The 72089-nt window shown below is 45.1% G+C and overlaps 1 protein-coding gene and 1 long non-coding RNA gene across 13 annotated transcripts; both read right to left on the bottom strand.

The window, feature by feature from the left end:
- Window positions 1-12655: 12655 nt before the first annotated feature.
- Window positions 12656-57847, bottom strand: Kcnj15 (potassium inwardly rectifying channel subfamily J member 15). 10 transcript variants are annotated; one of them, XM_076943193.1, is made up of 5 exons: window positions 57606-57847; window positions 57310-57357; window positions 56760-57012; window positions 22114-22199; window positions 12656-17187 (listed from the first exon to the last, which is right to left on the bottom strand). In XM_076943193.1, exons 4-5 carry the CDS (start codon window positions 22181-22183, stop codon window positions 16040-16042), a joined length of 1218 nt encoding a protein of 405 aa, XP_076799308.1. In that variant the 5' UTR covers window positions 22184-22199; window positions 56760-57012; window positions 57310-57357; window positions 57606-57847; the 3' UTR covers window positions 12656-16039. The 10 variants fall into 10 exon arrangements, with proteins under 10 accessions (XP_076799308.1, XP_076799307.1, XP_034371264.1 ...); XM_076943192.1 differs by lacking the exon at window positions 57606-57847 and having other exon boundaries at window positions 57310-57505; XM_034515373.2 differs by lacking the exon at window positions 57606-57847 and having other exon boundaries at window positions 56840-57012; window positions 57310-57505.
- Window positions 57848-64139: 6292 nt separating this feature from the next.
- Window positions 64140-69662, bottom strand: LOC143444108 (uncharacterized). 3 transcript variants are annotated; one of them, XR_013113674.1, is made up of 4 exons: window positions 69552-69662; window positions 68244-68545; window positions 67485-67571; window positions 64140-65302 (listed from the first exon to the last, which is right to left on the bottom strand). It is a non-coding gene; the product is annotated as an uncharacterized LOC143444108 (long non-coding RNA). The 3 variants fall into 3 exon arrangements; XR_013113672.1 differs by having other exon boundaries at window positions 69432-69596; XR_013113673.1 differs by having other exon boundaries at window positions 68417-68545; window positions 69432-69596.
- Window positions 69663-72089: the final 2427 nt, after the last annotated feature.

The raw sequence follows: 72089 nt of genomic DNA, 5'->3' as shown, positions 1-72089 counted from the left end.
TGGATTATCTCACTAAACAGTAGGTTTTCCTTATTCATTTTCATACTTGGTTCTGCTGGTAGGTCACCTTCTTCTGTCTGTCTGCTTTCATACTCTTTCCTGGCTGTGCCCTTTGCCCCAGTCTCCCTGATTCCAAATTCTCATCTTGTGTTCAGTCACCCTGTTCACAGACTTCCCTAAAGCTTTTTCTTCTCTCATGGGCTTGGTCATATCCTTGTTTCCTCACTGCTGAGACATATATTACATACACAGAACCTCTGCACATGAGAGGAACCACACTGTACCTGTCCTCTGGAGCCTGGGTGATCTCATTTAATATATGTGCACATGCCCCCATTCTCTTCAGCCATGCCCATCAATGGACATCGAGGCTCTCATTTGACAGAACTTGTCGAGAGCTGCACGTCAAAGCTGGTCTCTGTGGTGTTGGCTTAGCTGTGATGCTCTCAGCTCTGAGGACTGCTCTGTATCCTTGGATGCCTTCCTGTGCTTGGCAGCTTCTCATCCTTTAGCCTCCCGGGTACCTTCCTGCTTCTAAGAGTCAGAAGATAAGAACACTCGAGTGGTGTTTTCCTCAGTGCAGAGCTGAGGAACACGGGGACTTCCATGCACTGGCTGCGTTCAGAAACATCCTGCTTCCTCTGAAGGTTGCTTGCCTTGGTTCATTCTCTCAAGCCCTCTGGGAGTGGGTGTGCTTTTCTAATATTTTGGTTAGTCTTCTTGAGCGTGTAGGTTTCTTAGAAGAAAAATTCTTGATGGGTTAGCTTCTGTTTCACTGATTCTCTTCATCCTGTTTTGGGTTTAATTTGTTGCTTTCTCTAACTCCTTAAAGCTCTAGCTTAGATAAGAAATTTTAAACCTTCCTCCTCTCTGAAACAAATATGCACAAACCCTTACCAATCCCATCTTTACCTACAATTTTAGAATTGTGTCTGTCATGGACGTTACCTTAACTTTATATAAAAATTTATTACATGAAGATGTTATCTTGGTTGCTGAGATCTTAGCTTCCAAACATTCCGCCTGAGGCAGACTGTCCTTCTGTTCTCTCCACTGTTGGCTTTAAGATGGAGTAGTCTAGAGCCAGAGTGAGCACACCATGGTGCAAAGGTTGATTCCGGTGATGATCATGTATCATCCGAAGGGAGGGAAGTCCTGTTGTTCTAGTTTGCTAGGAACAGATTTGGTTCATCCTACATTTCAGGTAACAGTTCATCAGTGAAAGACTCAGGGCAGGAAGCTGTAGGCAGAACTGAAGCAGAGGTCATGGAGGAGTGCTCTTTATAAGAATACTTCCTGAGTTCTAGACAGCTGCCTTTTTATACAATCCAGGGCCCCTACCTAGGAATGGCACCGCACACAATGGGCTAAGCCCTCCTACCTCAATTTGCAGTTATGAACAATTTCCAGAAGCCATGCCCACAGGCTAATCTGATCAAGACAATTTCCCAGTTAAGACTCCCTCAGATAATCCTTGGCTGTGTCAAGTTGACAGCTGGAGCTAATGAGCACACCAGTCATGATGGCAGGTGGCTTGTGAAAGGTGGGTCTTGGGAATCAAGAGGAGGCCATCCCCGGGCCATTCTGACATGGGGATACAATGGACATTATCAAGAAAGCCATGCCTACCAAGTGGCCAGCACCCCAAGCAGGGGTTGGCCAGGGTTGTGTAAGAGCATCCTGAACAAGAGAGGCAATAAACAAAACCCAGAGGCTAAGAAGGGAGGAAACACATAGGGGAATTGATTGCAAGTGTTGCAGAACACCAAATACAGTGAACAGGAAAGGGCAGACAAGGGAAGCTATCCAGACCCGGTCCAGGAGAACGCTCCATACCTTTATTCTGAAAGATCAGTTACTAAGTAATAGGACCCAACATCTGTTTTAGAGTGAGCAGTCTGGGCAGAGTGTGAAGAAAAGGAAAGATAAGACTGGGGATATGACCTGTTCGTGAACCAGAGACACTAAAACAGAATAGGGCAGGTGAGCTTCTGGCCTGAATATATAGTGGAGAAGATGGGGCCTGAAAACCATTCCATGGTTTCTTGGTCAGGGTTTGTATTCCTGCACAAAACATCATGACCAAGAAGGTTGGGGAGGAAAGGATTTATTCAGCTTACACTTCCACATTGCCTTTCATCACTAAAGGAAGTCAGGACTGGAACTCAAGCAGGCCAGGAAGCAGGAGCTGATGAAGAGGCCATGGAGGGATGTTACTTAGTGGCTTGCTTCCCCTGGCTTGCTCAGCTTGCCTTCTTATAGAACCCAGGACTACCAGCCCAGGGATGGCACCACCCACAGTGGGCCCTCCCCGCTTGATCATTAATTGAGAGAATGCCTTACAGCTGGATCTCATGGAGACATTTCCTCAAGGGAGGCTTATTTCTCTGTGATAACTCCAGATGGTGTCAAGTGGACACACAAAACCAGCCAGTACACATGGATGGTGGACAATGATAGTGTTGTACTAGAAACGGGTAGCTTGGGAACAGAGGAAGGGGGTTTGTAGGTTTCTAGTACCAGAGAAGGGATGTTAGGGACTGCAGTGTATATGAGCATTGTTCTCAGAGCCATGTGCTCACAGATGGAAGGATATGCTAGCTTCTGCTGCATCAGCACCACTGTGATAGTGTGTGCCCCAAGTTGTGGGTTGTAAGAGGGGATCCTTTCAACTTTTGTAGTAGGAGATACTTCCTACCAAATGGCAGACACTCAATTACAAAATGCCTGGTGATGTTGAATATTTTCAAATTTCTCAAAGCTTTTTGGGAACTAATGGATTCTCTAGCTGATGATGAAAGAAGAATGGTTTCTTTTTCTTTCTCTACAACTTCTTGTCCCAAGGGTTTTGCCACACATTACTGCCATGACTTGTTGCCTAACTGCAGGCTCCAGGAAACAAGGCCAATATCCATGGACTGCAACCTCCAAAATCATGAGCTTATAGGACCTGACCTTGACCTCTTCCTCCTCCTCCTCCTCCTCCTCCTCCTCCTCCTCCTCCTCCTCCTCCTCCTCCACTTCCTCCTCCTCCTTCTTCCTCTTCCTCCTCCTCCTTCTTCCTCTTCCTCCTCCTCTTCCTTCTTCCCCTCCTTCCTCTCCCTCCTCCTCCTTCTTCCCTTTCCTCCTCCTCCTCTTCCTCCTCCTCCTTCTTCCTCCTCCTCTTCCTCCTCCTCCTTCTTCCTCCTCCTCCTTCTTCCTCTTCTTCCTCCTCTTCTTCCTCCTCTTCTTCCTCTTCCTTCTTCCCCTCCTTCCTCTTCCTCCTCCTCCTTCTTCCTCTTCCTCCTCTTCTTCCTCTTCCTTCTTCCCCTCCTTCCTCTTCTTCCTCCTCCTTCTTCCCTTTCCTCCTCCTCCTCTTCCTCCTTCCCCCCTTCCTCTTCCTTCTTCCCCTCCTTCCTCTTCTTCCTCCTCATTCCCCTCCTTCCCCTCCTTCTTCTTCTTCTTCCTCCTCCTTCTTCTCTTTCTCCTCCTCCTCCCCCCCCAACCTCCTTCTTGTTAATAACCTCAGCTATTTTGTTTTCAGTGGTGGAAAGCTCACAAACCCATAGCTGTTCCCAGGTAGGTCTTCCCTGAAGCCATGACCTGTCTGTCAGAATGTTTCTCTCCAGTCAGTTTCTGAGTATGCCCTTGCTCTTTCTGATGTATGTATCTAGCTCTTTTTGGTGCCGGGAGCTGGATCATTCCAGCTCTGGCTTGGTCATTGTGGCAGCACTGTTCTGGGACTGCTTACCTGCCCTTGGCTTCAGAAGGTGACTATCAGATTCCAGTCAGCTCTGCTAACTCCTTGGGGTTTGCATATCACTACACAGCGCAATCAGCCAAGATCTTAAATTGAATACCTGCCTAAGTGTTTCTCAAATCTGGTTTTCAGAGCTCTGCACAGCCAGGGCCCGTCCACTCTGCCTGCAGCTGCCAGCACTCTGGTAAAACTCTTTATTATTTATACTGATGTTTATGATGCAGGCAGTGTCTGGGGTTAGGTTTGAAGGGGAGCAGCAATTCTACCGTGAAGCTTTGTTTGATGAAGTACTTGAGGGCCTATGGCATGCTACCTTGAGGGCCTATGGCATGCTACCTTGCTCTAAGGGCAATCAACTGCCAAGTCCTGCCTGCTTCCTGACATGGTGTCTGCAGTAGCACATAGCATGTGACAGAGTTTGTAGGGGTGGGTCCTGCTTATTAGATCGGTAACCTTGGAGACAAGACATTGCTTATCTTCTCTGAGATCCCGTCTCATCATCTGGAAAGTGAAGTCCTAGGGGTGCTCACCTGTTTTGATGAGATACAATTTAATCATAAAGGATCTTGGAACCAAACTAAGTATACACTCTTGGTCACAATGATCTTTCCTCTGGTGTCATTTAACTCTGGTCCCCATGTCTAGTCTTGGGGCACGGATTTGTCCCTCCTCAGGTGGACACCAGAGTTGGGTACTCTCTTTTGATCTCAATGACTGGCATTCCCATTCCCATGTACTGATTTTTTGTTTTGCTTGTGTGATATATGGTTGGGAATGTGTGTATGTGTGTGTATAATATATGTGTGTGCATGTATATATGTGTGTATATGTGTATATATATGTGTGTAAGTATGTGTATGTTTGTAGTATGTGTGTATGTATGTTTGTATATGTGTGTATATGTGTTCATGTGTGTATATGTGTGTATGTGTTTACATATGTGTGTATGTGTGTCTTTATATGTGTGCGTGTATATATTTATGTGTGTGTATGTATATGTATGTGTGTGCATGTGTGTATATGTATATGCATATGTATGTATGTGTTCATAAGTGAGTATATGTGTGCATGTGTCTATGTGTGCATGTATGTGTGTATATAGTGTGTGTATATAGTGTGTGTATATATGTATGTATGTGTATGTATATGTGTGTGTGTGTGTGTATGTGTACATACACATGCATGCCTATGGGGGCCAGAGGTTGACCTTGGGTATGTTCTTTAGTTGCTCTCTTTATTTTTTGAGAACAGTTTCTCTCACTGAACCTGCACTTATGACTGGCTAGACTGGCAGGCCAGCATCCTCCAGAGGCCTACCTGCCTCTGCTTGCCTAGCACTGGCCACACCTAGCTTTTAACATGGGTGCTAGAGTTCTGCACTCAGGTCTTCATGCTTTCCCACCAAGCAGCTTACCCACTGAGCTGTCTCCCCAGACCATCCTGTGTACTTTTTAATTGATCATTGTGTATCATGTCTACATCTGGATCCTTAACCCATGTCCTTAGTCCCTGAATAACATATCCCTAGAAGCACAGAAAGACCATAGGGACTCCATCCCACCCTTGGCTCATGAATGCCAGAGTAATCCATTCTGCTATCACATTTGCCCAGATTTTGGCCTACTTCATTGGAAATGTGTCCCATATTACTTGGGGCTGGGAAAATAGCTCAGTGGTTAAGAGCACTTGTTGCTCTTGCAGACGAATACAGTTCTCAAATCAGGTGGCTCACAACTGTAACTCCAGTTCCATGGAATCCAACACTTCTGGCCTCTAGGGAACCAACACTCATGTGCACATGCCCATCACACAGAAACACACACAGACTCATAATTTAAATATACACAACAAGTTTTAGAAGCATGCAAAAATAACAGTGCCAAACTCAAGCAGGGGAGCAGCCAGATGTCAAAAAACAGCTTTCACGAGCCAAGCACTTCTGGGAAAGAATGGACATTCTCATAAAAAAATAGCAGTTCAGCCATTTGTGATTTTTTTGGCTAATTATTACTAGTGAGTGTGTGTGTGTGTGTGTGTGTGTGTGTGTGTGTGTGTGTGTTATGTATTGAAGGCATGCACATGCCGTTCATGGAAGACTCCTGGAGGCCAAAGGACAACTTTGTGGTGGGTTCCCTCTTTGCACCTTTATGTGGGTTTTGGGGATGGTGCTGGGGTTACCAAGGTGGTGTGAAAGCATTTTATCCTGGCTCATCTTTCTAGCATTTGTATGTGATGTTTCAAGGCTGAAGGCAGATGAACAAACTCAGGGATCTCTAAAAAGAGAGTGTGGAATTTCCAGACTGTACTCCAGAGTCACAGTGTCACATTCAAATTCCATATTCCCTGTCCCCAGGGTGGGGTCTGATAAAGGCTTTGTGCATCGTGGGAAAGGTCAGATAGTTCTCAGCTGATGTCACCCCATGAAATGACAGAGTAGAAAACAAAGTGACAAATTTGGTGAGAACTAAAGTTCACAGCCTAGTGCTGCTGCCATGCTCCACAAAACTGGCTTTGCCTCACTCCAAATGCAGCCCTCAGAGTTAACCTACCATCTGCACAGCTTGCTTATTTCCAACAGCCAAATATTCACACCAAGAACAAGGCCCTGTCAGCACCAAGAAGTCACATCAGACAAGCTGAGCCTCCTGTAGAGGAGCTACAGAAGGGACTCATACAGGCGTGTTGTTGTATGTGTGCATAGTTTCCATGGGAGACTGCTCAGCAGATCGCTAGCAGCTGTCTTCTGGACGCATACCTCTGCAATGTGGATTTTAAATAGGTGTGTTGATTTACACCCACACCCGTATCCAAGCTTCCAAGACATCTGTCAAGAAGTGTCTTTGAACCTATCAAAAAAGCCATGGAATGCAGGGGATTTGAGAAAGGGACTCGGTGCAGAAAGGATGCATGACAAAGCGACAAGGTGGATCTCTGATGGTAGAAGAAAATGAAAGGAATTAGAAGAAAGAGATAAGGCAGGGATTTCACCTTCTGTCCTGGGGCTGGAAAGGCAGCAAACAAATTCCTTTAGGCTCAGATATAAAATAGCACTTTGCATATGTGATGGGACACTCTAGAATCTCAGTTACTAGGGAGACTCTGCAGGAGGAATTTGAAGTTTGGGTGCACTCTGGGCAACTCAGCAAGATCTTGTCTCAAAATAAAAACAAACATAGGGATGGGGACAAAGCTGAATGGTAGAGAGATGGCTCGGTATGCTCAGGACGCTGGTTCTGAGTATTATGCATGTGCACATGAATACCAGCTACAGCCCAGCCTTATAGTCTTTGGTACCTTGTCACTCACTCATTCCTGTGACTACTATGACTCAGAAAGGTTATTTTAAGTAAGTTTACTCCTGGGATTTCTGAGGACACAATAGAACCCCCCTCATCACAGCCAGCGTCAGTACCACACCATTAACATCTGTGAATGAAAACAGATCACCTATAACCTCAGATTTTCATGAGTTGTGGTGGTTCACATAGTAGTGGGGACAGAAGAAGGGTGGTTGTGGTCATACATGTGGTGATAAGTCTTCTAAGAGAAACGGATTCATAGAGTATTAGAGGAGACAGTTGAAGTTGTCTGTCCCTTATATGGTCGGGCTCAGGAGTAACACACACGTGGTAGTCAATACGATCCTTCCTTCAATCATGCATCAAACATGAGAAACCAGCATCACTAACCTGCTACAACAAATACCAGCATCAGAGTAGGTAAGGATCAGGGGAGAGCAGTGTTAACATTTTGTCTAAGCTCCGCCCCACAGTTACCTGGCAATGGCCAGGTGTGCCTGACTCACCATAAAAGGGGCTGCTTGTCCCCTCCTCCACACTCTCTTGCCTTCTTGCTCCCCCTTTGTCCTTTCCCCTCTCCATGTGCTCATGGTCAGCCTCTACTCCTCTCCTCTCTCTGCCTTTTGCTACCTCTACTACCCTCTCAACTCCGCTCTCCACACCCTGAATTAACTCTATTCTATACCATCCAGTGATTGGTCCCTCTGGGGGAAAGAATGCCTCGGCATGGCTCCGTGGAGGCACCCCTTTCTCCCACACCTTACCACACCTCCACCAAACATATTCCCTCTGTCCTTAACGTTTTATAAACACAACAAGCAGGACCACTCATCTTAGGGCAGAGTGCAGAGTCAGGAGCTGGGGCGTGATGATTTGAGTGACTGTTGTCCTAAATAGTAGTGGGCTGCTGGCTCCAAACTCAGAGTATTCTTTGGGATTGGGTCCCCCGTTACTTCCTTGTGAATTTTATTAAGCTGTTTCCTGTAGCTTGCCCTTTTGGATTACTGATTCTGTGTACCAGAGTCTTATTGTACCCTAGGCTTCCTCCAGAGCCTACAGAAATAATCTCTCAAAAATAGATCAGCCTGCCTTCCTCTCCTGCCTGCTATTTAATACCCTGTCTGCACACAAACCGCTTCCTTTTGTTCTCTGGAGGCTTGCTTTTGTAAAAGCCCCCATCAGTCACGCTTCCTGTAGCAGTTCAACATCCTCACTCCTCAGCCGTGACAGCAGCAGACGAACAGAGTTAAACTCACTGACAGGATCGAGAAGCTGCCGTGCTTCCCTCCAGCCTCGCGGCAGCTCTGGGCCTCGCCACAATATGACAAATGTGTAACCACTTTTCCTAGTCTCAGTAAGCTAAGAGGTGATATGCACTTTCAGTTCATAGGCAGCGGCTTCTGATTTTTAACTTGCTGGGGACAGGGAGCATCAGTGGTCATCAGTGGCCAATCCTTTGGAGACTGACTCTTGAGCGTTTTCTGACTTTTATTTACTTGTACGTTTTGGGGAAGGGGACCAGATTAGATGTCACTAGACACGGAGAAACAAGAATGATAAATGAAATTTGACTCAGGATAAAGATGCAGGGACAGTTCAGGGCCATGTCATATACAGGAAGGTGCTAAACAGGGAATTTAGTTGCAGGGTTTTAAGAAAACCCCGTTTTTCCAAAGTTTTAATGAAATTTTTGATTACCTTACAAATAAATGGGCTATATTGTGACATTTTTGTTCTTGCATGGATGAAGGCCGACTCTTCGTATTCTGCATCTCTGGTGATGGTGGGGAGTCTAGAAACATCACCCTCACTCATCTGGGCCATAGAATCTAGCTTCTTCACACCCAGGAGAGGGTGGCTTGGCAGTCTTGACTTAGGGCTATAACCTGGAAAGGCTTTTCCCACCTAAGCAAGCCCCACACTGACTAGGAGAGCTATAAATGGCTCCACACTCCTTGAAATGTACTCTTGCTAATAGTACATTGAATAGGCCAGGGAAACATGTTTTTGGATTGCCCACTTCTGTGGTAGTAGCTATATAAATGCTCTCATTTGCAGGAAAGTGACATACATCCATGGCTGTTAGCATTCTGTCTAAACTTCACCTCCACAGTTACCTGGCAACAGCCAGATATGCTCCTCCCCACAGTTACCTGGCAACAGCCAGGTAGGCCTGGCCCACTATAAAAGGGGCTGCTTGGCCCCTCCTCTCTTGATCTTTGGCCTCTAGCTTCTCTCTGCCCCCTCCCCCCTCCCTCTCCCCCCTTCCCTTCCCCCTCTCTCCATGGTCATGGCCGGCCTCAACTTCTCTTCTTCCTGTCTCTTCTTCCTCTCTTCTTCCATCTTCTTCTTTTACTTCTCTCCCCCCTACCTTTGCCCTATCTCCTGAATAACCCCCCCCCCCCCCCGCCCAACCGTTTGGACTGGTGTGTTCTGTTCTAAGCTGCGTGTGGACGTCTAACAGTGCCCCTTTAGAAATGAGTCCAGCTCAGGCTGTGTCAGTGCTGTCCATAGGCTTGCAAGACTGGATAAAGATGTCCAGTTACACCTGAAGATTTTAAAAGTCTATGTGTATGTGTGCAGATGTAGGGGCTATGGACACATCAATACCGATCTTCATCGCGTCCAGAAGAGGACATCGGATCTCAGGGAGTTAGAGTTACAGGTGGTTGTGAGCTGCCATGTAGGAGCTGGGAACCAAACTCAGGTCCTCTGCAAAAGCAACACGTGCTCTTGACTGCTGAGCCATCTCTCCATGCCCTAACTTGGAAAATTTTTAAGGCTGACTTGGTGGTTGGGTTATGAATGAAAAATGCTGACTACAGGACTTTAAAGGCATCCTCACAGGACACAGGACAAAAACGACCAGACATAGGACAAGCTAAAAAAACAAAGATATAGGACATAGGAAAAGATATATCCAGTCCACATGGCCTTCCTCACCCTATAGTGTTAAGTGTTCTGGATAATACTGCATTCACTCTCCTGTGACATTTGTGCTATTTGACAATTTTGTTTTATGGCACTGGGGAGCAAACCCAGGACTTACATAGGCCAGACACATGCTGCACCACTGAGTCACATTGTCAGCCTCATCGGAGGAGGCTTACTTTATTCAAGTACCTGCTATATACTCCGACTTTCCAATCGTGTAGTCTCTTTAGTAACCAACTATCAAGCACCAGTTAATTGCTTCCCTTAGTTCGATAGCGTAAGAATTGGAAAGCAAAAGTTTTGTAGTCAGGTTTTAGATTAGGTAAATGATTCGCCTGTTCGGTGCCAAAGAAATGGAAGGAAGCTGGAGACAGTGGATGGGAAAGAGGAAACGTGGCTGAAGCTTAGCTTTCACCTCCAGCTCCTGCTTTTTTATTCTTCTCTCACACCTGACCTCAGTTTCCCCTCTCCCCTCGTGCCCCCCACCCCGCTCCCCTCCAGATCCAATCCCCCTCCATTTCCCTTCGGGAAGGAGCAGCTCTCCCAGGGATACCAAGCAAGCATAACAAGTACAATAAAACTAGGCACAAACCCTCATACGGAGACTGGATGAGAAAACCTGGTAGGAAGAAAAGGGTCCCAAGAGCAGGTAAAGACATCAGAGACACCCCTACTCCCACTGTTAGGAGTCTGTTTCATGTAGCTCCTGGCTTAGCCTGAAACCAACCCCCAACCTGGGAAAACTGGGACCTGCTGCCCCAGCTCTACCAGCTACCTCTTCTTCCTGGCTGGCTTCATCAAGCCATTGGCATCAACCACTCCAGCTTCTCTCTTTCTCCTGCCCGCCTTAGCTCCACAGAAGAAAAATGCTAGACAGCTATATTATTTTAAAACTATCCAGATTGCACAATTGCTGGGCACTGAAATCTCTCTCCCTAATCTTATCAGCTCTCCCATACCAGCTGGTCTATATCAGCCAGCCTCCACCAGTGTTGGAAGCCGCCAGTTCTAGTTATCCCAAGATCTGACATGGTTGTTCATGCTTCTTGTTCCAAAACCTGGCTGAAAGAGCCTCTCTCCTTCCTCTCGTCCCTTCTCTTCCTCTTGGGACCTGGAAATCCGACCTTCACCCTTCACCCAGCAATTGGTTCTTGCCTTCTTTCTTGACACAATCAAGAACCAATCAGGGAATTCACACCTTTCCCTACAGGAGTCTCACAAGAACACCAAGCTATACACTCATAACAGATATGCAGACAGCCTAGGTCAGACCCACAAGGCTCCCTGATTGTCATTTGAGCCTCTGTGAGCCCCTATGAGCCCCTATGAGCCCCTGCTTAGTTGATTCTCTGGGCGGTGTTCTCATGATGTCCTTGACCCTCTGACTCCTACCATCCCTCCACCCCCCACTTCTTCAGGGTTCCCTGAGCTCCACTTTGTGTGTGGCTGTGGGTCTCTGCATCAGCTTCTATCAGCTACCCGACCAATGCTGCTTCTTCTATGGCATACTTAGTGGCAAAACTTTGGAAAGAAAGAACCTGAACTACATTCATCGGCATTTCTAGGAAATCTCTAGAATTCAGAAGGGTAGGGATGGCAGCTTGCAGTAACATAACAGCAGACAACTGTTTTGGTGGGCATCTGAAGACAGCAACTGGGGTCAGACTTGCACCTTGCTTTTTCAGATAGGCCTCTCATTGGCCTGGAACTTGCAAAGTCAGTCAGGCTGGCTGACCAGTGAGCTCCGGAGATGTGCCACACATCTCCCTCTCCACTTCTAGGACTACAAACTCATGCCACCACACCTGGCTTTTCATAAGTGGGTTTTGGGAGGGACCTCTTGTCCTCACACTACAAGGTGAGCACTTTGCTAGGTCATCTCCCCAGCCACTCCAGCGAATTTCTCATACATTCCTGACTCTTTCTTACTCTGATGCCAAAGACTATGACTCCAGTTTCTTTAAAATCCTGGCAAAGTTCTGGCCTCTGTCATTTTGCTGCAGATCTGGAGACCTCAGAGCTGCCCACACATCATTATTCTCAGGTGGATAATCACCCATTGCCAACCATAAGCCTGAAGACACGTAACGGGCATTTAAGTCAACATGGCGGCCACACAGGGCAGAATGTGTAGTTAACCTTCAGAAGGGAAATGGAAAGCTCTACAGCTTCACGAGGAAGTCATGTACCTCATGGCCAGCCTTGACCCCATAACCAGATGCTCTCTTACAGTGAGCAGCACTAGAAACGGAAATCAGGACTTGTGGCAGAATAGCTTTAGTTTAAAATATCATCAGGGAAAACTAAGCTGGGCTCAGTCTGAAGCAACTCTTTCAAACACTATAAGCAACAGGAAGAAAAATAACCATGTACAGTGGAGCCTTCATCACAGGCCACAGTCACTATGCACAGTCAACACCTACACTGAGCCTGTGGTGAGCATCTGCCAGAGGCCCAGGCTCCCCATCCACTCGTCCCTTCCTCTCGTCCCCATTTGCTCCTCTTTCCTTCATCTTTCTCTCCCTGGTTCCTTTCTTTCTATGCTGACATGTCCTCTTTCCATGGATTACAAGGATCTAATTGAGAGAGAATTACATTAGAATAGAAAGGTCTCTCCACACTAGAGTAAGTGGCCTTTAAAGTAAATAACTGACTTTTACACTTCAGTGATGTCAAAACCACAGCCGTTTCAAAGTAGAAATTTAATTCAATCAAACATCAAACAGATCAGGTGTTTACATTTATCTAAATATGTGATCCACTGATGAATATTAGTTTTCTCACCACTATGCATTTATTTTTAGATATTCAAAAACTTCACTGTTGATTTCCCCATGAAAAAGGAAACAGAGAACCAATGTTTAGCTCCCACCTTCAACCCAAAGTGGCTTGCTGTGCCCGTCAACGGTGCATCTCTCCTTTGTCTGGGTTCACAGGCAGCAAGACAGAAGACATGATTTGTGGTACACATGTATCTGCTGCTCCCTGGTCTCCCAAATGAAGAACACTTTCACAGAGTCATGCAGAAGGTGAACACTTTGGGTTTCTGAAGAAGCGCAAAGTTTCTTCAGGCTAAACACTCCATTGTTTTGATGACTCTTCTGAGTCTGTTCCCATCAGAAAGCTGTCTAGACAACATCCAGAGAGCTCTACTTAACTCTTCTACCGGCACATTAACTCGAGAATACGTGATTCAAAATAATGTCTAAGGGATACTGGAAAACGTTACATTCAAACCAGACAACTATAGAACTACTTACTAAATATTATGCTACAATATGATTTATTGACCTAAACATTATTATGTTATTTGTTATAGGGGCTTGTGTAGTGGAGGCATTATATCATTATGTCATTGAGGCTGGCCTTGAACTCTTGATCCTTGTCTCTCCACTTCCCGTGTGCTGAGATCACAGGTGTATACCAGCACACCTGGCCCATACATTGGTTTTGAAGGCACTACGTATATTAGTATGTATTACAAAAAATTCAAATGATCAGACATTCTAAATCTGGATGAATATAATATGCTCAGTGATTATAGAAAGATGAGTTTGAGACTGACATGTTATCGTTGTACCGTATATAACAGAAGCAGGCTGCATTACTGGGATCAATCAGATTCAGGTGGCCACCAAAGTGGATTTGGGGTGAGGAATTTCATAATACAATAGAAAAGCCACCACAAACACCCTCATAGCACTAGTTATCCTCTTGATTCTGCTGTAATGTATGACACAAATACACAGGATTAATAGCGAAAGGGACTAATGTCTGAGCAGGCAAATATCTAACAGTTCAAAAAGAGAGGAAAACTAACGCAACCTGCCATGAAATCAGGAAGGAAGGAAAAAGTACTCTTGAATGATTGAACCCCCCCCCCGTGGGTGTGTGTGTGTGTGTGTGTGTGTGTGTGTGTGTGTGAGAGAGAGAGAGAGAGAGAGAGAGAGAGAGAGAGACAGACAGACAGACAGACAGACAGACAGAGAGAGACAGGGGGAAGGGGAAGGAGAGGGAGAGAGAGAGAGACAGACGGGGGAGGGGGAAGGAGAGGGAGAGGGAGAGATGGGACATGTGCATATGCCTGGAGACCAGGGGAGTAGGTCTCTGTCCTCTGTCTACCTTGTTTGTCCCTGAGACAGGGTCTCTTACTGAGCCTGGAGCTCTCTGGTACCCTGTTAGCCCCAGTGAGCCCTGTCTCAGCTCCCCATGGTACTGTAGTTAAAGGCTTGTGAACTCCTCCCTGGCATTTTAGAAGGTGTTGGGCATTTGAACTGGTGCCCACCCACCGAGCCATTTCTCCAGCCCTAACTCTTCCTTAATAGAAATTGTTCTGCAAGCTTTTCCTCCATGGGTCTCAGACTCTTTCCACATTAGCTCGGTTCCAAGCCAAAGATTTTATTTCCACATTTTGTTGTTGCTTAAAGGAAAGACACTTGCAAATGTGGTCGCATGAAGTTACGACTGAATGTGCAGTAGTTCACACCAACATCTGGATCCAGCTAAAGTCTCTCCAGTTTCTCTGGGCCCAAGTGTCCATTTTCTTAGAGAACCAAATAAATATGAACAACACTGTGGTAGACTTTCTTAATGTGACCTCTGACCCCACATGCCTGGTATTGTGTTTGCAGAGCCAGAGCACACACTGAGGGTCGTGTGTGTGTGTGTGTGTGTGTGTGTGTGTGTGTACTGACTGCACATTCATGGTCACATAGCACTTGAATGAATTTCTAATTTCTCCTGATAAAATGAGCACACAGAATTTATCTATTCAGCCAGTCCTAGCCCGCTTGCTCTCTTTCCAAGGGAAACACAGGCGTTATACTCTTACATTTTTTCCGAGGCAAAATGTTACCCCTGTAACACGGAGCTGGACTACACATTTGCTCTAGGCTCTTGCACAAAGGGTTCTCCTGCTCACGAACACCTCTTTCCCTTGGCTCCTCTTCTCCGTGTCATGACCTGAAAACTGCAGCATCTATGCAGACTTCCTATTTGTGACATAGTTTCAGGTTTTTGTGGTGACTGTAGTCTTCAGTCCATGAATTAACCCGACTGTGACAGTCACAGCTCTCGGGGAACTGTCTCATCCTTAAGACATTAGTAACTCTGCGCAATTTCTCTGTGGCCAAGGTACAGTCATGGGGAAAAGCTGAAATAGCTGAGAGATGGATGTGTCGACTGATAACACTGATGGAGGGCAGACCTGGAGGACACATGGACGTGGAACTCACACACTGTTTTTTCCATGTGGATCTAGACAAACGACATTGAAAACATTACTCAGAGCCTGCAACACTGATGCTTCTGTAAGCCTGGCTGAAACCTGACTGTGTGTGTGTGTGTGTGTGTGTGTGTGTTGCCAATATGTCCCTAAATGGTGCTGTTTGGCTTGTCTGTGAAGGACATTTTGAAGGAAAAAGAGGGTGATACATGCTTCCCCCGGAAGTGAAGGTGACCATAGAATCAAGATATGGACGTTATTTTCTGAAGTCTTGATTCCTGATTTGATTATGTTCACTCCACACAATTAAGTCTGTGGAAGAATGTAAAATTAAAACGACTGGACTCTGCAAGCTTTAAGTCTTTTCCCAACATTTTTTTGGTCATCACCAGATAACCGTGAGGAGGAGTGCGTTCTTAAGCAGTGCTAAGGGAAAATAGCGAAATTCCACCTCAGACCTCAGCCACCAACGCCCTTGTTAGGTGGATTAAATAAATACTTTGCATTATAAGCAGATGTTCTTGAATAGACACATATGCCATTCACTCTCAGCATTGCTATGTGTCTGCCCTCCAACAGGAATCCTCTCCGTCTTCCTACACTCAGTTCTTCAATATAGAGTTCCATTTTAGGGGGAAAATCTGAATTTGAGTGTTCACCTCTGACCAGGCACTCTGAAAGCATCCTTTTATATTCAGAAATACTTGTTCAGCTACCAGAACAAAGGGGAAGATGGCCATGTATGTCTGTGTGGTTTGTATCAGGACCACCCATCCCATGTTCACGGCAACCATTGCTTTTGAGAGGAGCCCTGGTTATGAGATGCCCAGAGGCTGGCCGGGGTCAGACGTTGCTCTGCTGCAGCAGGAGACTCCTCAGCTCACGCTCCCTCTGGTCCTCCTGCCTGTACTGCTCTTCAAGCTTCTGTTTCTCAGAATCTGCACAGTAGAAGGTACAATCCGAGCTCTTCCGGATCTGCTCGAATTGACTGAAATCAGCCACGTACTTTCCGGTTTTGGAGAGGGAAACCACAGGCACAAACTCAAAGCCCCAGTAGATCTCCTCTGGGATGTAAGACGTCCGGCTCTGGCAGACTGCACTGGTGGATTCCACAGTGGCATTGAGAAGCACCACCAGTTCAAACTCTTTTTCCTTTAGGTTCTGGGGTGTGAGATCCCGCAGGGGGCTTGTCTCATCCAACACGTGGTAGAAGGTCATGGGCAGGATGAGGAAGGGACTCTCAGAAGAGGAGTCCACATGGAATTTGACGGTGGCCTGGTTGAGGAGAATGCGCTCTCCTTCTTTGGTGACATGCGTCTGCAGGAGTTTTCCGGAGAGCTGGCACTGAATCAAGAGACTCTTCCTCATGTTGGCCACCTGGATAACCAGGCATAGCTTCCCGTTCTGCTTGCTGATGACGGCACAGTGGCTGAATTTAATGGTCTCAGCTCGCTTTTTGGGTCTTGCAATTTTGGCCAGGAAGGTCCCTGTAATAAAGATCTCAATCAAGGTGGTGATGACTAGTTGGGCAACCAAAAGGAAGATAGCATGGGGACACTCCTCTGTGATGGAACGAACCCCATAGCCAATGGTGGTCTGAGATTCCAAGGAAAAGAGGAATGCTCCTGTGAGAGAGTCCACTTCCATAATGCAGGGTGTGTGGTTAGAATTCGATTCCCCAAGTTCTAAGTCACCATGAAGAAAAGCTATGGCATAGTAGACCACTCCAAACAGAAACCAGGTCATCACAAAGGTGGCAGCAAACAGGGTGAGCTTATATCGCCACTTCATGTCGATGACCGTTGTCCACAAGTCCTGGAGGTAGAGCAAATAGATACCATCTACCTTGTCAATTCTCACATTGCTGTGTCCACTCTTCGACATGACTCGGGGCCTATGGGCCTTGAGTCCAACCCCATTGGTATGCTTCACCAGTGGGGCACTGGACATGCCAATGTGAATGGCATCCATCCTAGGGCTCTTTGGACCACCTAAAGAAATAACAAAGAAAGATGTGACTTACAACCTTTTAGGTGGGACACATAAGAAAGTAGAAAAGACAATAGCAGAATCCTTTTGTTACAGTTTGGTGTTAATCTTCTACAGCATGCAATAACTGTGTTCTATTTCCATGTGCCGTAAGACTGAATACACAGGTGTCCCTTGGTATCTTTCAGGTAGTTTTAATTGTCAATTCAGCACCATCTAAAACCACATGGGGAAAGAGTTTGAATGAGGGATTATCTTGATCAAGTTGGCCGGTAGGTGCGTCTATGGTAAATTTTTATGATTCCATCAACTGAGGTAGGAAGACCCGTGTGCTATAAGTGGAATCATTCCTTAGTTGGGAGATCCTGACTCTGCCTCTACCAAGAGTAGAGAAAGTGGGCTAAGCAGCCCTGTATCCCTGCTCTGTTTCTCCAGTATGGATGTGATGTGACCAGCTGTTTCAGACTCCTGTCTCTGTGACTTCCTCCCCATGATGAACTGTAATCTGGATTTTGAATTGAAATAAGCCCTTTGTCCACTTAGTTGTTTCTCACACAAAAGATTTATGTGTATATATGTGTGTTGGGAGGTTGTGCCTGCCGAAGCCAGAAAAAGGAATCAGATTCCCCAGAGCTAGAAGAACTACATGCAATTGTGACTACCTGACTTGGGTGCTGGGAACTGGGTCCTCTGTAAGAGCAGTAAGCTATCTTAACTACTGAACCGTCTCTCCGTCATCCCTTTAAGTTGCTTTTGTCACGCTATTTAGCAACAGGAAGTAAAACTGAGACAATTTCTTTTCTTTTCTTTTTTTTTTTTTTTTTTTTTGTTTTTTTTTTATTTTTTCGAGACAGGGTTTCTCTGTGTAGTCCTGGCTATCCTGGAACTCACTCTGTAGACCAGGCTGGCCTTGAACTCAGAAATCTGCCTGCCTCTGCCTCCCAAGTGCTGGGATTAAAGGCGTGCGCCACCACCACCCGGCAAACTGAGACAATTTCCAGTGGCTCCCTGTTTCTAGGGCGCCCTGTAGATACAAAACCCTGCTGTGAGCCATGATTCCTTTATGGAAATGACACATTGTCTGCATGCAATCTGTGCATATCATTCTCAGTACTTTAAACCATCTCTAGTTCATTTACTGAACTTAACATGGTGTGAATAATACATGGTGGAGTAATACCATGCTGTCTACTTGGGGAGTAATTATCAGAACCATGTCTGCATATGTCCAGGGCAGGCGCAACTACACCCAGTGTCTTCACCTCTCGGTAGCTCCAACCTACAGATAGAGAACTCAGGAGGTCGAGGGAACACTGATCGTGGACGTAAGGAAGGAAGCAGAACTGTGAAAGGCAGGCTAGCTGACTTGAACTGGAGCTGTGGAAGCAGCTGAGTAAGAGACCAAAGCTAGTGTGGATGAAATTCTGACTCCACAGCTGATAGTCTATGTGAAGCAGCATAAACTTTCAGCCTCTCTAGACCCCCCCCTTCTGATATTTTATTATTTACATTTCAGATGTCATTCCCTTCCCCCCTGAAACCCCTACCCCACTCCCTCCTCCTTTTTGCTTTTATACCATTTTAATTACATGCAAGTATTAAGGTCAGTTCTAGATTGAGGAACTAGGAATACAATAGATAGATAGATGCAAATAGTCAAAGAACAAGCAAGACAATAAACACAAATAGTCGAAGAACAAACAAGGCAATAAACAATACTGTTTCTAAGGGCTTATCAGGATGACCTAATTATCTGAACCCACTTCCCTGTCCTAACCCAAAGTCGTTTTCATGTCTGAAGCCTACTTCCTAATTCTAGCCTAGGATTTAGATTCCTGCCTGAAATTACTTCTTTGTTCTAGCCTAATGTCAGATTCTTGCTTGAAGTCCACATCCTTGTCCTTGGCCAATGTCAGATTCTTGGCAAGCAGCCCCCAAAGCTGTCTGCCTCTCCCACTTTTTTATTTCATAAACAAGACTGAGCCTGTCTTAGGTCATTCTGACAAGAATGCTTTCCTTACCCATTGTGGAATATGCATTATCAAAAGCAATGCACTTCTGTCTTAGGTTGGTAAGGCTCTGTGCAGAATCTTACCCATCCTTGGCTTGCCAGCCTGTTAATTTAATAACTCTGTCTTGGGTTCCATTTTCAGGTTCAAGCCCTGTACTTTGGCTGCCAACATGTTGATGTTGTTAATGACAAGCTTTAATACGATGGGCAGGAATAAAATATTCCCAGGACAAAAAGAGCTAGCATGATCAAGCTATATGTGCCATTCTTGAAGCTTGACCAAAATAGAAATACTGGACCTCATCTCTTTCATTTTAAACTGGCAGTAAGTTTAAAAGTAAGTGGGATTTTTTACCCCACCCTCAGTACATAAACACTGGTAATGTTTTGTAAGATATTTGCATAACCTCATGGTTTTTGTTGCTTCGATAAAATACTGATGAAAAGCAACTTTTGGAGGAAGGAGTTTATTTTATCTTACAGGCACAAGCCTTTGTGAAGGAAGTCAGGACAGGAACTCAAGGCAGGAACTGAAGCAGAGATCATGGAAGAACTCTGTGACTTGCTTCCTCTGTCTTGCTCAGCTACCTTTCTTATACAGCCCAGACCCGCCTGCTAGAGGATGGTGCTGCCCACAGTTGGCTGTTACCTCCAACATAAATCATCAGTCAATAAAATGCCCATAGACCAGCCTATAGGCCAGTCTAGTGGAGACAGTTCCTTAATTGAGATTGCCCCTTTCCAGGTAATTCTATGTTTCTGTTAGGTAAAGAACAATTAACTTGGGAGCTGGAGAGATGGCTCAGCAGTTAAGAGCACTGACTGCTCTTGCAAAGGTTCTGAGTTCAATTCCCAGCAACCACATGGTGGCTCACAGTCATCCGTAATAGAATCTGATGCCTTCTTCTGGTGTGTCTGAAGACAGCTACAGTGTACTCGTCATATACATAAAATAAATAAAATTTTTTTAAAAAAAGAATTATGATAGTTTTACTCCTCAAGGTTTCATAATGATTAAATCAGCACCTAAACAAGGCCTTATTCTAAACACAAAATGAGTTATTTTTCTTTGATGATACCAGAGGTTATGCAAATATCTTACAAAACATTACCAGTGTTTACGTATAGTCAGCTTTAATAATTTATCATGATAATATTTAAAACTTGCTTGGCTAGATCCAGAACTGATCTTACATATGAAATTATATATGTAAGATTGACTACTCATAAAATAGTTTGGGTATAGCAATATTACCCCCAAGTTTTCAGAGACAAAGCAGTATCGATACGTATTCAGACCTCCCTTTTAACTTGCATATGTCAGAGCAATTCATTTGCCACCCCATCCAAGTGAGTAACTTAGCATCTCTGAAAGCCCCACTAGTAGCAAGTAATTAAACTTTCTTAACATCTCCATTGCTGTGTAGGTTATTCTTAGACAAGCGCTACCAATGTCATTTTAGGTGTGATATTTAGGTACACACACAATTCTGCTCTGTTCTTTAGATCAAAATAGAACCAGCTGGAGGAGTCTATTTTAAGAACAAATGAAAAGGACACGTAGTGAAGAAATCTAACGTAGTCGCAGAAAAGAAACAAACCTACCAAGAAGTAGCTCTGGGTTCCCCATTCAGCCCCAGGGAGCACTTTGCCCTGCCTTGACAGCCAGCAGCCAGGGAAGAGCTGGCTGCAAGGCCGTAGAGTAGCTTATAGCACCTGCCTGCTGACTGGGACTGGTGACTCCTACATTCCTCAGAAAAGATAACCTTGGCTTACAGAGGAACTAATTCCACCTGGCTGGCATGTTTTTTCCCTACCTCATCGGTATTTTAAGAATTGGGGGTAAAAAATCCCCCTTTTGAAAAGCAATAAGTGTCTTATGATTCAGGCACTAATCTTTCTGGTAAAGGGACATTACGACAAATTCATTTTAGAATGAATGCAGGGAACTCCCTTCATAGAAACAAGGGTCTCCATTGAGAGCCAGCACCTGCTCAGGATATAAAATGGTGCCACAGGCCATTAAGCCTTCCTGTTTCATTATGGACACCCCTCAAAATGACCTTTTTAATTTTTTTTTTTTTTTTTTTTTGGAAAGACATGTTTTGTTTTCATGGAAAAGGAGGGCCATAAGCTACTTGGAGCCTCAGCTTCTTGAAGCCTACTTTATACCTCCTAGGATCTGTTACTTAGAACCAGGGACATCACAGGGAGCGTGGACCTTCCTTCTGGAGCCCTGGAACATACTCCTTAGTTTATAATGAGGAAGAAAGTAACCTCATTGAGGCTTGGGGAAAGGGGCATGCTATACTGAATGCAGAGGCGAGCTGTGACCAGATCTCTGCCAAAGAGACAAGCACAGCTTACGTGCAAGTGATCGGGTGTACTTAAGGAAAAAGACAGAGGAAGGAGGGCGGCTGGGGAACTTGCATACCACTCAATCCACTGAATCCAAAACAAGGGCTTAAGTTTTTCCAGGACAAGTGAAACATGAGTGTCCTGCACACAGAAGAGGCGCTCCTTCCTGTACGGCACTCTCCAGATTCTGGGGACTGTGGCCTTGTTCCCTGGAAAGAATGGCCGGCCGTGGGGCTTCTGTTTGTTTCTCCCTCACTCTTGCTGGGGAGTTGAACCGGCTTGGGATGAACTGTGTGCCTTCCTGTTTCTGGTTCCCCCTGGCTGCAAGCCTGAGCACCTGAGCCTGAGCTTTGGGATTCATGCATAAGCAGTGCTTCCGAGCAGTCAGGGCTTGGAACCTGTGGCCTCTGCAAGTGCGTGGTTCAGAACCTCTCTGAGGGAGAAACAACAGCTAAAGGACAGCTAAGGTCTTAAGGCAGCCCTCCTCCTCTCTCCTCCAACCCCTGCCCCCAGTCTATAACCCTCTGCCCTCCAAGCCCTTTACTACCTGGTCACTCACTCTGTAGGTCAGGAATCTTCTGCAGGGCAAGTGGCTCGTCCTCGCTCCCCTTCTCCCACCTGGCTACCATGGGGCTCTGCTATGGCCTGAAAGAAAGAGGGACAGACATGTGCTGTTCACAGGTAGATCGGAGAGCACCCAGCCAGCCTAGCCCCTGAGGATTCCTTCAAAGCACTGGGTGTGGCATTTACCTTCGAATCCCTGGCCATCTGGCAAGATGCCCAGGACAGGCTAAATGGCCAAGAATTTTTAAGAATGAAACCCGTTGCTACCACCACAGCCCTTGCTAGGAATCCAGCCCCTGGAGGGAGCTCATTGGCAAAAGGAGCTGGAGAGAAGGGTCAACCCACCCCCACCAAGGCTGTAGTGATCCAAGCAGGAAGGGGAAGCGCAGAGGAAGTAAACAGCACACACAAGAGGGGAAGAGTCCGGAATAGTCCCACTGCCTGTGGAAATACATTGCTACTCTTGAGTCATAGAGAGTTAGGTAAAAGGGGCTGTCAACACCATCTCAAAAAATGACAGAGTCTAGTAGAGGAGCCTGGAGCCTGGAGAGAAAGGCTCATCTGGGGAGCCCGAGGAGGAAAGAGGTGCAAAAGCTGTGGAAGGTATCCCAGTGTTCTCCCAGCACATCCCCCAAGGCTGTGGAAGGCACCCCAGTGTTCTCCCAACACCCCTCCCCCATCCTGTGATCCATGTGATCTGGTCTAAACTCAAGATTTTTTTTTTCTGAAATTCTCTCTCTCTCTCTCTCTTTCTCTCTCTCTCCTCTCTTTCTGTGTGTGTTTGTAATTTACTAATCATTTATCAACCAGTTAACAATCACCTATCATTTTCCTATTTTTTTATCTACTATCTATAATCTATGCGTCATTTATACAGCATCTATCAAATAGCCTATTAATCTATCCTGCATGTAGCCACCTTGCCTGTCTTCTATTTTCTCCATCAACTTCAAACCTTTGTGTCTGTCTCAGGTTCACATGATTGCCAGTCAGTCCTTTATTTACGGTAGTTATGGTTTATAGTTACTGTCTTCCTCCTCTCAGCCCCTTCAGCCTCACAGACAGCAGATCTGAGTGGGTCCACTTGCATAGCTGGAGCACAGGCCTTTGCTCATTGCTCTGCTCAGACCAGTAATCTGCCTTGCACACGTCAGTTCGGCTGTTTGATTCATTGGCTTCCACACTTCACACTATGCCCAGATTACTCTTCTTTCAAAAAGTGAACGTCTCCTCGGGATGGAGGAAGATGGCTCGGAAGTGAAGAGCACTCTTTGCTATTGCAAAAGACCTAAGTTTGATTCCCAGCAGCCACAAGCAGACTACAGCCATCTGTAACTCCAGTTTCAGGGGACTGGATCCCCTCTTCTGGTCTCCATGGGTGCTGCATACACAGTGGTGCACATGAACTCACCCGTACACATTACATAAATACATGACATTCAAAAAAAAGGAGTCTGCTTCTTGGCTCTTATTTTGTAGACTTTTATGTTATTGCCTTTGTTTCCCCCTTCCTGTCAGTGGTTCTACAATCCACATGGCTTTTCTTTTACAATGTTAAGAGGCATCTGTAGTTTTCCACAAGCTAATTATGGGCGAGCTGATAAATGGGCTTTTGTGAGGTGTTCCTTCTTCTAATCCTCCAGAGAGGCAACACTCCATAAAAACCACATGCAGGTTAGTCTCTGGAAATAGCATTTAGTTTCCCAGGTTGTCCATGCTGCCAAAGCTGCCTGGTTGGGATTATAATTCTCAGAACTGTGGTACCCTCACTGAAGTCCCTGAAGGATTGACCTTTCCTACTTCCAACCAAGAAAGACACAGGACATGGACTTGTTTAGCATTTGTTCTGCAATACACCATTTGTTTTCTGAAGATAAAGTAAAGCATAAAGACCAGTTTGGGATGGAGCCTATATGGCAGGCACACTGTGGAAGGCACTTGGTTGCTTGAATCACAGAGGAGAGCTGATCTTGCAGCGCTAGGAACTAGCAAGGTGGCAGGAAGTGGAAGAAAAAAAAAATCTTCGAACAGAGAGATGGGGCCCTTGTGAGAATGGAGAATCTGGGAAGGGGGCAGAGCGTACTGGGTTTACTTTGCTAAAAGTAAACAACCTGTGTGTGGCCAGAAAACTGTGGCCAATTAAAGGAAACATATAATGGACAGGAAGCATCCAAAGTGCAGAAGATGCAGGTAGATTAAAATAACGTAGCAAAACACAATCAAGCCAGAAAGCCCTGGGTAACAGTAGTGGCCCTTAGCATCCACATAGCTAATACAACACCCACATGGCAGCCATGCCTCAGCCATGTGCTTGCCACTTGAGACCTTAACTACACATCACCGCAGTCCTCCAAGGGGAGCACTACCACATATGCTCACAGCGGGGCTGTGGAGAAGTGACTCTTTCAAGCCCCCAACACTGAGTCATGGCCGTGCTGGGCTCCTTGAGCCACAGCTTTTACTAGCCTGGCAGAGCTCTGGGTTCAGGGCTCAGAACCACCCCGGGAGATTTGAAGCCGGACAGTGTAAAGGGATCCCACGTGACAATGCTGCTCTGGAGGCATGCGCAGTTTCCACCATGGTGAGATGTACAGGATCCCACGTGACATTGCTGCTCTGGAGGCATGCGCAGTCTGGATGCACCTTGCTCACCCTGCTTCTTCTCAGCATCCTGAGTAATACTGTTGCCCAGGTGTTGAATGCGCCTGCATGTTACTTCAGGCGTACCCAACTCCTCCATCCTTGTAGATGAAATGCTATTCCTGGTGCCCAGAGCCAGGGACGAGGCTTTTAATATTAGAAATACATAGATATTCTAGTCAAAACTGTGACATATTATTTATATTTATTTTACAGATATTAATAAGTCATATAGGTCAGAGTATATATATTATCAAATATATATCAAATATATACCAAATATATAAATGATATGCAGCTTAAATATATCATATTAGTTATTTGTGCAGTACCAATAACTCTAAAATTAATCTACACTAATTGTATAAATGTTTTATTTATATTTTGTGTTAAATATGTACTTTACTATAATATAAATAATTCTAGAAAACATTAAGTACAGAGATATTTTTAACTCTGACAACAAATTTCAATATTATTTTGCTAGCCCACTCCTATTTACATAGTACCTTTTTTTCTAGTTCTCAAAAATAGAATCTTCCACCTGCTACAGATACTTTCTTGAGAAAAATAGATTTATTTAGGAATTATTTTCCCCCTCCTGCTTATCACAGCTTTAGGACTTTCTAAAAGTTTGTAATTATTTTTTTTATTGAATTTTGTAAGTCTTTTCCCTGGGAAAAACATCATGTTGTGTTCTATGGCAGACAAACAAGGTGGCGGAAAAAAAGAAAAATATGTTTCCTCTTATGGGAATTCAGTGTCCTGCTTTTCCTCAGGTGTCTAGTGTCCCGTCCTATGTGTTCTCAAGGGCTGGGAGGGGTGGGGAATCAATTCATATCTTGCTTTTCTGGGCTAACAAAATGCAAGGGCTCTGACTTAAACTCTGACAAGAGTTTAACCTCTAGTTGATATGAAAAGCTTGAAAAGCCTTTGTGGGCACCAGTTATTTCTGACATACTGGTATTTTTGATGACCTACAAGCCCAAAGATTATGTAGATTAAATTTCATGTTAAGTAGACACAGGATTAAATATTAAGTAAGGAAAAATAGTGCTTAACAAGAATTTGTTCAGGGTTCACTGAACTCAGAGGGTTTAAAAGTAATTGAAAAGAAAGCCAGCCAGGCTTGCTGTCCTTTGGACCCTGTGTCGGGCCACACAGACATATCAGGGGACCTTTGCTACAGCATTGGACCACATTCTTCTCTCCTCTTCAAAACCACCTCTTACTCAGTTAAAAGCCTGGCTGAGTTCTGAACCCAGTTCTTAAGTTCACTAATACAGGGTAGGACACCAGTGGCTTCGTCCATGCACACCAGCGTATTCACAAGCTGGTTGTTTGTGCTCTGTGCAGATAGAGCTGTGTCAGACTTTGGTTACTGTGTATGATTGGATATGGATTCCTGTTATTGCCTCTTTTCTACTGTATCCTGTAAAGGATGCTTACCTAGGCCTGCCTCTCAGAGCTGGCTGTGTTTCTGCTTCCTGTGTGGGGAGGTCATGTGACTTTTCTGCCCCATGAACTGTGAGTGGCAATGTCTCACCATGCCTAAGCATGAACTCATGCAGAGATCTTGCCCCTGGGATGTTCTTCAGTTCCTCTTTATTCTGGGGCAGGGGAGAAGGAGGAAGATGTTCAGAGCTGGACCACGGCAGAGCAACTGCTAACTTGTAACAGGTGAGGGAGGATACTTGTGTGAGTCATGGAGGTTTTGGACTTCTGGGTTCTAGAGACAAAGCCTTCTGAAAACTGGAACCAAAAAAGCCCTGACTATGACTTGGTATTTGGATTGTACACTAGCCTAAACGATATGGAATTTAAAGGAATGAAATTAAAAGTCTGAAGCAGTCATAATTCGAACTCGAAATGTTGTTCTAGTATGAGACCTTGGAGCAGAGAAATAATCTAAGTCCAACCAAATTTCAGTTGAAGACAGATGTGTCTGATCTGCTTCTGACTAAGTTATCTCAAAGTCAGCACTTAGATACAAAGTTCAGGGTGACTCTTCATGGGTGGCCCACTCCTCCATTCCAGCCTTCCTTTGATCTGTGGATCTGTTGGCTTGGTGATCTATAATCTCATAGTCAGACTGAGTGTCCCAGGCCATTATCTTTATGATGGTTTATCTGAAACCAGCTTTGGTTTCAGAAGGTGAACATTCTAAAGCAACACCATCTTTCATTCTATCCTTCTCTTAACCAGCTGAAGAAAAACAAATCTATTTTCTAAATGAGGATCTTAAGATGGGAGGGATTAAATAACTTATGCATAAACATAAAACCGGTAGATAGAAGATGCCAGCCAGAAAACCAGGTCTGCCAGCCTCTGGCACTGGCCTCTGCCAGCCTCTGGCACTGGCCCCGTAGCTACAACGCCATCACAGTGACATGGTGACACCTGTCTTCTCCTGGTGGCTAAAGATAAAATTTACACATCATGATTGTGCTCATCAGAAAATAAAACGCCATCTCCAGATCATTAATCACCTTTTGCCATATCTAAACAGATACTGCTATTATTCCCATATTCCAGATGACAAAGACTCTCGATATGTGTCTCTGAGCACTCTGACCCCTGGAGGGTTCTGGAAGAAGGATACTGTCTTTGGAGACAGACATCCAAAGGTCTAAGCCCCTATGTGATAATTCTGCAAGTCTTGAGATCACGCTTGGAGAAGAGGGGTCCACACACAAGTTACAGAGACTATGGAGAACACAGGGTGGGGTTGTAGCAGGAAGCTGAAGGGGTTCATTGTACTACATGAGACTGCCAGGAAGTTACAGCTGTCCTAGACACGTTCCTGGAGAACAGAAGCTCAAGTGGACTCTCTTAGCAAATAAGGGACCACACCGACAAAGCACTTGAGAGACTGTTGAGGGTGCACTCAACTGAAAATCTCTCCAAGTCCCTTCCTTGTACAGCAACATCCGCCATGGCTCCATGCTGGCTAAGACCTCTAGAGGCCTGCCCTGAAGAGATAGGATGGTTGGAACCTAAGCACCGTCTTGTTCAAGCATGGCTCAGGCAAAGGACTACCAAAGACATTTGTAGGAGACCAGCTGGGGTGTATTGCTGGTTAAAGCCAGGCTGCTACAAGGCCCATCATCAAGAATGCTACAGCATCATGTAGAGAGGTGCTTGCCTACACACCCTTCCCTGACTCTGCCAATGCAGGACCAAGTGTTATTTTCTGTGCCACAAGGAGCATGCTTGGAAGTCCCTCACACCACACCTGAGCAGAACCGTCCAGCATAGATGTGACCTTTGGAAGCACTCTCAGGAGTGCTGATCTGGTCTACATTGAACAACTTTAAAAGAGAATCCAAGAGTGTGAATGATTTGCTGAAGATTCCTCATTGGCAACTAACTGGCTTAGGACTGGAATGTACTTAGGATTCCTAGGCATGTCTATGAGCAGATGCCACTCCTGGTTAAAATGAAATGTCTTGAGACAAGCTATCCACCTCACTGGATCCTGAAGGCAGGAGACCCCGAGGAGTCACCCAACTGCAGTATCAGCTTCCCTTGAGGAGTTCATTGGAAGAACAGAGTCATGGGTCCCACCCCTGAGTTAATAAAGCCCAAACTTCTGGAGGTGCTTTCCAAGAACTCAAGTCTTAAAAGAAAGTCAGTTTCCCAAAAGACTGTAAGGGCACCTTAGTGACATGGGGGCATTTATTCTTTACCCTGTTGCACACAGGGAAAGCAACAGATGTTCCTTCAGTGACTAATCCTCAGTTTCACATACCATGTGACCCTGTCAGGAACCCATTTGTCTCTGTGGTCAAATATTTAGCCTTCTTCTTATGTCTCTGTTCCACTATTATTCTTTCAAATTCCATAAGTACTTAAAAAAAAAAAAAAAGTCCTTTTCCATCCTTAAATGTGGTTTGCATAGTTATACCCTTATTTCTCAGTGCAGATTCCTTCTAATTTTTTTTCATTCTATAGAATGTCAACCTTTCCTCTCCCCAGCAAGGACAAGTCTAAACAGATACCAGGTTCAGCAGAGACTCATTTTCCATGGCAAAGAATCAGGATCTGAGTGCTCGTCAGAGCTATCATTTGCTGCGTAGTTTTGTAAAGAAGGTTTAATTTTAGGCTCTGTATTTGCAGGAGAGCTAGCTAACCCAAATAAAACATTATACATCTGTCTGTTGTTACAAGTGACCAACTTCAGCTGAACATTCTTCCTTAATAACAGCTGGCTTTCTTATAGACTAAGAACGCGCAGCAGCTAAGGGCAAGTGGAAATCTCCGTTGGTTTACCGCCCTCGGTCTCGCATGCTCCAACACGCGAAGAACGTGGATAATAAGCATACTCTCCCCTTTAAACACAGTGTGGTTGGACATGCATTGTTGTGAGGTGAAAGAGGAAAATTTATGTCTTGGGAGCCAGGAGAAGAAGGCAAAGGGTGTGTTAACTTCCTTAAATGTGCTACCCAAAATGTTCACTTCAGGGAAGGTGTTTCTCCAAGAGGCTAACACAGACTCCTCGCTGCTTCTGTCTAGATCAATTTAAACAGAGAAGATGGAATAACAGGGCTCTGTGTGGTGCAGGAAGAAGAGACAGAGCCACAGTGATTGTTTGATTTAAGCGTGGTGGAGTCAGTCAGAGAGGAAGCATCTGGTTTTGCAGACAGCCCAGCAGGGGAAACAAGTATTTTATATCATGTGTTTTACTTAATCAAACTGCAAACTGGGTGCAGACAGAGCTTGCAAGGAGGAAGCCAGCAAGCCTGAAGCCAACGGGACAGTTTTCCTTAATTCCCATCTTCCTATGACTAGGAAGGGTGTTTGAGCAGTCTTCTCACCATGTGTCCTTATGGAATATATATAGGCAACACTTCAGAGTGAGTTCCCCTAAACAAATCCTCCTTATGAAGTCACTGTATGGAGAACCTTTCAGTACCCAGAAGCACCTATTTCACGTTACGGTGACCAAGGCTTAGACACACAGGAAGCACCTTGTAAATGTGGCGTCTTGTGTCTTGTTCTTCTGGCCTTATGATACTTTAAAAAAAAAAAAAAAAGCAAAATAAAACGTGATTGTGACCTGAGTGACTCAATGGTGAGGAATGGATCCCATGTGATTCACCTGTCACTGGGAATGGAGTTCCTGGAGTCCCTCCCCTTGTGGGTTTTCCTGCTCTTTATTATCCCAATGGGAATTGTACACCAGACAAAGGAAATGACTGACTCTTGCTTGGTTTGGAACCAAGTTATTTAATAGCAGGACCTGTGTCAAAATGTTTCACAATCCAGTCTCACTCTTAGCCCATGCTTTGACCATGTGTCTGTGACACTGAAACTGGAGCTCTTGAGTCTCTGGAGAGCACAGTTCACACCAACAGCCTAACATGAAGGAGGACGCACTAGGACTTGGCCTACGTCTGAGTCATCTGTTTCTTGAACACGTACTCACGCGTGATCCCTGAGTGACGAGTGTATTTTAATTTCAAAATATCTTCATGTTCAATCAGAATCCTAGCCCTTTGGCAGTTTGCTAATCTCCATCAATAAATAGGGAAATACAACACACTGAGGCCATCTGTACTTAAGTAGCTGGAGGGTGATTGGCTCAATTCTGATTGTATGAGGGTTGCCAGACATGATATGAGATGGTCAGTTAAATTTGAATTTCAGATGGATAGCAAATACTTTTTATTATAACTATGGTGATATTTAATAATTAATATTTAATAATATTCACATACTAAATTATTCCTTATTGATCTAAAATATTTTATATGTATTCTCTATCTATGTGCCATGTAGAGACATATAGATAGCACATTTTTATTTATAAAATATTTCATTTTTATTTGATAAATCTGATATTCTTTATGGAAGAACAAAGTTATGATCCCAGCACAGACTAGAAGTCCAAAACACATAAAGACAAGGTTTTATACGCAGCATTCTTAGAACAGAATCCTGGTACTAGGAACTCTAAAAACAAATGCAGGCGTTGTGGTCCCGTGGGATCGGGTACAGCCTTTTCCTGCATGATTCTTAGAAACAGCCTGTAAGCTGGTAACCAAGATTTATCTTTTGTTTGCTTGGGAGGTTGCAAGCATGCACCACCATGCCAGCCTTGTGAAGTGCCAGGGACTGAACCCAGGACTTGGCCCACACCATGTGAACACTCTACCAACTGAGACATGCTCCCAGTCTCATTTTCAACAAATCGGTTCAGGAATTCTGAATCGCTTTTTGTATTATGGTCTCTTTTTGGTGAACTAGACAGACACATGGTTGCCTTCTTGGAATATAATATTTAAGTAGATAAGAATGACCCATGGAGATTACTAAAACAATGTAGGAGGAACAGCAAGGCTGCCTCTGCATAAACGCTGGAGGCCCACGCTGAAGCAGACAATGCCAACAAATCAGAAACTGCTGTTTAGAAGAGATGCTTTCTTGGGACCAGTGGGGCGCGGGTGGAGGGTATTAAAGGAGCTTGCAGCAGCAGCATTCAGACCAGCTTGCTGCAGCGTTTCTCACCTGCTCATAGAGTCTATGTCATTGCTTCCTTGCCACCTCACCTCCAACCCCTAAGGGCATTCATTTAGTGTCAGTGTCGGGTAGCGGGTGAACCAGGGCACAGGCAGCATCACACCATTGCTGGTAAAACACTGACCTTACAATTTTGCAAGTCACTGTGCTTCCTTTCCAGTTATCACGTAAAAGCTATTGTTCTGAGGTACAGTGGACAGAAGCATACATTTAAGATCTCTGGGAAGCCAACATAGTAGCCGTGAGCTGTCTGTGGCTGTCACCATGACAGGGTCACAGTTGGAGCTAATACAGCTATGGTTCGATGTGTCCATTGAAAGTGAAGAAGACAGAACCTCTACTGGTAAGTCACTGAGAATTAACAGTTCCCCTCTCATCTGAGGTACTTGGCCCTCTTCAGTTCTCCAGGTATGGTGGATCTGAATTTAAATTAAGTTATACATTCTAAATGCAATAATTATGATAATGTTATCCAGCCAACCTAGTCTAGCCTTCTCGACTTACTTTCCTCAAAGGCACAGTCAGGTATCTAACATATTATTTTCTTTTATAACTGTAGCATGATTCCTTAATAATTTAAACTACACTTAAGCACTTGCTATAGAGTGTGACAATCTGAGTTCAATCCATGGGACCCACATGGTAGAAGGAGAGAACCAGCTCCTGCAGGTTGTTCTCTGAGCTCCATACATGTGCCATGGTGCGCGCACACACACACACACACACACACACACACACACACACACATATGCACACATACATACACTAAAGGTAACAGAAAACCCTTTATAAATAAATAAATCACAATTAATCCCCCTTCCAACATGATGATACACAGTGATGTTAGGCGTGGACACTATCAGTATCCACGCAGTTGGGATGAGACCCAAGAGAGGCAGGTCCAACATTCTCCTCTCTAGAAGTCCTGGTACCCTTTCCTCTGACACAGAAACCAAGGAGGAGATGACAGAAAACAGCTCTTCATAGTAATACTCTTCATAGTATTATGTGGTATTTCTAAGAACTGAGGAGCCAGGGTTTTAGTTAACATGCCACAGGGTGCCACACAGGTTTAGATCACCACGGTTGAAGCAAAACTCTTACCAGGAAGGAGAAGGCATCCAGTTCCTGTGGAGCGCCCATTCACACGGCACTGGTCCTCACAAACCTTCTAATGGCTCCCGCTGCCTCAGAACAGATCCTCGGGACCTTTATAAGCTGTGCCAACTGCCAGCCCAGGCTCTGGTTCATTCTCGAGCTTTGCTCTCTCTAGGATGAAGCCTGACTCGCCTTGTCCAAAACAGCTCAGTGCCCTCAGGGCTCCGTGTCTGGGAACACTTGATCCTGTCCCAAAGGTTCTCCTTCCTTCTCTTGTTGGCTCATCCCACCGCTCCTTCAGAAGTCAGGTTGAGCATAACATCCTTTGTACTGCAAGATACACTGAGCACTTCTTCAGAGTCACTGTTGTGTAAAGGACAGAGTGCTCTATTCCAATTGACACTAGTTGTGTGACTTTGGACAGATTCTTAACCCTTGACACTTAGTGTCCTCAAGTACAGAATGGAGCTCATGATAATTCCTGCACTCCAGAAACTATGAGAAGTTAAAATCCATCTGTCTACCAAGTATCACATGAGAGTTGACGGTTACAACTCACAGTAAATGAAACACACAAAAGGGAATTAGATTTACAAAGGAAGAGTGGAGAATGCTATTCTGAGTCTACAAAGTTTTCGTAAGTCCACAAGAACCATCATCTACAGCACCATGTACGTCATCTACAGAGCAAGACACACAACAGGCTGAAAAGACGTTTCATTGCTCATCTAAAGCAAAATCTTACTGTGTACCTACTATGTGCTGAATGCTGCATGAGATCCCCAGCAGGGAATACAAGGCACTTTGCCTTTGGTTTTCCATAGCTTAGAAAGGGATAGGAACATGACACATTGCATAAGGTTAGACGGCCATTCAAAGATGTCCATGGGTAAGCTGGGGAGAGAGTTGAAGTCAGAAGATGGAGCATGGACATATGGTATGTTCTCCTCTGGAGTTCCTGGAAGATTTCCCCAAGAAGTGAAGAAACAGAAGAACTTAAAGTTGGGTGAGCATTGACTGTCTGTGGCAAAGACCCTGGTAGATGGATCTTGGAGCCTTTCAGAAGGGAAGGTGGATATCAAGGAGGGGAGGGTCTGTAGGGGAGAGCAGGGGAGAGGTAGGGCTTTGTGGACTCTGTTAGAACTACCATATCTTTGTCTCAGGAGAATGGGGGTCTTCTCGGGTTTTATTCAAAGAAAAGACCAGATTTAACCCGCTTTCTAAGTGATTGTCTTTGATACCATGGAGAATGGTCTGGCAAACCTGGGTGCTGGCATCCTAGTTAATTAGCACTTCCAGTAATCCAAGATGAAGTGTCTGATGTATAGACCAGGCTGCTGCTTGAGACCAGGCTGACACTTGAGAGAAGTGGGAACCTGTGGCCTGTGGGTTCCATGTAGAGAGTCAACAGGTGGGTGGGGCACAGACAGGCGGGAAAGGAGGCCTCAGAGAGGATGAAACAGGGTCTCAGTCTCATTCTGTGGCCTCAAACACACAAGGTGGACCAGGCCAGTCTTAAGTTGTGGTAATCCCCCTGCCTCTGCACTCCCAGTGCTGGGATAACAGGTATGCATCAATATGTCTTTTTAAAAACACAACAATACACTTTTCTCTCTCTCTCTCTCTCTCTCTCTCTCTCTCTCTCTCTCTCTCCCCCTCCCTCCTTCCCTCCCTCCCTCCCTCCCTCTCTCTCTTTCTGTCTTTCCAGGTAGGCTTAAAGTGAGATGGCTTTAAGATGCCAACAACACTCATTTCTTCAAAGGAAACACAATTAGAAAGGATTTCCAACCAGACTTTCCATTTTATGCCGTTAATCTGAAAATTCAATTTCCCCGGCATTCTCAAGCTGTCCAGATATTACTGTAAATGAGTTGTACTTACAGTGTCAGCTGAGAAGCTTTCCACACTCTGCCATAGCCAAGTCTGTGGAATCATTTACTCTCAGTCATGTCCCAGTTGTTCAAATCCAGGAGCCTGGTTTGCAGTGAGCAATGAGGACTGTTCCCTTATGTTAGCTTAAGGCTCCGTCTAATTGGCTGAAGAGTTTGCACTTGGCCCAGAGGGGTTGCTGATAAAGCAGAATCCTGCTCGCTGCCCTTGCTCAGGCAGGTCCAGTTACTCCAGAGCCCTTTCTGCCTCCTGCAAACTCCTATTCATTCCTCATAGCCCGGCTGAAGTGTCAGCTTTGATTCTTGGCAGACTTTGTCTTGTTTCTCTCCTTTGCCAGCAACTTCTGACAACTTCCCCTGCTGCTGCAAAACTCTGATCTGGAATGTGCCTTTTGCAACAAAAGACAGGTTCTGGAGGGATGATTTCAGTTCATCATATGTGTGTGTCTATCTATCTATCTATCTATCTGTCTGTCTGTCTGTCTGTCTGTCTGTCTATCTATCTATCTATCTATCTACTTATCTATGTATAACACATGTGTGCTTGTGTCTGTGTGTATGTATATGTCTGTGTGTCTGTGTGCCTGTGTGTGTCTGTGTGTATATGTCTGTGTATGTGTGTGTATGTATGTATCTGTGTGTGTCTGTGTGTAAGTATGTATCTGTGTCTCTGTGTGTTGCTATGTGTATGTGTGTGTCTGTGTCTTTTGCAGTTGTGTCTTGTGTGTCTGTGTGCCTGTGTATGTGTCTGTGTGTGTGTCTGTGGCTATGTGTGTACCTGTGTATGTGTATGTTTGTATGTACGTGTATGCATGTGTCTGTGTGTCTGTGTGCTTGTGTGTGTGTGTTGCATGCAGGTGTGTGGGTGCATATGTGTGCATGTGTGTGTGAAGGCTGAGGTTGATGCTCTATGCCTTTCTCAACCACTGCTCATCTTTTGTCTTGATACAGAGTCTCCTTGAACCTGGGGGCATGCTCATTCTGCCCTCTGGGCTGGTCAGCAAGACTTGGGGATCCCCTGTCTCCACCACCAGCACTAACATTGCAGATGCATACAACCAGCTCAGCTTATTTTTTATGGGGCTTGGGGGGGTCAAATCCAGGTCCTAGTGTGAGTGTTGCTTGGACTCTATAGATTGAGCTAGAGGGCTGGGTAGAGGCCCAGCCATTAATCTACTTTAAATTTCTAATACTAAAGAGAAAGCTCGACATATAAGGGGGAGGGAGGACTAATGTGAGCAGAGTTTGTGTCTTAGTGAACTCAGAGCTGCACTCATGGTGTTCCCCTTGCCTCTGTCTTCTGAATACTGGGATTACAGTCATGAGCTACCAGGCCTGGTGGATCCATTGCTTTAGAGACCAATGAACATTGCATTTCAAGATATGCATGCATTTCCTGCGGATCACTTAACATGAAAATTTTTATTCAGAAATCCTTGAGCTGAAGTCTAAGGATCTTCAGCTCCCAGTAACCCCATAGGATGCTATCTAAGGTTGAAGGGCCATAGCTCACATTGTATAGAAGTGGGCCTGGGTCCACCTCAACCATAGCAAACAGGAAACAGAGGGAGCCTGAGTGCGGCCACTCAGTGGATGATTCCTGTTTTCTCTTAGGAGTAGCAGTTATTACCCCAAATACACAAGAGATACATAGTTCATCCCATAAATTTGACACAGAGACAAAGGGTGAGCTCTCCCATCTGTCCCTGTAGGAAGGGCTTAGGGAAATCTGCTTGAACAGCAGGCTTTCCCTCTGAGAACATTAAGGCTGAAAGCATCATTTGCACAGCACTATGCATCACAAGCACACACATACACACAGCACACACACACAGCATGCACAGACACAGCACACACACACATACACACACATAGATACACATACAGCATACATAGACACACACACATATACATTCATATACAAACATAGACACACAGACACACACAAACACACATACATGCACACATACATGCACACATAGACACACTCATACACGCAGACACATGCACATATACATACATACACATACATAGACACATACACAGCACACACAGATACAGTCACACGCAGCACACACAGAGACATACACACAGAGACACACATAGACAGAGACACACACACAGCCCACACACAGCACAAACACACACATATATATACACACATAGACACATACACCACCATTGACTAAATGAATCAAATCTCTCAGTTCATCTTTATGTGTCATATTACAGCTTTCCAAACTTTTGTCATGTTCATATATATTTCTTAATTTCTGAGCCAGCTTGTATTACACAAAAGCAGTTGAAAAAAGACTTGTTCACATGTATATGTCCATGTGTGTTTATATGTGCAGGGTTGCATATACACTTGTGTGCAGGTATACATGGAGGCCAGAGGACAACATTGCTTGTGGTTTCTCAGGAACATACCTTGGTTTTTAAGATGAGATTTCTCACTGGTCTAGAGCTTGCCAAAGAGTCTAAGTGGATTAGTCAGAGATCCCCAAGGATCCTCCCATTTCTGCCTTCCCGATTCTGAGACTGTGAGCCACTACACCAGGCTTTTTATGTGGATTCAAACTCTGGGGAATCACACTCAGGCCCTTATGCTTGCAAGGCAAACACTTAACCAACTGAGCTACACTGGAGACCTACGTGCAAGTTTTAAATACAGTATATGCTTACTGTGGGGATGGTTTTAAAACGAACAATGATATTAAGTACCACCAGAATGAGGGCCACAGTTTATAGACGCTGAGGCAACTCAGCAGAACTCTACCCACCGTCTGATGTCAGAGAGTGATGTTAAAATGGACAAAGGCTGAGAGCGATGGATGTGGTGGAAAAGCAATAAGCTTACAGTTGGATTGAGTTAATGCTTAAAGAAAACCTCATTGTCAGCACCCATGTTCTTACTTGGATCTGTTCTCAGCCCTATTAGCAGACAAGATACCCAAGTTTGGAGGTAGACCTGGGGATGGGACTGTGGTTGAAAAACCTTGGCAGTACCTTCACACTGGGGACCTCACCTCTTCCTGTCGGTTTTGTCTCTGCCAGACCAACAGATCATGAGATGAAAGGAAAATCCAAGATGCCTGCTTTCAGCAACTACCAGTAAGGGAGAGGGGAGGAGCCATGGCCTTAGGTAGAGCCCCTACAGACTTGGCTTAGTGAACTCTCCATCCTGGGTCCTACTGAAGGGAACTGTTTTACCGTCTCTGCTGGTCAGTCTTCTGTCCTCTCCAGGTGTTTATTCTTAGTCTGTTTCACAGAATGAACTTGGTGATCTCTGGACAACTGCCATTTCATACTTCCGCATACTTGAATTAATCTCTGCTTGTGTGTAGCTCTTGTGAAACCCCAACAGGTTCATACGTGAGGTCTCTGTCTCAGGTCATCTTCCTTTTAGAATGTTCTACATAGTGAAGCTTCAGTTCACGTAGTCTAAAAGCCCCAACTGTCAACATTAGGGTTCCCCATTTGTCAAAACTTTACCCCTGACCTTTTAAACATGGATCTGTGGCAGGCCCCATCTTCCTAGCTGTAGTTCTAGAAAATAGTTATACTAGATAATTAATTAAAGGAGCTGTGACCAGGAGGGAAGCATACACGTCAGTATAGTAGCAAACTCTTCAGTCCTCAGCACATAGTGTAACAAGTAGATGCAAGGAGAGCCATACTCAGGCCACATGGACCACAGACTGGGATCTATGAACTGGGGGAGGCTACAGCCTCCAGTGGCGTATGGTTACGTGACCCTTCACTCCCACAGATTCAGACCAGGGCTCGCGTGTGTGGTACATTCAAGTTTTGCTCTTGGAACTCTCTATACTTTCCGTTTTAAGACTTACGTGTTCTTACACTTTAACACTTGCATTTTAACGGTTACTTCCCACGCTTAACATTTCAGGTCCCCTCTCAGTAGGATCTTCTACTGTAAAACCCATTACCTTGTATTTCTCTGATTGCTATAATAGTGTCACGCTTGAAGTTCATACCTCAAGTTCTCTTTGAGAAGATTCTGCACACTGCGGCCTTGGCAGTGCCTGTGAAGCCATCCAATGTCTAGCTCAGCAGTGTCTGCAATCCGTTAGTCAAAACCTCACTCCTGAGCTTTTGAACATGGCTATGAGACCCTTCCGTTGTTGCCCCATCTGCTGGCTCTGGCGCCAGTCATTCCTCAGACTGCTGCCTATACACGCTGGGTGACTCACAGCTGTCCCAGTGAGCTGGTTCTGTTGGCTGATGGTGCCTGTCATGACAATCTCCCTTCTGAAAAACTCTCCCTTTTCCTGATTTTTCAGACTTTGTTTTGGGACACTAGTCACTGTAGGCAGGTGCTTTTCTTAGCTATGGTGATGGGTTCAGTGCTTTCCCTCTGTGTTTGACAGTGTGTTTCGTCTCCAAAATGCTTAGCTCAGTATATGGAGTTGCTGGCTTCCGTGCCCATATTAATAAGGTAATTAGAAATATCAGACTTGAGGATGTACATGCATCCAGCACTGTGTTGACAGTGCAGATACTTTTAACTCCAGATTTCAGACTGACTGGTGAAACTCTGGTAATTATAAGTAAACTGGGACTCAGATAAAGAGTTAGCCTGAGATCATGTCTAGACCATGGTCTGTCTCACTCCAAAGCCAGCCCTTTCTCCATCAAAGCCCAGAGTTTTTCACTGTTAGTGTAAACTACCTGTACCACATGTGCCTGGGTCCAGCACACAGCAGGGCTGAGGTGTGTGTTGCGTACATTTGTGTATGAATAAAAGAAAAGGAACCTGAGTGCACCTTAAGGGGCATCAGCCCAGGGTCTCAGAATGAATCCTCCCACACAGCCATTGCAGTTAGGAGTTGAATGGGGGCAGAGGATACCTGATGTCTCTGCCTCCATACCACATGTACTCTTTGGTGATGGAAGATGTCAGGCTTCCCCAGAGGGTACAGTATGGAGTCATAAGAGGGGACGCCATCAACCTTTCTCCTGAAGCTACTCTTTTTTCATGTTCTTCAAACAACCCCACTCACATAAGCCAGAGCAGAAGTCCATCCTGGCCTCCCTTCCTTGGGATTCACAGCCTCGTAATCTCCAGTTTTATCTCCTGCATGATGCTTTTTCCAACTTTGCTCCTCTGTTCTTTTAAGACTCCCCTAGTGCAGGCCCTGTGCTTCTTCTCAGATCATTTCAACATCTTGCCTGCTGTTCCTCTGGCTTCAACTGGCCCGCTTCATGCTACTCCCCCCCCCCCAATAACAAATGTTTGTAACATGCAAAAAACAATTTTTCAAAAGTGAGGACCTGTGTGCGGGTGGGATCTGCAGCCTCCCACCTCATTCCTCCTCTGCGTCAAGTCTCATTGCTCCTTGTTTTCTATTTGATGAACTCTGAACTTCTGAACCTATAGTTCAGGTCTCTTCTAGCTCCCCTACCATTTGGACCACATCTCTGGAGTTGCCTGTCTATCATCCTCACTTCAGTGAGCATGAGCTGCTCTCAGAGTCTGTTACAGTGCAGGTCACCTTGTCTTTCCACTTGTCCTTCTGCCTTCCTGACCAACCATTGTGATATCACGTTTCTTTAAGCTGTAGTCAGTGCCTGCTTTCCCTGGCTCCCAGTGCAGAGTCAGTGAAGAGTCCTTCTTCCCATCCACAACTTATAGGAATAAGGGTGTGACATTGCCACCCTTATTCCTATTCCTATAGCTTCACACTCCTGAGCCTTGTGCACTTCCCTTCTGCATGGCAGGGAACCTACACTTCAGGGGCATGAACTGGGCTCTCAGCAGCAGAGCCATCTGTTTTTATAACTCATGACTCTAGAAATGTGTCAACACATGAACCAGGAAATGGATTACTAGTCAGTTTATAAGATGAAACCCGAATGACCAGCAAAAGCATGACTAAGAATACAAGAGTGATTCCTGTGCCCTTATCATTCATGCAAAGTCTTTTAAGTTGCAGATCTTGAAATATTCTGTGCTGGAACACTGTTCTATCTCTCTGAGATGTGAGTCTCCATGGTTAAAATCCTCCAAGTTAAGAAGAATATATTTTTACTTGTATTTACTCAGACACTCTTGAAGGTATCATTGGTGTTCTGAGGGAGCGTGTGCACATTCAAAGGTAGGTTCTCTTGCCAAATATGTTGGATTTCTTAGTCTGTGTTTGATTAGAGGTTTACACTGAAGAAAGCAACAACCTTTACAGGCACGCACACCAATTCATCACTACCTAACTTGCCCCCAGTGAAAGCACACATACAGAAAATAGCTACACTCATCAGTGACTATTGAAACAGCTTTATCAATAACACATTTAAGAAACCTGGAAGTTAAACTTGGGAATCATGGCAAGATCAAGGGAGAGGGAGGGAAGAATTATGAATCTGTTGGATGGGTTTCTCTTAATGCCCCTCAATTCTTTCTACTCCCCACCTAAGTATCACCTTTCATCTCCAGCATTTGTTTCTTAAAGTCATCTCTTAGTATAGAAATAGGACCTAGGTTTAAATACACGCTTCTCATTCTCACTTTAAAAACACTATAGAAAAATGATGAGGGAGATAGAAATCTAATAAACAATTTAGGACTGAAAATTATGGATGAATCTTTGAGCTCTTACCCCTGCCTCAAACTCTGAACTATAGTGCTATTTCTTGGAAATTCCATTATTTCCCAATTGGTCCTAGTCATCAAAGCATTATTCATTTATTTGCTCATTAATTCTTCAAGAATTTAACACTTTTCTTTGGGGGGGTTGTTTTTTGTTTTTGTTTGTTTGGTTTGGTTTTTTAAAACAGGTTTGTGTGTGCGTGTGTGTGCGTGTGCGTGTGCGTGTGTGTGTAGCCCTGACTATCCTGGAACTCACTCTGTAGACCAGGCTGTCTCTGCCTCCCAAGAGCTGGGATTAAAGGCATGTGCCACCACTGCCTGGCAACACTTTTCTTTTTTAGTCTTTTAAACATATAAGGATGAGTGTGATGAGGTTCAAACACTCAAACACATACAATTCAATAGAGAAAATGGTGGGTGGGTATTACATTGTTTTTATACCCAGCACAACAGATCCCTTAACATCAAAGTAGTTCTCATTTACTCATAGATGCTTATCCATTTCAATGATAAAATTCAATATTCCCTGGTTCATGTGTCTCACTCATTCCGAAAGATTGTGGTCAAGAACAAGGATCTGGCCTTCACATCTACATTGCCTGTGTCTGACATAGTGGCTGGGTATACTTGAATGAATGTGATCAATAGAGAAGACTGGGTGTTTCCAGGAGAAATCAAGATTAGTGTCAATTCAAAGAGCCAAAGGGGCTTTTCAGATGTGCCAATGTCTTGGCTTCAAGCCAATCAAATCAGAATCTTCAGGAGGAGCATGTGTTTGAACCCAAATCTTGCTCATTTTTAAAAATCTCTCTTAATTGTTCCTAATGTCTATTTATGGTTGCAAATCACTGAGCTACCACAAGGGCAGAACAAGACCAGGTTGTGGATACACTAGTATTGAATTTTATAAGGAGATGGAAGTCAGACTGTGAAGGTTTACCTTTCATCGAGCAGAAAGAATGAAGGTTTGTGTAGCTGGGTGGACTGAGGCCAGGAGAATGCCCATGGGAGATTATCTGGAGGGTTTTGAATTTAGATAAACAGTGAATGAGTCTAGATTGATCTACACCTTGGTTTTCCATCAGGCAAAATTCAGTTGTTATATGTGAATAAGTGATGGGTCAATGGAAATGGGGAAGATTCTGAACTTGCTGCTTGGGTGGAGAAACATGAAAGAAACAGTGAATTCTGGGGTTGATACAAGCCTACTGGCTGCCTGCACCAACAGAGAGAAGGGTCAGAATAAGAGCAGACATATGGTCATAAAGTTTATTCAAAGAGGTAAGATAGCAGTGGATAGACCCCAGAGGTCTGGGGTTTGATGGAGGATAAGAGGCACTAATGCTCACAGAGGTAAGCTTTGGAGGAGAAGACTCACTTGCTTCAATAAATAAAGCCACTGCATGCACACTAACGCACAACTTAGACACTGGGATACAATGGACAGGCAAGGTGTTTGCTCCATTGGGTTTATGCTCATATGAAATAATCTGATCATGGTGAAGAGAGATGGGGATGTAGCTGTTAGAGGAGTCCTTGCCTAGCACGGCAAAGCCCTGGGTTTCATTCCTAGCACCACAAAAACTGGGCCTGGTAGCATGTCCCTGATTCTGGAACTTGAGTGGCAGGGGGGAGATGTTCATAGGTGCAAAGTCATCCTTGACTACACAGCTAGCTTGGGGCCATCCTAGGCTACATAGCTGTCTTAGGGCCAGCCTAGGCTACACACAGGTAGCTTGGGGCCAGCCTAGGCTACATAGATAGCTGGGGCCATCCTAGGCTACTTGAGATTCTGCTCTGAGACAGACAAGGTAGACAACAACTCACACTCAGAGTTGTGAACACAGGTGCTTTGGTGGAAGAAGGTGGAGGGAACCAAGATACGGGACACACCATAGGTGGGAGGCAACAAGGTTGAAGAAAGGCTTTGGCTAGGATAGGAGTCTTGTAAGAGTCCCCAAGTGTGGGCTTGTGTTTTGTTCCACCTGTTATACTTCCCAGATAGTGAAGAGCTTGGATTGTCTGGCTAAGTGTGGAAGAAGTGAGTCCCCTGTCTGGGTGTACCACAGGCCTTAATAGTAAAGGTCACTGTCGCAGGAGATTGCAGATCTCACGTCAGGAACATAAACACTTGCAAGCCACAGAAGGTGGCTTCTCGGGGTCATCAGCTTGTGCATCCTCTAACGGAGCATGCAGAGGAGCCTACCGGGCTGCTAGCTGGTCTGAGAACAGCTATAATTTAGTATCACTGCCCAACAATTACTCCCGTTTTCCTCATCTGTAAATGAGAGGTTTAGATGACATGACCTCAAGGTTGTCTTCCATCCTGGTGAAGGTGAAAGTCAGAGAGTTCACTGACATCTTTAATGAGTTTTGAATGTTTGAACTATCTACATTCAAACATGCGGTACCAGGGCAATATCCTCAAAGCTCTGAGCTTGAGGAACCTGCCTGGTTTTAAAATAAATTGTCTTGTAAAAAGTACACAACCTAAATTTTGCAGGGAGAAATCCCTAGGGGTCCGGAGAATTGGCCATGGTAATGAATAAGTGATGGATTGGACAGTGAAGCAGACCATCTAGAAAATGATTGGGCATGTCTTAAGTCCAGGTGGCAGATTGCTCCATGAATACTGAGAGCAAAGAGGTTTCTCACCTGTTAGGATGCTAACAGGTAATGTTAGGTAATGTGACTCCTCCAGGAGCTCAGATGGACTCAGCAATACGAAGTCTTTCTCCTTTATCCCTCTCAAATATTAGAACTAAGGGCTGGAGAGATGGCCCAGCAATTGGGAGCTCTGGCTGCCCTTCCAGAGAACTCAGGTTTGATTCCAACTATAAGCCACCACATGGATGGTACCTTCATTCTAAGTGGACACAACGCCCCCTTCTGGTCTCCACAGGCATTGCACACACACACACACACACACACACACACACACACACACACACACACACGGTACACAGACATACATTCAGGCAAAATACCCAAGTGCATAAAATAAAATATTTTTTTAAGTTAAAATGAGAAACAAGAGCTAGTCAAGTTTTCATGAAGTAATCTACATGCCCAGGCCCACAGTGCCCTGCATGGCACACAGGAAGTCTGCATGGCATGATGACAGCAGTTAGGAATTGTGGGTATTGAGACATAGTCAGCACACAGACTCACCTTTCCCAGTAGAAACATAGGAAAGGCTGCTTAGACCTGTTTTCTAGGGCCACCCAGCAGCTCTCTCCACTTCAAAGCAAGGTGTGGTGGAAGTGGTCCTCAGAGGATGGACTTCCCTGGGTACTCTGGGTCTCAGCCCACTGTCTCCAAAAGAGAGATTTGAAAGGAGAGCAGACATGTCACTGGCCCAGCCCCCTCCCAGTAGGTATCTCTCCATCTTTTGGATGACCCAGCAGGTGGCCTTCAGTTCCTGCTTCCTGGTTTCTGTCTTGGCTTCTCTTCATAAAGGACTATAACCCGTAAGCCAAATAAACCTGTTGGTGAATACTGAACAGCACCCAGTTCTGGAGCAGAGCTAGACCCTGCAAAGGGTAGCAGGACCCATTGCAGCCAGGCACAAGGTGTCATCAGTCTTCCAGGGACTTACCATCTCCTGGGAAGGCATCTACCCCAGAGGCAGACACAGTGACCACTAGTCACAGACACATCACAGACACATTGCGATCTTGCTCAGCCTAGAGAGGATGAGATTTGAGGACTGCAGAATTGGTCAGACTTTACGGGGCTGGAAAATCAGAGTCTGGGCCAGCCTGGGGAAACGGATAATGAGGTGCTAATAGGAAAAGCAAAGACTGGCTTTCCCGGAAGGGCCATTGCAATGAGGTGGGGCAAGAAGCCTTCTGCAACTGAACAGGACCTCACAGGGAGAGGCGGAACCAGAGTGATGGTCAAGTTGAAGGGCTGGAGATGGGAATCTGGAGAGAAGCAGGCCACAATGTCCAATCCTCCCAGCAGCCTGGGCTACAATCATAGGTGCCTTGGAAGCTCGGGTTCAATGGATGCATATTAGCTGTTGGTGGTTAGTCTCATTCTGGTTCCCAGGGTAGCAGAGGGGCTCCTGAGGGCAGAAGGTACGTGATGTTCCCTCTCCTCTCATTTCCAACAGCCTTGAGGTTTCTCTCCATCCCAACTTGAGCAGAATGCAGCCAGTTTATAGTTTATGGGGGTTTCCTGCACACCCATCCACGTTTTCCACTGAGGTCTGTGCTTTTTCCTAGACCCACCCAGATTCCAGAGCTCGGCTTACTTGCATGCCAAGTTTAGACTCTTTGTTACTCCTCTTTCCAACTAAAATACAGGAGAGTTACCTTCCCAGGGCTTCTGTGTATTCTTCACAGACAAAAGAAAAATAAAGGCTACTAAGTAACATAAAACTCAGTTTCTATGGTAAACAATCTTGCCTCTAGAAATAAACCAGCAAACAGTTCCCTTTCTTATCAGGTCTTGTCAGTTTCAGTGGCCATGCAGTATAATACAGTGTGTGTGTGTGTGTGTGTGTGTGTGTGTGTGTGTGTGTGTGTGTGTGTGTGTATGCCTGTGACAAACTTGGTGTCATTTCTCAGGCAGGTCGTTATTGTTATCAGGTAAAAGAGGAGCCCCCAGGGGCTCCCAGCTAGACTGACTGGCTAATCGAGAGCCCCCAGAATCGCCTCTCTCTGCCTCACAGGCCCTGGGATTATATGTGTGTGACCACGGCCTGATTGGATTTTTTGTTTGTTTGTTTGTTTCTTCATGTGGATTCTAGGGACTAAACCCATGCCTCATGTTTTGAGGCAAAAAGTTTACCAACAAGCCATGCCCCAGCCCTGTGATGCCCTTTATAGGTTAAAGGGTGCTTCTTAATGATCTTGTAAGGGTGGTAACTTAGACACCAGAATTCAGAATTTCTTTATGAAATCATATTTTTTTTTTTTAGGCAGAACTATTTAATAAGGAGATTGGTCCCTTGGAGGAGGAAGTTACGATTCATTTTCTGATCATGTGAGGCCATCTGTTCCCTTGTCAGTTCATTCGACACAAGACGGACGTGGCTACTGACACCTTCACTAAAATCGTCATACCTGAGGTAAGCTCTTCTCCAGGATTTTCGGATGGGGAAGGTTAGGTAGCTCATCAAGATGAAGCTGTCCTGGGCCTTCTTCCTCCAACATCTGTCTGCCTTCTCCCTGAAACTAACTCACTCACGGAACACACACACTATCTGCTTGTTAAGAAGAGGGTAGTGAGGTGAAGGCTGGGGCCCAGACTGCCCAGGGAAGTCCATTCTCTGAGGACCACTTCCACCACACCTGAAACACCCTGGGTGCCTGGAGTCTACATACCTGGAATTCACATCAGGAATGTCTGGACCCCAAGGATCAAAACCTCTGCATGGGGCCAGGCTGCCTGTCTCATCAGAATGACCCTTTGCTGCTCCTCCTCCATGCCCTGGGGCCCACCTCTGTCATCTCTGAAACTCTGTCATCTCTGCAGAATTCTAAACATGCCTGCCGTGCATTTGTACTCTCTGTCCTGTCAGGATTTTCACAAAATGTTACAGTGTTGCAGGTTTGATTCCTTCAGTCCTTCTATTCTTTCTTTCTTTCTTTCTTTCTTTCTTTCTTTCTTTCTTTCCTTCTTGCCGTCCTTCCTTCAAATGCACATCAATATGTAGCCTAGGCACATTTTGACAAAACCCCTGTCCCTGTCTCCCAAGATCTGGGAAGTTATGGACTGCCACACCCAGATCCCCTTTGACGTTTTCTAATAAAATAAAATAAAAATGAAACAAACGAACAAAACTATGATTACGTTTTAAAGCTGTCTATGTAGTTTTCCAGTTTACTATTGCTTATGCTCTGCTGAGATTCCACATTGACACATCCGAGTGGCTGAAAATCCAGAAGACAGACCTGCCAACGGGAACTGGAAGCTGTAAGAAGGCCCATGGCCCCGGGGAATTGGCATGAAGCTCCTGCTCTCACTGCCTCCGCATTATGAACATTCAGGTCCTGTCCGTGTTCAAAGGTCGCCGATCTTATGAAGGAATTAACATGAACGGTCTTGCTTTAATCACAGCAGTAATCAGCAAATTTGGACCTTGCAGGATCTTTCCTACCCTTTTTGTTTTGTTTTTTAATTTATTGGAAATACGTTCAAGAATGGGCTTGTTGTTCAGTGCCCTGGAAAACTGAAGCATTATCCTGGCAAACCCAGGTACTCACCCTCTTCCCCCACATAATGCCTTTTCCAAGACAGCTCCTCTGCCTGATGCCTGCAGCTAACAAGCAAGTGACTTGACCTCTCTCCAAGGTTCCCTCTGTGAGGGTCGGAAGTTCTAGCCTGTGTCCAATCTTCTGGGAGTCATGAGTCTACCAGGTGTGCTGGCTGGTGTTCTCTCTCTCTTCTGTCCCTTCCCCACAACAAATGTGACCTTTGGGCACATGGCAGCCACCTGCAGGGCCCGGCCAGTCCTGTTTCACTCACATTGCTCCTCTGATGGATCTCCCTCCCCTCACTTTTGGAGTCCATTCTGTTCTTCTTCATGGCTTGTCTCAAATGCCCTACCTTCCCCCCAAACCTTTCCTCTTTGATTTTCCCAGGCCCCTGTGAAGGTCCCTCAATCAATTCTTGTCACGTTCTACACACACATAAACACACACACACATACATACATACATACATGCACACACATAAACACACACATACATATACATACATACTCATATACACACATTAAAGTATACACACATACATTCACTTACACACATAAACATGAGAACACACACATAAACATAACACACATAAACACACACAGACATACATACACATACACATAAACGCACACATACACACGTACAAACACATATACACACATAAACACACACAAACAAACATACACATAAATACACACATACACACATACATACACATATACACACATCTACACACATATAAACACACACTTAACATACACACATATATACACATATACACACATACATACACACATATACACACATACACATATACACACATAAAAACATACACACATACATTCACTTATACACACATACATCAATAAATGTAATTTAAAAATTTTAATAAAAATGGCTATATTTTATCATCTGGCTAGATAAAAAAACTGCTTAACTTTCAAGGAGCAAGAACCTGTTCTGGGGAGGTAACTGAGTGTCAAAGCCTAAGTATTCAAAATGCAAAGAGTATTTGATTTAAAAATCTCATTTGACAAACAGTTCTACCAGCCACAGGAGTCACAGATATTGAAGAGTAAACAAACCATGGCGTAGAAAGCATAGTTCATGAAGCCTTCGCAGGATATTGTACTAGACAGGCTAATACCCATAGTTACAAAAATTTTTGTGTTCAAATATAAATATTCTCATGAAGCCTTAAAGAGGCCTGGGCTGCTCCCAGCTGGAACAAGATGCATTTGATTGCACCCACAGTAAACCAGTTCTTTAGACTTTGAGTCTGAAAGAGTGTTTTGTGCCATAAATGGGAAAATCTAGAAAATTCTCTTTGACTTAAAATCTGAAGACTTCTGAGAGCCAAATACCTTTGATGCCATGTCCCCAGAACAGCCCTTACCAAACAGGATGTTTGTGGGAGGCTAACATGATGTTCACTCAGGAGGCGTGCCTTGTCATGGATGGAGTCACCCCTTCCCACCCCAGGCTGCACCATGTTTCTCTCTTCCGTTTGCCTCTTTCCTTCCTGGGTCAGAATTGCAGCTCACACATCCATGCAGCACATACGTCCATGCAGCTCCCTTGTCCATTCAGACCACATTTCCATGAAGCTCACATGTACATGTAGCCCACACATCCATGCAACTCACATGTACATGCAGCTCACACATCTATGAAGCTCACATGTCCATGCAACCCCCATATCCACGCAACCCATACATACATGTAGACTACATCCATGTTGCCCACATGTCCATGCAAACTGCACATACATGCAGCCTACACATACATGCAGACCACATGTCCATGCAGCCCGCACATACATGCAGCCCACATGTCTACCCATACATGCAGACCACAGGTCCATGCAGAACACACTTAGACATAGCACACACATCCATGATGTCCACTCATCCATGTAGCCCACGTCCATGATGCCCACACATGTATGAGGCCCACACATTCATGCAGCCCACATATACATGCAGCCCCCACATTAACAGGCAGCCCTTCCTCCCAAGTCCCTCATCAATCCAGTTCCAGCAGCTAGTCCATCATGCCACAGTGTGTGCCAAGAGAGATAGAGTTTCGGTTCCTAGTTCTCAGATGGATATTTCAAAACACTTCATATGTGAAGTCTGTACTGGGATAGATGGGGGAGATCAGAGATAAGAAAAAGACATAAGAGCATCTACCTTCACGTGGTGCACACAGACTCAGGAAGTGTGGCCCAAAGGAGTCCCCAGTTAAAACACTGGGAGCACAGAGAAGAATCAGGTAAAACCTCCATTGCCCAAGAGGCTTAGGCCTGCAGAGATGGATAACCAGGTCTTTATAATGTCAATAAATACCTGTGCCCAGGGATGGGAGGAAATTCTGAAAAGTTTCTAACCCCAGCTTTGTAATCTGGAGACAGTGTCTTCGTGCTGAGGCTAGATCCGAGTGTAAACAAGTGGGGAAAGTTTGAAAACCTCAGTGTGGGCAGTTAAATGTGACGCAGACGGAGGCAAAGAAGCAGCTAAAGTCAAAAATATGCATAGCAGAGAATGAACATTGTCTTTCAGAATAATTATAAAATATCAAGTATAAAATATTGAATACAAAAGTAGTTCCTCATGGGACCTGAGAGATGGCTCAGGTAAAGATACTTAACACCAAGCACAGAGACCTGAGATTGATCCCCAAACTCCACATGACCAGAACACATGTCATGTGATACACACGTGTGTGCACACACATGATTGCACACATGCAAGTACATACACAAAAAAGAAAGGAAGGAAGGAAGGGAGGAGGGAGGAGGGAGGGAAGGAAGAAGGAAGGAAGGAAGGAAGGAAGAAAGGAAGGAAGGAAGGAAGGAAGGGAGGAGGGAGGGAAGGAAGAAGGAAGGAAGGAAGGAAGGAAGGAAGGAAGGAAGGAAGAAGGGAGGAGGGAGGGAAGGAAGAAGGAAGGAAGGAAGGGAGGAGGGAGGGAAGGAAGGGAGGAAGGAAGGGAGGAGGGAGGGAAGGAGAAAGGAAGGAAGGAAGAAGGAAGGAAGGAAGGAAGGAAGGAAGGAAGGAAGGGAGGGAGGAAGGAAGGGAGGAGAGAGGGAAGGAGGAAGGAAGGAAGGAAGAAGGAAGGAAGGAAGGAAGGAAGGAAGGAAGGAAGGAAGAGCCTGTAAACAAATCCAAAAACTAGAACTAGCAAATACTAAGTTGAATCCCAGATTTGAACACAAAGCTATGTTTAATTTGGAAGTTACTAGTAAGAGTCTGCCACTGTGGATATTGGTGTATTTAATTGTGATTCATAGAAAATATCTATGCAAGAAGTGATTTAATCAAATAAGTTCTTTGAAGCTTTGAAACAAAATGGATAAAGGGGAATAAATTTTGGTTGACAGTTTGGTTTTGAGACCAAATGTAAAGTACGTTGTCTAGGGTTGACTGAGCAAGTCCACTGGCACCCTGAGGCACACGGCTTGCAGTCAGTCGCCTGTAGGGATAGCTCAGGCCCCAATGACACAACTTACTGTAAGATCATTACACAATGCTCTCAGAGGATCACATGACTCCTTGCCTTCCCACACCAATCACTGTCTACCCAAGACTCCAGTGGAGCCATGAGAAAAACGAGTCAGAGGGTGAGAAGATTTCCTTGTGTAAAGGTTTACATCAGGGAGTCACAGTTAAAGGCTGCCTTGTTGTGGAGCTTGGAGATTTAATGTGTTAATGCCCAGGACCTGCAGGCTTAGAAGGACTTCCAGAACCTGGGAACAAGGCTCGCTTGTCTCCTGTAGATCTGGACTTGCATGGGACCCTCTTTGGACTGTGCACACTAGAAGAACAGAGCAGGAAGCTCTCAGTGTGATAGTGGACAAACAGGGATAGCATCTGACAGGATTCTGGACAGTCCCAGGAGAATGAGTCTTCTATGCATTGGGCTAGAAGCTAGATTCCCAAATCTGCTTGTCAGAGGATCATAGCGCTGTACTGGATAGATACACACATGTACAATGGGAATCTGCTGGCCAGAGGGTCACAGTGCTGTACTGGATAGATCATTTGATACACACATATACAATGGGAGCATTGGTAACTTCTCCACACCACTGTGTTAGCACTCGAGAAGCAGCTTAGAGGACTTGGTTCTTTATAGTTAGCTGTTCTGTTTTATTTATTGATTTGTATATGAGGTAGTTGTGTGTTTCTTGGGCTGGCCTCGAACTCACTGTGTTGCTGAAGATGAGCTTGAACTCTTGGTTATCCTGTCTATATCCTGAGTATGAGGATTACAGGCTTGTGCTACCACACACAGTTGGTGTGGTGCTGGGGATATGTCTCAAGGATTCACGTTTGCTAGGCAAGCACTCCATCATCAACTGAGCCACACCCTACAACTACAGTTAGCCTTCAGTACAGGCCTTTTAGAATTATAGAAACTGGAGAAGAACCGATTAAAAGCACTTGCAGGGAACTGGAGTTAGGTTCCCAGCCCTACACCAGACATCTCACAACCTGGAACTTGAGCTCCAAAAGGACCTGATGTCATCTTCTGGCCTCTGAGGGTCGGACTCACAAGCACAAACTAACACTCAGGCACAGACAGATACACATAATTATAAAGTACAGATGAAATTTTTTTTTAAAACTTCAGATTTGAAATGTATGAAACAAGTTACTGAAAACAAAGTATAACTGTGTTAAGACACGGTTGGCAGCAGAATTGACCAGGCTTACACAATTTTCACACTTACACAATCTTACTTTCATTATTAAAGCTCCTTTGGTCTGTCACTTGAATATGTCACATGTGTGTGGAGCAGCCTGCTAGCTGTTTATAAATATTTTCCATAGACTTCTCAAAATACAAAGAACCTGGCAGGACTCTTATTCTGTAGTATTTCAGTACCCCATGCAGCCAGGTGCTTCCAAGATTCTTCTGCTAGCAGCTCTGCGGGGATGATTGACGGGTGCATTCACCAGATGTGAACGCTGTTTTTCTCAAAGTATAGGGATAGACAGAAAGAGTAAATCTAGAAATTAAGACAGCAAAGTTTGGGTCTTGACCTTTGTGTTCTTTAGTGAAGGGGGTAAGGACAGAGCAGATACCAGCCTACAAATACCTGAGCGTACAAACATTAATGCGGAAGAGATTTATTTGGTAGACATGAGCCTAGCAAGCAATCATCCCAAGAAATGACAGTTAACTGGTATATGAAATTGAATCAGCTCTTATTCACAGAAACCGGGGAGGAGGACGGTGGGAGGAAGGCCTCAGCCACACTCAGGCATTTCACTGAGGCAGCCGTTCAGACTTTATTGGAGAAGACAGGACTTGCTGATGAATCTGACATCATTCTGGGTCCTAGGCTCTTGACTGGCAATGTCAACAAACAGTCTTTGTGCCTTAAGTTCCTGGCTTTCCGGGTAGAAGGTGGGCACATGTACTTTACTGTAAGAGGAACACACTGATTGCATCTTACCCTGAGGCCTAGATGAGCCCTAAAGGGCCAGCCATCAAATGGAAATCTGCCCTTGGTCACATGGCAGTGATGTCAGAAGCATCCCAGACAGGAGACTGGATTTTTTTAATCCCACTGGTGAATAGAAGTGCAGAGACACATGTCTGTCCGTATGTCTGTCTATTTCCCTGGCAGCCAGCAGCTACCATTCACACACATCTGTTCATCTCTCCACCCAGGAAACATACTGAACCTTCATGACATAAGATCCAGAGTGGACTTGGAAATTCATGAGAATCCGGCTATGGGTCTCTTCCTATGCACAAGCCCTCTTCAAAGTCTCCTTTGAATTTTATGGCCACAGTTTTGAATGAATGTTCTTTAAGGAAAGCCCTGTATTGGATAATCTTTGAGCTCTGCAGAACCTTGACCAGCCTCTGCTATGGGCAGTGGGAAGAAAAAAAAATGTAAGAGAATTCTGTAACTGTTGGCCTGACACCAAGTCGGCTGTGACTGAAGCAGGGTGAACTCAAACCAGACCTCCCAGGTCCTCTCAACACTCCTCAATGCTCTGCTCCTTCTCTGTGTCAGTTTCACCTGACCTGAACTTCAGTGGCTCAGTATGGCTGAACAGTCCAGGGACACAGCATTGCCCTGACCCCTGACCCCTGACCCCTGACCCCTGACCCCTGACTCCTGTGTGAAGCAGGAGCATGCAGCGGTCACTGGGATCTTGAGCATCCTAGTATCAAAAAGTGGCTCTGCTGGTATGTGCTCAGTTTGAACTGTTGGGTCATAGGGGAATCTCCAAACAAGACTCAGTTTCTTCCCGTGTTTTTCTCATTATGACCTTAGCTGGGACAGAGACACACATGCATTCCTACTTAGCTGCTTCTTACTGGGCACAAACCAGCCCTTGGCGTGTGGGTGCTTTTATGTCCCAAATCAGAACCTGGTTTCCTTCTGTTTCTTCTGAGGTGAGCATGACCAGGCAACCTTGATCCATCCCTGTGGTGTGACTGAAATATCAGGGTTGTACCGTATAGAACATCAGGTATAGTCACATGTACACATAGCTTGTGAATGGGTTTTGGTTAACCCTTGGCTCACTGCATAAACCTTCCCCTGTCAGAGGGAACACAGGTAGCTGCATTTCTCTGATCCCCTTGTTAAGGAAAAAGCACAAATGTGTGTGACTAAATGTGTGTAATCCTCCACAAGGATTTTAGCTATACTCAACAGGAGGCTCCCCTACAGTTGTCTCTGTTAATCAGAAGAGCACATTACAGCTAGTGCTTTTCTTAAGTTCCCCTTCCCTCTCTCTTGCTCCCTCCCTCCCCTCCCTCTCCTGCCTTTTCCTACCTGCTGAAGGCAGAAGAGCTCTGTGCCAGTTAAACACTAAGAGCTGTGCCCCCATCTTGCCTTTTGAAAGGAATGTGTGTTCCCATTTGTTTTCCATCTCAACAAACAAACCAGCATTCAGTCAGCAACACTTCTCTCTGGGAGTCCTTCACTTATGCATATTAATCGTTTTTTCTCCACCTGCTGCTCTCAGTGAGCCCTTTGAAAGGGAGGGAAAAGCTGGTTCCCTTCCTTCCCTTAATTTAGTGAGTAAGGGAGGACTGGCCTTTTCTGCTAGGCTTTGAACTTCAGATCACCAAGCTCCCTTACCTGTCAGGGAACTGGCACCTGAGCAGCAGCAAGGAGCCAAGAAGTTTGAGTCACGCCTGCCTCTTTGCAGGGCACAGTGTCCTTGAGAGGCACAAGGCCAGACCTGTCTGTGGCTCACTTTGCTCCTGGGCCATGCCTGCCACCCCTCCTTCCAAGGAAATGGAGGTGGCTCCCAGGAGACAAATGTGAAGGGCCAGAGAACCCAGGAAATTAGGCAAAAGTCTCTTTCTGCTTTGCTTCTTGCCTGTGACCACCAGTAATGAACTCTTTGTTGCTGGTGTGGAAAACAATATTAATTCTTACAGGAACCTCCTGGCTATTTTTGCAGTGAAGAAAATAACTATTTTCACTTGAGAGGCTGTAAATAAGGCCCTTGCATTGGCTGCTTGGAAACTGTTGCTTCTATGAGAAAAGCAGAAGGAAACCCTGCAGAGGCTTCTACAACCTCCGCAGGTGCTTCTGGGCGGGCACTGGCTGCCAGCTCTACTCCTGCTGCTGTGCTGATCCTGGGTTTATGTTCAAACTCATTCTAGACTCAGGTTGGGACTATGAAGGGATACACACACCAAAAGCAGTGTCTTTCTGTAGGGTTCACACTGGTGGGCTGACTGCTTAGGACATTCATTGTATAACTCAGAGAAAGGCTGCCTAAAGCCACATGGGTGGGCTTTTTTGTCCTCAGCACATGCTGTCATTCGGGTAAATACAACAAAACATACACATGTACAAATATACACATATACAAACATACACGCACCCATATTCATATGTGCACATACAAGAACACACATGTGCACACACACACAAACACACATATATATGCACACACAACAGGTGCACATACATGTACACCTCCCCTCTAACAAGCACAGAAGCCTTTTTAGAATTCTTCCTTGAAAGGAGGAGGAGGCATGCCCTCAGCCCCAAGGAAGGAGCCAAAACCCCTGTTTGTATTAGTTCTGGGCCTGCTAGCAAGGAGCTGCCTGTGGGCTCACACTTTTGTCCCCCAGAAATTGAGCTGTTCACATTGGTTACAAGTAGGAGATGAAGACACTGGGGAGCAGCACTTCTGGCCACAGATGTTGGTGGGAGGAAGGAGGGGTAAAAGGAGGAAGGGCTTCTTAAAAATGCATTCTCCTGAAGCCACCGGATCACACACTCTGGCTAAGCCTGTTTCCCTAAGCGCCCCCCCCCCCTTGCTCCTTACTGAATCATGGGTTTTTTTTTGGGGGGGGCGGCTATTAGGACAACAGGCAATCTGGCTAAAGTTTGTCAGTTTCTAGACGTGTGTAGAAATGCCACATATGACCTCTGGATCATGTTCTGTGGTCATTTATTCTACTTCTGGAGGGAGCTGTTACAAATAAAACCCCAGCAAGGTTTAGAAAGAGCATAGATAGCCCTGGGACCCACAAGGTGCGAGGTGAGTCAGTAATCAATTCTTCACCTGAAGTTACCCCATGTGCAATGTTCACACATGGATGTGCAGTGTTCACACGTGGATGGCATTTAAAAGCACATTCCAGTTTAATGTGACACTTTCCTTTGATTTTTTTTTTTTTTTAAAGCACGGTTGTAAATTGGAGAGAATTTGTCACCTAAGGCTATTACTGATGGTGACCTGTTTGTTTAAACTTTCAGGAGAGAAGGCAGGACAAGTAACAGGCTGCTTGTGAGTGTGAGCCTGTGATTTGAGATGGCCAAGAGGGGACTTTGTAGCTTATATGCAATCTTGACAGTAGGTTGAGGTTTTGGGGTGGTGAACACATTCAGATTGAAAGAAGGGAGGCTGAACATTTAGTTTGTTCAGGGCTAGGTTTGGACTTCAGTTTTCCAAAGTTAATGTCTTTATTTGCAGTGAGGTTTCTAACCTGTGACTTAAGGCATGACTTAACGGTGAGCTCGTGAAATGTCTAAGAAACAAATTCTTATTCCTTTCAGGCGATTGAATGGATGCGCAGGACAGCAGACTTTTCAGGGGCCAGTGTGGGGGGTTGCCTGGTGCCTAATGTGCTCATTAGGAGAAAACAGACTAAATCCACATGAAATTATGTGTTCGTTGGGGAAAGCAGCATTCTCTGTGGGCCGTGAACAAAGCGGTTTCTCCAGTCAGACTGCTTCCACTCTCTGACTACCTCAGAAGCCCGCAGAGCCCTTTCTTCTTGTTGGGATGGGCGACAGATTTTCAAATGTTTGGTTGAGGATTTGCCTTACGTCCACTTAAACTGACTTCACCACTGACAAAGGAAAGTGACCGCCAGGAACTTAAGAAAGAACTATATAATCACCGAAGTATCAGTAGCACACTGGCTCCGACATACGACATAGGAGAATACACTGGTTCTCTAGACCCCTCAGACCCTCAGCCCGCTGGGCAACATCTGGATACTTTTCTTCTGCAGGCAAGGATAAAGCACTCTCCTTTCCCTTTGCCCCATCATTAAGGAAAAATCTTTTTTTTTCCACATGTAAACAGCATTGTAAATCCCCCCAGATAAACTTGGCCGGTTTACATGACTTAAGGAAGTTTTTTTTTTTTTTTTTAAAGAATTACAACGTTTTCATTACCTTTGGAAGTCAAGTTTTTCAGAAGCATCTCCAGCCAGCTGCCTGCCCCCACGGCGACGATGTACACTTCAGCCTCTTACCTGCTGAGTGCCCAGTGCAGGCTCCTGGGTGGGCAGGAAATTAAGACCAGGCAAGGAAGTGATCCAGGGTGCCTTGGAAAGGTAGGTGCTGAGGGTTTTTCAAAGTGAAGAAACACTCTTGCTGTTCACTGTCAGTCAAAAACAAGTTCGTACAAGTTTCTGAGAGGAATTACCTGAGGGAAATGAAGAGAGAAAGGAGGAGATTGGAAGAGACTGACTGGGGAAGGAAGGACAGAGAAGGAGGGGAGAGGGAGGGACACGGGGTGAGGGAGAGAGAGAGAGAGAGAGAGAGAGAGAGAGAGAGAGAGAGAGAGAGAGAGAGAGAGAGAGAGAGAGGAGAGGAGAGGAGAGGAGAGGAGAGGAGAGGAGAGGAGAAGAGAAGGAGAGGAGAGGAGAAGAGGTAGAAAGAGGAATTGGAGGAAGGAACCCATGATGTCAGCATGTCTAAGGTTTTAAAGAAATCTACAGACCAGCACAGGGCAGCTTGGAATGCAAGGACTCCTCAGTTCTCCAGGCACCTGTGTATAAAAGAAACTGAAGTTCTTACTAAGGAACATCGGTTTATTTCTGAAGAAACTTTGTCCCCTCTTATCAAAGTCCGTTTTAAAGGTCCCTTTGCTTAAGTAAACTATAAACAGATTATCTTTCTTAAGGAACCCGCCTGAACCTCCTGTTCCCCTCCTTCTTCCGTCTCCCCACCCCAAATGAATACTAATCAGAACCCACAGCTCCCAGGGAAAGCAGGGACCAGCAAGCCCAGCCCTACCCTATCAGTGTCAGACTCTGCCCAGGGAGAAACCTGCCTGAGATGGGAACGGCTGTCTTCAGTTCTGCCACAGCGATGGAGTTTGTTCTCGTTGTTTGTTTTTGTTTTTTGTTTTGTTTTGTTTGGACGGGTTTTGTTTTCCTTCCAGTAGTTGGAAAGATCAAGGTTAAATAAAGTTGGATTCTTTTAGATGGGATGATGAGAATTGGGCTGGAGTTCTGGGTTAAAATTAGGGTTTTAACATCCTTAATTATCTGGCATCATCATTGTCATCGTCACCATCACCACTATCATTATTAAAAATTAGTCAGTGGCGGGGCGGTGGTGGCACACGCCTTTAATCCCAGCACTTGGGAGGCAGAGGCAAGTGGATTTCTGAGTTCGAGGCCAGCCTGGTCTACAGAGTGAGTTCCAGGACGGCCAGGGCTACACAGAGAAACCCTGTCTTGAAAAACAAAAACAAAACAAACAAACAAAAAAAACAAAAAAAAATTAGTCAGTCATATTGGGAGCACCTTCTGAGGAGAGAGTTCTGGGCATAGAAAGGGAGTGACTGTATCTTCAGTCTGTGCCCTTCCTATACTTCCAAAGCTGAGGGAGGGAAGGAGGGAGGGAGGGAGGGACACCCACAACTTCTGTAGCCTTCTGCCATCTCACAGCAGTGTGAAGCATCCTCAGAGAGGGAGGGGTTTCCCAGGGAGCTTCCTGAGTTGCAGGAGAGCAAAGGCTTTGTCACAGAGAACAGGAAGGCACACTTGTCCCCCTGCTGTGCTAGGCAGCTGCACCTCTAACCTTATTCAAGGCCCACCCCACTATCATTGATCAGGTTTTGGCCCACAGGTACACCTTCCTTATCAATCATTGATCAGGTTTTGGCCCACAGGTACTAACTTGTTTATGAAAAGATAAAGAGAGGGGAGATATAGTCTATGGAAGTGTGGTGAGGTGTGGGGGAAGGGAAGGGGTGCCTCAGCAGGCCCATGCCAAGGCATTCCTTCTCCCTGGGGGACCAGCCACATGACTGTATAGTTAGAATATAGTTTATTCAGGGCATGGGGAGGGGAGTTAAGAGAGTATTAGAGGCAGAGAAGAAAGGCAGAGAGAGAGAGAGAGAGAGAGAGAGAGAGAGAGAGAGAGAGAGAGAGAGAGAGAGAAGAGAGAAAAGAGAAGAGAAGAGAGGAGAGGAGAGGAGAGGAGAGGAGAGGAGAGGAGAGGAGAGGAGAGGAGAGGAGAGGAGAGGAGAGGAGAGGAGAGGAGAGGAGAGAAGAGAGAAGTAGAGGCCAGCCATAAGCACATGGAGAGAGAAGGGGGAAGGGAATGGGGAAGGAGCAAGGGGACAGGAACAAGAAGGGAAGAGCAGAAGCAAGAGAGCAAGAAGGGGCTAACAGCCCCTTTTATAGTGACTCAGGCCTACCTGGCTGTTGCCAGGTAACTGTGGGGTGGAGCTTAGACAGAATGCTAACAGGCACACCTACCAAGGTGGAGCCTATCTAACATATCTCTAGCCCACTCTTGGCCCAACTCTTGGCCTCCATTTTCCTTGCTACATGTCAATTACCAGTCTAGGAAACTGCCCTGACTGTAGCACTTACTGTCCGTGCTCTGTTTTGGAATTCCTCATTTGTGTGGATATTGGATATATCCTTCCAGGGACACCCAAGACAGTATAAATCCCATTACAAGTATCCTAGCTCCTTGTAAGTTTATCTATATAATATCATTTGTATTGTTTTATATATATATATATCATGCTATATAATACAGATGTATTTGCCAATGTATTAATGAAAGACCATGATAATTCGTAGATTATCACAGCACAGCTTCAATTCTTCCTGTATTTGATACATATTTTCAGTATTGGCTTCCATTATTTGAATCTTCTTATCCAAAGATAAAAACTCTTGCAAAAATTTTATGTTTGATGCTTAGACCATAATATCTGCATGATTAGTTGTTGTTTATGGGGAAAGAAAGAAAAATTAGAGAAGTTGAACTGCCCAAAGCCAGATCTACAAGGGTGCAGATAGGCATTCAGGACAGCTCTTTCCACATTCTCAGTCCATGTGTGTCTCATGGCTATGCATGTTTCTGCTTAGTTCACTGGGAATATTCATATGCATGTGTCGGGGTGCTCTCATGAGAATAAGGAAGTTCTAGAAGAGCCCCACAGCGAGATTTCAGTCACAGGAGACAGACTTTGTTTTTGTGATTTAATAGCTGAATGACCTGTCTAGATATTTCTGGAAATTTCTGAGGCTGAAGGGAGTAGGAAAACCTTTTAATCCTGGCAAAATTTCAGTCACTCAGTCTCTTTTTATCCGATGAGTAAAATCTGCTTCCTGTCCTGGGGTTAAAGGGCAGATTTGTAAGTGACAGGATCTGAGATTGGCTGCACCAAACAACAGGATTGGTTGTTGTCATTCAAGTTGGTTAAAATAATTGATCTAGCCTGAAACCCAACCAGAATGACTTGTCAATAAGCCCCTTACCCATCCTACTCCCCCTCCTCTTCCCTCCCTCCTTCCTTCCTTTCTAGTTTCTTTCTTTTCCCTCCCTCCCTCCTTCTCTTCCTCCCTCCATCTCTCCTTCCTTTCCTCCCTCACCCCTTCCCTTTCTTCTTCCCTCTCTCTCTCCCTCCCTTCTCTTTCTTCTTCTCTCTCTCCCTCTTTCCCTCCCTCCCTTCCTCCCTCCTCCTTCTCTCCCTTTTTTCCTTTTTCTTCCAGTTCAGTGAAAACAATAGGTGTGTCTAATTTGCATGTAGTATAATCTAAAATCTTCATTTGTATCTGAAATTCTAAAAAGACATTCCAATTTTGAGTCTTTTTCAAGAGATCCAGTTCCCAAAAGAAATTCCTAAAAAGGCAACATGGAAACCAGGGTGCTTTCAGCTTTCAGCTGAATCAAAGTGTGAATTGCCTGGAAGCGGGGTGAGAGTAATGAATATATATTTACCTTTGAACAGCTCCATAAGTCAGGTTAGATATGGGGCAGGAGTGACAAGAAATGGCTTTGTCTATGGAACGCCCTGTCTAGACTGATGGCAACCACGCACTAGCCTCTCAAAGAAGGCCACCTAAGGTTCCAGCATCCTCTCCAGCAGGAAGGCTTCCCCTCTGGAATGCAGCAAGGCAAGCTTCGGGCTCATTCCTGCTCTTCTGTAGCCAGATGGCACAAAATAATCAATGATACAGATGTGACTCAGTGGAAATTTGCCTCTGAGCTATTCTCTGCAGGGTGATTGACAGCCCAGGGTCTAATAATAATAATGGTAAAAAAAAAAAAATTGTGGATGCACTGTGGGTCACCCTGCTCCAGTGTGGGTCCTTGCCTTGTTGTTCTTGTTGTTGTTTTGCTTTGTTTTGTTCTTTTTCTTTTCTTTTTTATTCTTGCTCTCTTTCTTTCTCTCTCTCTCTCTCTCTCTCTCTCTCTCTCTCTCTCCCTCTCTCTCTCTTCTTTCATTCTGCACAGGATCTTACTATGCCACCTTGAACAGCCTTGGACTCACAAGGCACCTAGGTTACTTGGGATTAAAGCTATCCATGACCACACCCACTCATCCTCTGGTTTTTGGAGCTACTTATTTAATATAAAAAAAAAGTGTATTTGAAAATAAAAATCATTATTCTGATATTCCAGTATGCTCACACTAAGTAGACAATGGCCAACAGAACTGTAATGCTAATCCAGTGGGAAAATACACAGTCAAAAAGCCAGGTTTGCCACACATGGCCTCTGCTGAGGAACTGCTTGCTTTTTAACCTCCTGAGTTCCTGGGTGATTCTAGTGCCTCTTAGTGACACACTCAGTGCCAGTGAGTGACGGCCCACGCTGGGTGGGGTCACATTTCCTCTCTCCTCCCCCAGTTTAGACTTCATTGTGTTAGCGGCTGCTGGTTCAACCTCACACCTCCCTCAACATGCAGTCCGCTTACCTCGAGCACTTTTTCTGTCAATGAAGCCATTTCCAAGCAGTTCCCATCAAAGACGGGTGAAAGACAAAGACACGTGCTCACTGTTGACAGTGTGAGCTGGTAAGTAGCAAAGCGTTGCCTGCAGGGTGGAGTCACCAGGTCCACTGCACTCACGTCCGTCCTTCCTTCTACACCCTAACCTGGACATCCATCCAAAGGTGTGCTTGCATGCTGGTTTATGTAACTCTTCTACTCGGTCTTATTGTTATTTAGCTCTGCATCGAGTAGATGGGTAACTCCCTAAGCCAGACAGCTGTTATGGGCATATCGCTACCAGGTCACCATGTAAAGCAGGCTGATTCTCCTCAGCCCAGCACTGTGAGGATCACTTTTATATATTGAAATAGAAATAGTTGCAGACCCTGGGAGTCATGCCCTGTGTAACTTCAAAGACCAGCTGGAGAGGACACTCACATTTTATTTCTCTTCTCTCCCCATATTCATAATTCCTCAATGGGTCCTCACTTGGTGATAACCTGGATGTTGTATTGAGGCACCTCTCCTTTTGGGGTTAGTGATAGCAGCCAATGGGGGCAGTTATTCTATCTGCTAAGTGCAGCTGCTGTTCCCAAATGCCTCCGGTCATGTTGTCCAAAGACTCTCCCTCTTTAGGTCTCGCTTGTTCTTATATGCCTTTTTAGGATACCTCCACTCCTGAACATAGACAGGGCCTCTTTACTGCCTTCCCCAAGTAAGTACCTAGCTTCTGGCAGAGACTAACAGGCTCATGTTGCAATTTGAGGGGCAGGAGGTATTATTTTGTCTGGTAGAACCGTGTCGTGACCCTAAAGCATCATGACAGATTCCTTGTAGGAATCCCCATTCTTCTTAAGCACCCTGCCCCCTTTGTGCACACAGGCAGAAAAGCTTGGGGACCTCCGAGCACACCCTCGGTGTTTGTTATAGGCAGGGAAGGGAGAACACCTGTGCTTTTTTGGGTTTTGATGTTGGAAATTTTCCCATTGCACAACTGTCGCTTCTTGCCAAATATTCCAGTTATTGTGGAAAAACTGAGCAATGAAAATTGGTGTAATGATGCCAAGTGACAGAGCTCAGCCAAGCTGTCATTAAGGTCTCCAAGAATGCGTGCCAAAGAAGGAATAGGGGTGGGGGGAGAGGGTGCCCCTGACTTTTAGATCCCTGCTTACAAACCCTACTTTCTTAAATATCTTTTTTTTTCTTTTAGCTAAGTCACAGTGGGAATTAGCGTGACATTGTGTAGAAAGCAGTGTCCATTGTGTAGAAAGCAGTGTCCATTGTATAGAAAGCAATGGCACTTGAAAGTCTGCACTGAGAAGAAAGCTGGACCTCGCCATCTGCCCTGCTGCCACATCCACAGTCACCTCACAAGACTTACCCATCAAGTCTATCTGAGAGAAGCACGCACCCAGAGACACCCTGAAGATTACATTTTGACTATCCTTTTCCTCAACAAGCTAGCGTGGAAAATTAAAGCAGCTAAAGAGTTCCAAAGGAGGCCAAGCTCAAGCTTCCCAAACTGTATCCAGACGCCATTGATTTCCTGAGCATTTACACTCAAACAGACTCAAAAAAGAGTGACTGGATTTACTTAGCTTCTCCATTAAGAAAGAGATCTTGTGTTTATTTATTCTCAGAGTCTCTCTGTCTCTGTCTCTGTCTCTGTCTCTGTCTCTGTCTCTGTCTCTCAACCTTGTTTGTGTGTGTGTATTCATGTATTTCTATGTGTACAGGTGCATGTGTGTATGTGAGAAGGGCAGAAGTCAATCTTAGATATCATTCCTGAAACCATCCACTTTGGTTTTTGAGAGTCTCTCTCTGAGATATTGGGCTCAGGCATTAGGCTAGTCTAACTGGCCAGCAAGCCCCAGGGATCCACTGGTCTCTGCCTCCAGAATGCTGGAAATGCAAGTGTGTTCTACTGTATCTGGCTTTTTACACTGATGTTGTGGGTGGAGACTAGGCTCTTATGCTTGGGTGGCAAGCACTTTATCCACTGAGCCATCTCCCTAGCTTTATTGATGCATTCATTCTTGGTCATATACAGGAGGAGGATTCTGTCTCGGCCTCTGCCTCTGCCTCTGCCTCTGCCTCTTGTCCTGTCCCTCTGGCCTGCTTTGCTCTTCTGGCCACTCTAACCCACAGTGGACTTGAGGAATGACTTGCCCTTCTCTAAATGACTTTAACTGAGCAACTTCCACTAATCTCTGGCTACCTCAGCTTAGCTGACTTCCCTTCTGAAATCCATGTGTATTCGTTAGGCAGTGGTATTTGAGGGGCTGTAAGGCTCTGATTTATGAATAAATGAAGAATTCATAACACTCCATGAAGAATGAACCCCAACTAGAGTGCTCTGATGATCAATTTAGCCTCATTTTAATGTCTTGGGCAAACAGGTCTTTTGAGTTGCTCAGTGTCTTGTCTTCTGGGCCACCTCATAGCTACAGAGCACAGAGAAGTGCTTTGCCCAGGTCACTGACAAGCTAGTTCTTCTTGGCAAGAAGTTGAGCAGCCATGGAAAGATGGAGGGGAAAAGAGTTTTCTCTTGGCCATTAGTTCAGAGACTGTGGAGATGCTACTGGTGACCTGGAAAAAGTTAAACCTTTATTGGAACTGCTTTTTGTACTAGGCAACTGAGCACAACAAAAGTACATCCAGAGCTCATGCACAATGCAGAGAGGTGAGTCACATGACCCCATGTTGTGAGCACAGGAGTCACTTGACTTTATGTCCTGAGCATGGGAGTCACATGACCCTGTGTCTTGAGTCTTCTGTTAGAAGACACTAAGGAGGAGGCATCTTTGATGGCTAAAATCAAGATGCACTTCCTGCTTTCCTTTTGATTCTCTCTGTGGCAAGTTCTTTGCTGTGTTTTTACCTGTGCTCATGTGCAGGAACCCCCTCCCCCCCAGGTGCATGCACAGGTTCTTGCTTCTTGACTTTGTACACAATCCAGTCCCTTCCAGAATTGTGTGATCACTGTCTGTTCCCAGTGACCTGGAACTACCTTAAAATACTTCCAAAATTTCCCATCCCTTAAAGAACCAGAGTTTCTCCAAGAATAGGGAGGAGCAGTCTTGTTTCCCTTTCCATACTTGACTGCTGTTTTGGGGGGAGGGTCAAACCATTTGAGTAGTTGAATAGGTTGTATTATGCAAATGAATAGAATTTCATTAGCTGGTTCCTAGGAAATTGAATTTAATCAAGCTAATTTTCCTGGAGAGCCTTGTGCTGCGACAGTAATTTGTAAGGTTTATTTAGCGTTATTTTCTGACTTTGCTCACATGCATGCATTCCCAGAAATCAAGTGTGAGAGTCTATCTCCTATTATAGTTATAGGACCTAAAATAATATGACAGTGCTTGGAACAGCCTTTCTGTTCGTTTGCTAATGGAGTCCTAGTGCTGTCCAACCTTGGGTCAATCAACAGAGACAGTGTACTGATCTGAGCAAGTGCCATGTGTATGTAATGCTGCCTGCTGTTCTCTGTGTCCAAAGTGCCATTTGAATCACAGAAATTCACATGGGCAGAGCCAGCATGGCCCACATTTAGAAGTAACAACAGTTGACAGTTCACTGGGTCCTGGAGATGGAATTTTTAGTTAAGAGGGTAGCCTGCGTCAGCAGGGCACTTTCCAGTGTTTGCTGGGTATTGAGTTTCTTCCTCAGAATTCAGGCAACGGAGAGGGTGGAGGAGGCAGGAAGTGGGAAACACTTCCCTCAGATCTGCACGCTGGACGTTCGCCTGCGAGAAAACAAAGATCTCAGGTAGAAGATGAACTGGAAATGATAAGCGTAGAGCCAGCCGACTCGTTCTTCTGAGGTGAACTTGACAAGCAGCCGTGAAGGGCACAGGAGCTCTCAGAACTGCAGGGACAGCGTTGATGCCAGTGACTGACTCCAGCCAATCATTCTATCGATGTCTCTATTGACATGTACCATTTACTTACATGCCACTGTGACTGAATACCTGACATAACCAATCTGAAGGAAAAGGGCTCCTTGGCTCATGGTTTTAGACAGGTTGATCCGAGTTTGTTGGTTAAGCTGAACACTGGCACAGCGCCTGCATGCCTAGAGACCACTACAGCTCTCTACAGGCAGAACATAAAGACACCATGAGAGACCAGGGACAAGAAACCTCCAAGGGTCTGCCCCAACCCCAGTGGCCTACTTTCTATAATTAGATCACATCTAAAGTTTCCAGAACCTTCCAAAAAAAAAAAAATGTACCCCTAGCTGGAGAATCATGTCTTCAAAGCAGGGATCAGCCGAAAAAAACATTCCTCTTCAAATCATGATCCTACCGATGAACACACCACGTAGCATTCACTTTTGAGCTTTAATGTCTGACTTGGCCTTGCTCTTAAAATTATAGCTGAGGTTAACTTCTGACATGAAAAGCCTCCTGTCAGAAGGCTCCATTCCAGCTGGGTCTCAAGCATGAATTTTTAAATTATAAAGGACAATCTTCAGATGTTAAATTTGTGGGCTAAGGTCGATACTATCATCATGATTATTAGGTATGACACCCATAGCCTTGTCTTGAGCCCAACACTTCCTTACAGGGCATTTAATATACTTCCTCCAGGTCATCTGTGGACCCTTGAGTACAGAGTAGGAACCCCAACAGTAGCCACAGCCCTCATACAGATGGCCAGGAAAGCCGAGGTGGATCTGGAATGATCTCCACATTGTAGAAAGACGCCTTCAGTAGCTATCGCTTTACACTGACAGTAACAAGGGTAGGAAGGAGTTAGATTTAGAACTGGGTCTCCAAATCCTTGCCCCTTCTTGCCTCCTTCTCCAAAACTTCTCATGGTCTCTGGCTTGGTATGCCTTTCCCTGGCCTTTCTGATGTTCCCAGACTCTGTGATGACGGTACCTATAGCAATCTCTTGTGGGCATGGTGGTGGCTCTGCCGTTTCCTGCCAGCTATGGGCCAGTCACCACCCTTCAAAGAGAATCTCAGACCAACAATGCCCACGTGGTCATCTGCATCAGGATGTGTCCAGTTTTCTTAGCTAGCCATCTGGACTGCATTCAACCCACAATCCAATTACTTAGAATATCTTTTATTAAGAAGGAAAAGACTCTCATTGGTCCAGAGGACTTATTGGTAGCTCTCTGTTTCATAAAATAAATACCTTAGAAGTCACAAGCTTGTGGCTGGAGAGATGGCTCAGCAATTAAGAATGCTTGCTAAGCAATAGTGAGGACCAGAATTAGGATACCAGTACCAAGCCTGGCATCCTGAAAGTACCTGGAACCCAGGTCCAAAGACAATGGAGATAGGAGAAATTCTGTGGTTTGCTGGCTACCAGACCAGCTGAGAGAAATAATGAAATGGCCATTCCAGGGTCAGAAGAGACCCTGTCTGAAACTAATTGTCACAGAATAATATAGGAGGATGCCTGATGCTCTCTCTGGCCTCTGCATGCACACAGGCATGCCTTTCCCCCTATACACACACACGTACACACACATGTACACACACAGACACACACAGATACACACATATACATACATATATATACACACACAGACACACACAAACACATACATATACATGTATACACACACAAACACATACATATATATACATACACAGATGCATACATGCATATACATATATACATATACATAGGCTTACACATAAATACATGTACATACATATATATGCATACATACACATATACATACACAAACACATATGCAATACATATACACATACATACATATACACACATATATACACAAATACATACATATACATACACATACACACATGTACACAACACGTACCTATACATACACATACATACTCACTCATAATTTAACTTTTCTTAATTATCACAAGCCTGACTTCCACTGTCATTATTCATCAACACTGCTGCCCACAGAACCCGCTGGATGAACAGTTTTACCTGAGAAATCCTGAACTCTGCAGTGTTCAGAGCCAAGGCTGGAACCAGAGATGGTGATCTCTTTGGAACTGTTGGATTCAGTTCTGCCTAGAAAGGACAGTTGGACAGTTAGAGAGATTCAGGGTGTCCCATACTACCAGGGAGGCCTACTCCTGTTCGTGTAGAGGAAACCCAAGATCAGCCCAGGTCATAGTTGTCTAAGGAGAGACAGGTTGTCTATACTTAGGTCCTAACGTCCAGTGCTGCTTGGGTGTCTGTGTTCTGCCTGGAATATGGGCTATGATCCCTTGCTAGCTTTAGATTCAATGAGGGTGAGATAGATCAGGGCCTACCTCTCTCTAGTCACTAGACAAGGATGAAGCATTGCCAAAGCACAGTTAAGATCTGCTAAAAGTCAAGGCTGTTGTTCACAAAGGTTCTATAAACTCAGATTGTAAGCACTCTTTCTGTTCACTTTTCTCAAAGCAGAAAATAAAGACTTCCTAGTTAGCAGCTGGCAGACTAGACTGTCTTGTACTGTCCAAGCTCCCAGAGCAAAAGGTCTATCAGTTTAACAGACAGACAGACAGACAGACAGACAGACAGACAGACAGATTGCACTATACCAGCACCAGGTATCTTCAGCACCCCTTAAACACACCTTGAGACCACTATATAAAAACTTGTGTTTGATTGCCCTGGATCTTGGAGGTTCAGCCCCACCCAGAGCTGTTTAAAACAGTTTAGCCAGCTATTCTGCAGCCTTAACCTTCAACTAACCATGTCCACTTGGCTGGGGGAGGCTGTCACTTCCTTCAGTGAGAGCTAAAGGACAGAGCATAACCTGCCCAATACATATGCCTTAATCTCTGTGGCCGTGATTGGCCAAACAAGTGGCTATGATTGATCCAAAGACCCCTTCTGGGGCTGCATAGCAGGTCGTTTGAGCTCACTGAGTGTGTCGGCTGGCAGACAGACTGCCAGGCTGCCTCCTCTGGTATTGCAACATCAGGTAAAACGAAGGCCTCCTTTGAGCAGTCTCTCCTTGCCTCTGTTCAGCAATGCAGGCTGCTACTGGAAGCCTAAAGAAAAACACATCAGACAAGGATGGCGACAGAGGTGGTTTGGCAGTTATACAAGTCATGTCTCGATCCCACAGGCTTTGTGTGAACAGGATAATGTGGGCACTGCCCGGTTGAACAGCCGAAGATCCCATGGCCAAGCAAGCACAGCACTGATCACCCATAGACCCCAGACTTCCTGTTGTCACATGAAAACTCAACAGCACACACTAGCTCAGTGTTGGTCTGCTGCCCAGCTCTGGGCCCTGATCAGAGAAAAGCTCTGGTATTGTTCTTTCTACAGTAGAGATCAACAAGCATCTGCTGAGGGCTGAAGAAGGCTGTGGCCCCAGGCAGCAGCAGCATGGCAAAACACACCTGATGGAGCCTGACAGCCCCCTAATTCCATCCAGACAGTCCCTTACACCTGCCAGGATCCTGTCCCTGATAAAAGGGCAGTTCTGCAAATGAGGGCTTGAACCTGGCAACCAGTTACTGAGCAGCCATCTGGGTACCCTGGCTCCTGAACAAGCAGGCATCCAAGTTGCAGTATGACTCTCCAGTACTGCTACAACAGAGGTGGTGCCCAGAGGCCTGTTAGTTGCCACCGACAACAAAAATAACTGAATAGTTTGAGAGAGTCCAGGATGGGAAGAAGGGAAGAGGAGGCAGAGGGCTGACTGGTGACATCTGGGAACTGATAAATAAGGAGCCAGCAGAAGAACCTGCAGCCTCTGACCACCTGAAATGTTGCACGGAACTGTCCTCAGACTGAGAGATGTTACACTGGCCACCGGTCCAGATCAAAAAGTCCTTCGAGAGGAAACTCTGACACTTTAAGGATACAATGCCAGAGGTAGCTGCTGCTTCCCACTCCAACCCCCACTGCTGTTTCTGCTGTACTCACACACTGCTGACTTAGTCCTGTCCACATAAAGAAGAGCCCTTGGCCAGCCAATTGGTGAGAAGGAGGGAGCCAGAGTCCACTCCTTTATGCTGACTTCCACACAGAGCACAGAGCACTTACTCTGAGGTACACCTGAAGGAGGCACAGCTCGGCATCTACACTCAAGTGCCCTGACAGAGGCATCTAATCTGCCCCAAGCCTTTCTTTTTCCTTTCTAGAATCTGGTGGTTGAGAAACCAGTTTAACCACAGAGAGCTCAGAACCCTGCATTAAGGCTGTGTAGTTTAAGTAAACAAGATGCTCACAAAGACGGTTGTTATTTTTTAAAAATGAGGCAGAAAAGGGAAATGGAGTCTGGGATTGGCGTTCGGTTGGTTGAGTACTTGCTAAGCTTGCAGAAGCCATGAGTTCAATCCCCACCACTACAAGAAGCATGGAAGGTGACCTGTCTGCCATCCCAGCACTCCAGAGGCATAGGCAGGCAGGGGGTCTGAGCTCCCAAGTTGTCCTCAGCTGTCTAGGGAGTTTAAGGCTGGTGTGGGCTCTAGATCTGGTCTGTTGGAGTGAGCTGAAGAGAGAGGGGAGGAGGGAGAGAAGAGAGAACTTAAGAGGTTTCTTAGGTGGGTCAGGTGTTATCAAATGTAAAGACAGAGTCAGATCAAGAGCCACTTAGCAAGTCTGTCTGAGTACTAAGGGCCAAGAGTTTAAATGAAAGAAAAGTAATCTCATGTTCCTAACAGCACAATCCAATTCTTATGAAATGGCTTTGACTGTGATGAAAGACCAGTCAGAGAGCCATAAACTACACTCCCCCCAGAGCAAATGCAACCTACTACCTGTTTTAATAAAGTTTTATTTCAACACAGCCATGTCCATACATTTACAGATTATTTACCAAGACTGTCCTGGTAAATTGTCACATTTACATGGTTTTGACAAAGCAACAGTGTCACGAGCTAAGAATACTTACCAGCCTTTTCTAGATCAGTTTGCCAACTCTTGGTTTAGTAGACCGAAGAGCATAAAAGACACTGTTCCCAACTGTGCAACAGAGTTTCTAAACAAGGAAGGCAACGGTAGAGTCTTTCCAGTTCGTTCTGTCCTGGGCATTGTTCCATTTGGTTAAGTGATTTTATTTACTTATCATCTACCAAGCTTTAGTTAAGCATCTATTGTGGGCAGACACTCTTCTTGTGTTACAGTAACAATGATAAATAAAACCAACCATGTCCAGCTGCCTTTGCTTGGAGAGTAGTGGGGAGCAGGCAGGTCTGGCTGACTCTTGTAAGAGCCCTGTAGGGTGGAGCAGTTAACCTGCAAAGACACGGAGAAAGCCTTAGTGGGGAAGCCTGCCATGGGGACTAGACTGGGCGAGTGGAGGGATTTCAGCCAGAGGCCATGCAGAGTTACACACGCTGGTCTAAGAACTTGGGTACAAGGTGGCTTTGGGAACCTTCAGTAGTTAAATGTTGAATGAAGTCTTCGTCTCCCTGTACTGCATGTATGTGTGTCTCTCTGTGTGTTTGTGTGTATGTGTGCATATGTGAATATGTATATGTGTGTATGTACATGTTTGTGTCTGTGTACACATATGTGTTTGCTTATTCATGTGTGTAGATGTATGTGGGTGTGGATATATGTGCTATGTATTTGTATATATATGTGTATGCTTGTTCATATGTGTGAGTATCTGTGGGTGTAAATGTGTCTGTGTGTCTATGAATGTATATGTGAATATGTGTGTGTTTGTGTGTCTGTGTGTGTCTCTGTGTGTGAATGTATATGTGAACATGTGTGTGCCTGTGTCTGTGTGTCTATGTATGTGAATGTATATGTGAACATGTGTGTGTCTGTGTGTGAATGTATATGTGAATGTGTGTGTCTGTGTGTGAATGTATATGTGAATATTTGTGTGTCTGTGTGTGTTTGTGTGTCTGAATGCATATGTGAATATGTGTGTGTTTGTGTGTCTGAATGCATATGTGAATATGTGTGTGTTTGTGTGTCTGAATGCATATGTGAATATGTGTGTGTTTGTGTGTCTGAATGCATATGTGAATATGTGTGTGTTTGTGTGTCTGAATGCATATGTGAATATGTGTGTGTTTGTGTGTCTGAATGCATATGTGAATATGTGTGTGTTTGTGTGTCTGAATGCATATGTGAATATGTGTGTGTGAATGTATATGTGGATATGTGTGTGTGTGTGTGTGTGTGTGTGTGTGCAGCATTTATGACATTGTCATGTTCCATAGTCACTTCCAACCTTAGTTTTTGGGACAAAGTCTTTTACTGAACCTGGAGTACATTGATTCAGCTCGACAAGTTGGACAGCAAACCTTGGGAATCTGCCTGTCTCGGCCTCCCTAGCACTGGGATTAGAGGCATGTGGCTTTTTTTTTAACTTTTTTTTTTTTTTTTTTTTTTTTTTTTTTTTTGTGGAGGGATCAGACATGGATCCCCAAGCTTATGTGGCAAGTCCTTTACTGACTAAGCCATCTCCCCAACCCAAAATCTTTTCATCAAAGTCCTTCCCCTCACCCCCAGCTGTCTTCCTGGCTTGTCTTGGCAAGTCCCTCCACACTTGAGAGAATCAGTGTGTGAGACAGAGATTGTAGAGTGCTTTTCCACAAGGGACCACATGTGAACTCTTGGCTC

Source organism: Arvicanthis niloticus, chromosome 12 (assembly GCF_011762505.2).
Source record: "Arvicanthis niloticus isolate mArvNil1 chromosome 12, mArvNil1.pat.X, whole genome shotgun sequence".
In the NCBI taxonomy this organism is placed as follows: domain Eukaryota; kingdom Metazoa; phylum Chordata; class Mammalia; order Rodentia; family Muridae; genus Arvicanthis; species Arvicanthis niloticus.
This window is presented reverse-complemented; position numbering and strand designations above follow the sequence as displayed.

Excerpts from the sequence above, each read along its gene's own strand:
- Kcnj15 (XM_076943193.1), bottom strand. The coding sequence starts at position 22,183 with ATGGTAGCCAGGTGGGAGAAGGGGAGCGAGGACGAGCCACTTGCCCTG. Across the intron at positions 17,188-22,113 it reads GAAGATTCCTGACCTACAGA|GTGGTCCAAAGAGCCCTAGG; the intron begins GTGAGTGACCAG and ends TTATTTCTTTAG.